The sequence below is a fragment of the Molossus molossus genome, unplaced genomic scaffold (assembly GCF_014108415.1).
Source record: "Molossus molossus isolate mMolMol1 unplaced genomic scaffold, mMolMol1.p scaffold_m16_p_12, whole genome shotgun sequence".
NCBI classification, from domain to species: domain Eukaryota; kingdom Metazoa; phylum Chordata; class Mammalia; order Chiroptera; family Molossidae; genus Molossus; species Molossus molossus.
In genome coordinates, this window is record NW_023425347.1 from 97,073,691 (window position 1) to 97,143,053 (window position 69,363).

Here is a 69,363-nt window from a genome sequence, read left to right on the forward strand (position 1 = left end):
AAATGCCCCGGGTTGATAGTGCCCCAAGAAGAGTCCTTCAGACTACGGCAGGAGCCACCAGCAGTTTGGAAGTTCTCTGTTCCCCGTATTCGTGCGTGCAGGAAGGGGTCAGCGAAGGTTCAGAGAGGAGCTGACACCTGATGCCCATGGTGACAGAGGGAGAAGCGTGCCCCAGGCAGCCGGTGCCTGGCTCACTGAACATAGGGGCTTGCAGGATAAACAAATGACACCAAGGTCCCTGCTTGTTTGGGAAACAGACCTGAGTCTCCTGACAGCCTTTCTTGCCAGTCCTGGGCTCCTGAAACCTCTCCTTGGCAGTCACTCACCCTGACACGCACACTCACCACCAGGCGTCTCCCACTCAGTGGTGTGAATGACTTTTAATAGAAACGCTCCTGTTTCTGTCTGTCCCTCTCTCCAGAGACACCCGGGACAGGGTGACGCAGTGCAGTGTGTGGACATATCACCCCTTGCCCCCCAGCAAGGTCAAGTAGAGGAGGGAGCGTGGCGTCCATGCCTTTCCCGTCTTCCAGGAGGCTTGCTGAGTCGTCTCCAGGGCTCGACGTTTTGCTCCCATTGCAGGAGCCAAGAAAGAAGGGGCTTCAGCAGCCCCAGAGTCAGAGTGAGGACTTGTCTGATCCAGGTCTCTGTGTCCACCCTGAAGCTTGAAGCTGGAGGCCCCGGGGCTGCCGCTTTCCTGGGAGAAGCTCTGGGGTGTCTCTCCACGCCCCCAAAGTCTCTCTGGGCAGCTGGGTAAGCCCCTGTTCTGCTCAAGTGTCACTGATTGAAGAAATGGAGGAGGGGGGCTGGGATTTTCAGGGAGACAAGTAGGAAGGGATGAGCTGGTACAACAGTGAAAGTGAACAGCCTGTCCCGGGCTGGCTCCTGAATCCCGGGAAAGGCCCCGCTGAGGTGTTCCCACCTCTGGCCTGCAGCCCAGTCTCTCCCAGGGCAGCTCCGAGAACAATGGGAAGTCAAGAACCCGGAGGCCAGACCAGGTTCCCTGGGACCCCGAGGCCCCAGAGGCTGCTGGACAGTGGTTGTTGGCAGAGAGGAAACGGTCCGAGGTGGCTGGGCCTGGCCCGTTAGGGATCGACGAAGGAGACTGCGATGTAGCGGGTGCCCTTGGTGGTGGGGAGCCCCTCGTGGTAGTGGGTGAGTCTCCCGGGGTGCATGAGGGTCCAGCCCTTCCGCGGGGCTCGGACGGAGCAGTTGTAGCGCAGGAACCGGCAGCCCCCGCCCTGGGAGACAGGAAGCGTCAGTCTCGCAGCAGGAAGTTATCAGTTTCCCAACAGGAAGCTGGGTCCGTCCCCCACGGTCCCCTATTCTCCCATCTGAGGCACGGCCCGCCTGGGATGCCTTGTGCAGTGACGGTCATAGGCTGCTCAAGGAAGTCACTCACTAAAGACCTGGGCAAGTGGGGGCCACACCCCTGGCTAACTTTGGGACCACTCTGAGCCTTCTGGAAAACCGGCGTTAAACTGCAAAGGTTGTGAGAGTTCAATGAGATGATACAAGTAAGAGCTCAGGGCCCGGTTTCTCATCCTCAGCAAAAGGGACATTTTGAGCCAGGTAATTCTTTTTTTTTTAAATTATGGTAAGATACACATAACCTAAACTTTACTATCGCAGCCATTTCTAAGTGAACAGTTCAGTGGCATTAAGTACATTCACACCACCCTGGCTGGTTTGGCTCAGTGGTTAGAGCGTCTGTCCATGGACCGAAGGGTCACAGGTTTGATTCCTGGTCATACTATTATACAGCATCACCACTATGGGCCAGAGAATTCTTTCTTTTCTTTTTTTTTTTTTTAAATTGATTTTTTTTTTTGGAGAGAGAGGGAGAAGGCAAGAGAAATAGAAACATTGATGCATTGATGAGAAAGAACACTGATTGGCTGCCTCCTGCATGCCCCCCACTGGGGATTGGGCCCACAACCTGGGCATGTGCCCTGACTGGGAATTGAACCAGTGACCTCTTGGTACATGGGTCAACACTCAACCACTGAGCCACACCGGCCAGGCCAGAGAATTCTTTTTTATAGGGGTTGTCCAGGCATCCCTGGCCTCTATCCACTAGATGCTAGTAGCACCTCCATAATTTTGACAACCAAAAATGTCTTCAAATATTGCCAATGTTCTCTGAGTGGGGGTGCGGTGGGACAAAATCATCCCCTATGAGAATCCTGGTACATTGTCAACCCTCAAAAAAACTTAGGTGCTTTTATGGGTGTCCTTCACAGTGTCTAACCCAGGACTGAGTCCCCAAAATCTCCTTAAAGCCCAGCCGGTGTGGCTCAGTGGATGAGCATTGACACATGCACCAAGAGGTCGCCAGTTCGATTCCCAGTCAGAGCACATGCCCGGGTTGTGGGCTCGATCCCCAGTAGGGGGCGTGCAGGAGGCAGTCGATGGATGTTTCTATCTCTCTCTCCCTTCCGCTCTCTCTCAAAAAATCGATGAAAACATTTTTAAAAAATAGTAGCTTATGGAGTGAATGGATGGATTTTGGATGAATGAATGGCTCCACAGCTGATCATACCCAGCGGCCTCCCTTGGGGTCCTGAGGCCCCAGAATGGCTCCGTCCTCACCCTCATGTCTTCCTGGTTTCCTCAGATTTCCTCTCCAGCCACAAGCCTGTGCCCCACACCCAGCCTAACCCTGGGTTTAGCCATTCCCAAAGCACCTCTTCCAAGAACGGTGGGAACCCTAACTCCTTATCACTAACAGCTGTCATTCCCTGAGTACTTCCTATGGGTCCACGGAAGCAATGGCCTGGATGAGCTCATTTCACTCACCACAGCTCTGCGGAGCGCGCCCTTAACTTTCCCCATCGAAGGAAGCCGAGAAGCTGAGAGATTGCCTGAGGCCCCACGGCAAGGTGGGCAGGACCCGGGTGCAGGCCATCTGGCTGCAACCTCCTGGGCCCTGCTCTCCTGGATCTAAAGCTCTGTCCTCCTGCCACACTGTGCTGAGCCCACTCCTCCCAGGAAGCCCTCCCCAGGACCCGGCACCCTTTCTCTCTGGTCCTCTGGTGTTGGCGTAGCCTCAGCGTCAAACACCCGGTACGCTGCTCACCAGCCAGCCTCCCTCCTGCCTGCTCCCTGGGCTGGGGTGGCCCCTGCTCACCTCGTAATCCACACCGACCCTGTTCAGGGCGATGTTGATGGTGAAGGTGGAGGCGTCGTGGTGTGGCATCAGCGAGGGCTGCTCGTCGGGCTTGTAGCGGACCACGAAGGCGAGGTCGAACTGAGCCTGTGCCAGGGAAATGACACGGAGAACCAGGTCAGAGGCTGCGCAGGTCAGTCGGGAAAGGCGGGTGTGCAGGAGGGCCCCTCCTCCGATCTGCTGCACTGCAGCGTGGGCTCCCTGAGGGCAGGTTTATTTAACCCTGTGTTCTCCAGTGCCTGGAACAGTGCCTGGCACAGAAAAGGTGCTCGATAAAAATGTGGGGAGGGAGGGAAGGCCCGAAGGGAGGGAAGGAAGAGAAGGAAAGGGCAGGAAGCAGAGGAAGGAGAGGAGGGAAGGGAGGGAGGGAAGAGAAGGGAAAGAAGGGGGCATGAATGAATCTAATCCTCACAACCCTTTCCAGCAACTCTCCAGGCTGGTGATCCCTTGAGGGCGGGGCCCAGGCACACCCAGAGCAGGTGTTCAGAGAAAACCATGTGAACAAGGAAGAGACCCAGTGAGGGAAGAACAAAAGCCAAAGAGGCAGTCCACAGACACGTGGGTGAGGGAGCTAAAGGGAAAGCGAGGGAGAAGGCGCGCTGGCTGGCTGGCTGGCTGGCCGGCCGGCTGGCTGGCTGAGGCTTGTCTGGTGAGCCCGCATAGACGTCACTGACACGGGTGAAGACACAGAGGAAGGACTCAAATGGTCATGTGATGTCAGAGGCTAGAGACAGAGTGGCCCCACCTTCCCTGGCCCCAACACCTGATGGGCGGAGACTTCACTCCTGCCTGGAGACCAGATGTTCATTCAGGCCCCTGTCCCAGCAAGCGGGGTGGGTCTCTCCCCTTCCCCAGCCCCTCCCCAGCCACTCCACCCACGCCCTGGCCCAGGCTGCACCCCAGGCCTGCCCACCCTGGTGTAGTAGCCGGGGTAGAGCTTCTCCGTCATGGGGGCGATGTACTCCACCAGAAACTTGTGCCACTCCCGCTCAAAGTTGATCTGGTTCATGTGAATGTCGATGGTCGGCACGTTTTCGTAACCGCCCTGGATGCGGTTGTCCTGGAAGTGACCCGGAGAACATGGTGAGCAGAATTCTTTTTTTTTTTTTGGTACGTGCCCTTGGCGGGAACCAAACCTGGGACTCTCTGGTCCACAGGCCAACGCCCCAACCACTGAGCCAAACCTGCCAGGGCGTGGTGAGCAAAACTGTAAGACAGTCCCAATTCCTGCCACCTGTCTAAGCCCCTCCCCTTGACCTTGACCCTGATGGGAAAAGGTTATGTTGCAGGGCAAAGGTGAAGGGGTTTTGCAGGTATAATTAAGGTGACTAGTCAGTTGACTTTGGTTTAATTCAAAGGGACATGATACTGGATGAGCTCTTTACTTTTTTATTTTAGTTTTTTATTCCTCACCTGAGGATATTTTTCTACTTATTATCAGATAGAGTGGGAGGGAGGGAGAGAGAGACAGAGAGAAACATCGACATGATAGAGCCACATCAACTGGTTGCCTCCCGCACGACCCAACCAGGGCCAGGGACGAACACAGCCGAGGTACGTGCCCTTGACCGGAATCGAACCCGCGATTCATTGGTCTGAGGGCCGACGCTCTAACCGCTGAGCCAAATCAGGGTGAGCTCTTTAAAGGAGGATCTTGGAGAGAGAGAATCTTCCTGCTGGCCCAGAAGAGGCAAGTCACCGTGAACTTACAGCTGCGAGGAAGTGAACTCTGCCATGGAGCCTGGCATAGAACCCAGAGACTCAGATGAGCACCCGCCCCAGCTGACACCTTGCTTGCAGCCCCGTGAGACCCTGAGCAGACACCCAGCTACCCCACACCCAGACTCCCGACCCAGAAACCCGGAGACAATAAACGAGCATTTTAAGCTGTCAAACTTGGGGCTAATTTGTTACACAACATAGAAAACCAATGCAGAGGGCCGCAGGTTAGTTCAGGTGCGAGAGTTCCAGGGCCAGCCAGTCACTGCAGCACAGGACTGGCTAGACCCCCGAACGCCTGGACTCTGCCAGTTACTGTGTTCCGGAGACTAGTCAGCCACCAAAGCCACTGGATTAGGCAGGTGACCAGAATCACAGATTAGTCAGCTGCCAGGTCAGAGTTGGCCGGTCTGGGCACACAGGCCCAGGGGCTCATGAGCCTTTAGAAAGGGTTCCTGAACTTTGCAAGGCGAGGGCAGGGATGGGATTCCTCCTTCAGCAGAAGCCACTTGCTTCCACCACATGATGATGTCGCTTCCTAATCCTTCCTCCTCCACACCTGCTCCTTCCTCCCCCATTCCAGACCCGATCTGGGAAGGGAGTGTCCATCACCAATAACAAACCAGGAGCTGGAAACCTAGCCCCTCAAGATCACAGCAGCTCAATCACCCCACGGCAGTGGCAGCTTGGAGACCAGCGCTCTGTGGCCTTTCTCGATCCCCCTACTCCTAAGTGCCTGCCGGCACCCCTCTAAAGAGTCCCAGAGAGATTGGCTAGCTTGCCGGGAAAAGAGCCCAGAAGGCGGGCATGGGTGGAGGGGCAGCCTCCCAGCAGCCCAGCCCAGGTGCCTGTCTCACCTTGTTATCTCCCAGAGACCACTGGCCATAATGCTCCATCTCCTCCACCAGCTCGTCACAGGCCGTCTCCGTGAAGATGGGGAACCAGTAGACATCCGGGCAAGGCTGGGGAGGGGGGGGACTCCGTCACAGGGGTCCAGAGTGGCACCACCTCATCCTCCCCCGGCCCCATGGCCCTCTGCAGAATCCCCGCAGGCAAGACCGCTTGTGTGGTCCATGCCCTGCCCCACCCTGGTCTGAGAGCCCTCTGCGTGTCCCCATGAGAGTCCCCAGGGAGCTGGGACTCGGTGAGATGCTGAAGGAAGAAGGAAGTAGAGCTCAGAGCTGGCCAAGGTCACAGAGCTGCCAGGGCCAAGGCCAGAGCTATCGCGCGTGGGCATCAAGGGAGCAGAGGCCTGTCGGGGGAAACAGGAACACCCGCTTCTCACTCCCGGCCCACGGGCCGAGGTCTACAGTTGAGATCACATTTGGGGATGTTTCTCTTCTCTTTCCTGCCTGGGCCAGGGAAGAAGCCCAAGGCCCCCAAGGCCCTGCAGACTCCAGCTGAAGTGCCAGCAGGAGGAAGGGCCGGCTGCTGCCCATTCCCTCGCCCCAGGCACTGCCAGAGCACGGAAAGGAGCCTGCCCTCCTCCCCCAGCTCAGCTACTTTTGTTCCTCTGTCTTCCGTCCCTGTAGCAGGTGTTGGGGATAAATCCAGTGGCTTTGATCCCAGGAGATGCCCAGTTCTCACCGTCTCCACCAGCTTCCCCGCCAGCGCCTTGGTGTAGTTCTCATGGATGTATTTCTCCTTCCAGTCCTGTGGGGAGCGGGAAGCGGGCTGGGGTCCTCGGGCCTGGCCTGGGCCAGCTGGGACTCACCCCTTGCTCAACTCCACGGGATGCTCCAAGAGGGGTTCCTCCGCACAGTGTAAGTGAATGTGTGCATGCCTGGGGGAACCAGCTTGCGCCTGTGTCCGCTGGGTGCATTTGTCTTGTTTGAGTGCAAAAGTGTGCCCACAGAAGCTGATGTTTGCAGGTGTCTATACATGTGTGCATGTGTGTACAGATCTATGTGCAGGTATAGGCATGTGCTCATGTCAGCCACAAGCCCACAATGTCTAGGAACACTGTCACAACTTTCTCCTCTTCTGATCATCACAACATTCTCGGGGGCAAGTCAGGTTGGGACAGTATACCCATTTTAGAGCTAAGATAACTGAGGCCCCAAAGGTTGAGAGGCTCAACTAAGTCACAGCTGATGGACCTCCTCCACTAGATGGCGCTGCCTCTCAAAACACCCTCCTCTCCCAACCCAAATCCAGCCCCACAGGCCCCTTTAGGATGGAGGAAGGCCAGTGGCCCACAGGGTCCCAGGGTTTGTCAGGCTCTGACAGGGAGGCAACTGAGGCTACAGGATCACGAGGTCCTTTCCACTCCCACCTCTCCCTGCCCACCCACTCAGGACCTCACCTCAGGGTTGCTGAACACCTCCCAGAGGTCGTTGTGGAGGTGGGTGGTCTGGTAGTTGTCCAAGGAGAGCAGGTGGCCAAAGGTGTGCCGGTTAGTCAGGAACATGAATACGTCCTGGGGAGAACAGGCCAGATGAAAGAGACCCTCCCCCTCCCCTGCAGGCCCCTGGAGGGACATGACAGCAGCCTCCTCTGCCCACCAGGGTGGAGTTCATAAGATCAGGGAACTGATTACAGATCACCCATGTCCCCAGCGCCCGGCCTAGACCTGACACTGGGGATGCGATCAGGGAAGGCTTCCCGGAGGACTGAAGGGAATAAAAGAACAAATGTGCCCAAGGATGGTGTTCTGATCCTGAAGTTTGGAGCACAGAGGAAAACATCAACATGCTGCCACATTTTTTAAAATAGCCCCCCAAATATACTGGGTGGGTCACGGGGGTAGGGTAAGGGTATCTTTTGGGCACATTACTTGGAGTACATTTAGTGGAAAGTTTAGTTTTCTTTAGGCACTGTGGAAAATGTAAATAAAATAGATGGCCCTGGCCGGTTTGGCTCAGCGCTTAGAGCGCTGGCCTGCAGACCAATAAGTCGCAGGTTCGATTCCAGCCAAGGGCACGCACCTCGGTTGCAGTTGGTCCCTGGCCCTGGTCGGGGTCGGGCGGGAGGCAATCTGTTGATGTGTCCCTCTCATGTTCATGTTTCTCTCCCTCTCTCTTTCTCTTTCTCTTCCTCCTTCCCGCCCTCCCACTCTATCTGAAGATAAATAGAAGAATATCCTCCAATGAGGATTAAAAGTAGATAAATAAATAAATAAAATAGACAGTGTGAAAACGGTCTGCTAAAATGATCCCCACAGACCCTGGGACCAGCCCGCATGCCATGTACCAAGTGCCCGCACCAGGTCCTGGCAGCCTTTGAGCAGCCCTGCTGGAACCTCAGAAGCTCCAGGGCCTAAGATGGCAAGGCAGCCCACCTTCCCGTCAACAGGGCCTCCTCCGACTGCCCCCCAAGGCTGACCTGCTGCCGGATGTTGGCGCAGAAGGCCATGTCAGGGTCCAGCTTGCTGTGGTGGAACAGGTCTGTCTGTTGCAGCTCAGTCCGCAGGGCACTGCCCTTGATCAGGTAGATGTTCGAGATGTAAGGCACGTTCCAGACGCCACTGAGGGAGAGAGAGGAAGATGGAGGGGGGCTACAGGCCGTTGGCGAGGGTTGTAGACTAAGGGTCAGGGGCTAAGGGAAGGGCACAATAGTGTTAATTTGATTCCCATGCCCTGGGCAATGGGCCCAGGATAATTGTTGGGAAGTCCTTCTGTGTGTCTGACTGCAGTCTTCCTTGCTTCAGGTTCAGTGGAAATTGGAGGGCGACAAGGACAAGAATACTAGGGAAGGCAGTGTTGCGAAGCCAGAAGGAAGACGGATGAGGGTGTCCCCCCATCCTGCGGGTACTCACACACGCCGCCCCTGCACGATGTCCACGTAGTCCTCAGAGCGAGCGTAGTAGCCATCGGCACTCAGTGCCCCCCAGAAGTTCGACCATAGCCTCCCATGGCGGGTCATCAATGGGGCGATGACGTTCCTAAGGAAGGGAGCACCTCAGAGGGGTCCCTCTGCCCACTGGGAGTTTGGGGTAGATCTAACTAGGTGGGGGGAAGGGTGGAGGTGCCTTTCAACCTGAAGCACCTTCCTGGAGCAGGGCCCATCTGATACCTTCTCCCTTCCACGGGGCAGCCAGGAACAGAGGGTAGGAAGTGGGTGGCTTAGGGCTTGTGGCAGGGAACATCCTAGACCAAGACAACAATGCCAGCCTGGGGCAAGCTCAGGGTAGTAGGTGAGGCCAAGGCAGGGGAGGGCCCAGCCGGGGCCCAGGCCTATCACACAGGCCGGGCGGGGAACCCTGCTCTGCAGGCCCACCTGCCTGCTTGCTGCCCCACCCACAGCCTCACTTGTTCTGCTCAATCAGCAGTCGCAGGATTTTGGGCTCGGTCAAGGCCACGTCGGCATCCACGCTGAAGTAGTAGGTGCAGCCATGGTCCTGCCGGCAGAAGTCCCTGTAGGCGGAGAGATGCAGGGTCAGTGGGGTCCGGGCTCAGTGCCAGCCTCCCCACCCAGGATCGCGGAGCTACCCTGCAGCTGCACATTCTACCCTTGCCCACACTGGGTTCACCAGGTACCGGCTAAGGGTCCTTGGAGAGGTCCGGCCAGCTGTGGTACAGGTGGGACCTGCAGCCTCGAAGGTCCCTCCCAATTCCAAGACCCAAACTTGCAAGATGGAGGCACAGAGCTTTACAACTGGTATGGAGCGCCCTGAAAACCCTGTACCAGGGAAGCATGGCCCACAGACAGGCCTGGCCCTGCCCAGGGCCAGGGTAGGCTGGCCCTGCCTTCCTGGAGGGCCTCTGGCAACTTGTACCAAAGCCTTAAAATCTGTTCTCTTGTTCATCTGGGCTGGGGCTCGGTACACCCCAGTCCACAGTCCAAACTCAGCCCCACTGCCTAGTTTCATGTGGTTTGTGAGCTAAGAACGGTTTTACAGTTTTAACTGGTTGGGGAAAAGAATCAAAATAAGTTGCATGAAAATCGCGTGAAATTCAACCTTCTGCATCCATAAATAAAATCTGCTGGAGCCCAGCCACGCTCGCTCACGCTCCAGCAGAGTTGAGTGGCTGCGCTGAGCCCACAAAGCCAGTTAACACAGATTCACAATCTGGTCCCTTATAGGAAGGCTGCCAACCATGGATCTGGATGGAATAATTCTTCCATAGTCAACCCAAATTACTTGTTTCGTTTCTGTGTTTGTTTGTTTATTTGTTTTAAAAGAAATGGGGAAAAATCAGAGATTGTTTCTTTAGTTGTCAGCCCTCCAGTCCTTCCTCTTTCTCCGATTCGCTTCCTAAACACTAAGAGACTAGTCTCCACCTGCCAGGTGGAAACACTAAAGCCCAGAGAGGGACAGGAACCTGCCGGAGACCACACAGCTTTCTGAACTCCTGTCTCCCAGCCTGGTGCTCTGGACACCATGGTCCCTCTGCCCACCTGTCAGCAATGATAACCACGGTCCCCGAGGCCCCCAACTCACGCGCCCATGTTCCGGGCATCAGCGTTCGCCACCCGCACCTCGGGGCCCACCAGTTTCACAGACTGGTACTCGTCGCCATGCTCGGCCAGGAACTGCTCCACCTGAGCCTTGTGGTGTTGTTCCTGGGGAGGAGGGGGAGGATGAGGACACAGGCCCCGCCCAGGGACCACAGCACTTTCTGCTGCTGCTGCACGCTGCTCCCCTTCATTGCTGGCACATCCTGGCCACCTGCTCTCCTAACTGTACACCTTCGCCCCTGCCAGACCTTCTGCCTGCAGTGCCCTTCCCTGACCAGCCTTTGACCGTCCTCCCCAGGCCAGGCCAGGCCCACAGGCCTCTTAAGAGCCTCTGTCACCAGGACAGCACCTTCAACCCACAGGCCCCACATCCAGAGTCGTGGATTCTGCTGGTCTGGGGGCGGTGCAGGCCAGGGATCTGCTTTGTTACAAAACACTCCAGGTGATGCTTAGACCTTGCTTTGGAAAACAAAAGCCCTTGCTGAGCTGGTGTGGCTCAGTGGATTGAGCTTCAGCTCATGGACTGAGAGGTCCCAGTTCGATTCCAGGTCAGGGCACATGCTGGGGCTGTGGGCTCGATCTCCAGTAGGGGGCGTGCAGGAGGCAGCCAATCAATGTTTCTCCCTCACATTGATGTTTCTCTCTCTCTCTCAAAAAAAAGAAACAAAAACAAAAGCCCATACCTGGGGCCCCTTGCATGGGGAAGCAGAGAGAGATGAATCTTTAAAACTAAACCCAGGGTTTAGAGTGAAGCCCAGCCCTGCTACAATTAGCTGTGTGGCCTTGGACAAGTCACTTTACCTGTCTCAGCTTAAGTTTCTTCCCTTATAAAAAACGGAGGGTGAGCCCTGGCCAGTTTGGCTCAGCAGTTAGAGCATCAGCCTGCGGTCCAGAGAGACCCAAGTTTGGTTCCCGCTAAGGGCACGTACTTTGGTTGCAGTTTGTCCCCGGCCCTGGATGGGTCGTGCGGGTGGCAACCACTCGATGCGTCCCTTTCAAGTCAATGTTTCTCTCTCTCTCTCTTTCCCTCCCACTCTATCCGAACAAAAAATGGAAAAATGTCCTCAGGTGAGGATAAACAAAAAAACAAAAAAATGGAGGGTGAGCGTGCCTCCCTCACTGGGTCACACAAAGGAGTGGACAAGTGAGATGGAGCACACAGCAGGTCCTCAAATACTGCCTGTGACATGTCTTTTTCTATCCAAAGTCACATTTCACGGGTTTGCTATGTGATGTGTCCAGGGAAGCTGGGAGCCTCCCAAGGGCAGGCCTACATCCTTCTCCTGTCTCCATGTGGCACAGCTGGATGAATGTCAGTGACACAGGCAGAGAGCCGAGCAGTGTGGGGCCCCAGGTCCCCAGGGTGGGGTGCAGGCTGTGGGGGCTGAGAGGTCTCAGGAAGGAGTGACCCTAGAGGGGGCAGCCGAGAAGACTTTAGGGAAGACAAGGAGCCTGGAGAGCAGGTAAGATCTGAAGAGCGTCCCTGGGCTCCCAGTTGGGGATGCTGGAGAAGCACAGGCTGAGAGGAGAGGCAGGAAAGGAAGGGGACTAGGAATGCTGATTCCAGGCCTGCTCTCCACAAAGCAGCAGGCCTCCAGGCCCTCCCGATTCCCCAGAAGACACTCAAGGAGTGAAGACCAATTTGCCTACTATCAGATCAAATTAGGAAGGACTGGATGGGCTGGGAGGAAAGCAGCGATAAGGACAATAATAGGAGCACCTACTACGTGCTGCCTACGCGCCCGGCACCCTTCCACCTGCTTCACACCTCAACTTGGTTACCCCTCGCGGCAATTCTATGTGGTCGGCATGATTATTATCCCTATTTGATAGATGAGAAAACTAAAGCACAGAGAGGCTGAATAACATGCCCAAGTTCACACAGCCACTATAAGAAGGGGCGCTGGGGTTCAAACCCAGCCAGTCTGACTCCAGAGTCAACCCAGTAATGTAGGGATACAGCCCACTGCCCATGTCCATTTGGCCCAGATAAGCCTGGTTCCATCAGTTCCTTAGAGGTCTCAGGACACCTTGAGAGGCTGGGCCCTTGACCCAAGCCACATGGCAACCCCACCAAGCACCTGCTACTCACGTGGTTGTGAATGAAAAGCCGCATCCGTTTCTGCGGGTAGTGGAGGCGCAGGAGCCGCTGGAAGAACAGGGACAGGAACGGCGTGGGCTGTTCGATGAACACGCCGACCAGGACTACAGGCAGAGCTTCATCCTGTGCGGGGAGGGGGCAGCACAGTCCAGCAGTGTCCAGCCACTGTGCCGCCACTGAGCCCCTCGGGTGGCCTGTGGGATCCAGACCCAGAGGACCTAGCAAGAAAGGGGCCTGGGCCAGGGAGCAGGGTGTGCCGGTGGGCAGAGGCAGGAGGATGCCCTTGCTGGGGACCAGCAGCAGCGTGCACCCTGACTCAGAGTGAGGACCAGTTGATGACAGGCTGCTGGGAGAGCTTGGCTGGCGTGGGGTTTGAAATGGAACCATAAATGAGGTGTAGGGTTCACGGGATGGAGGGGGGGCTGCAGGAGAGCCTGAACGACCGGGCAGAAACAACTGGAACTCAGGCATCTGGGGGAGCTGGAGCCACGTGTAGTCTGAGAAGGCTTCCAGGAGGAGGTGCTTGGGTGAGGAGGAGGATGGAACCCCAGACAGGGAGGTAATCCCTTTAGCGTCCACCAGGGACAAGTCTCGTCCACAACCACCCACCCTCCCAGCGTCTGACAGCCTTACCCCGATGCCCTTGAGGCTTCGCAGACCCTCCTCGCACACGGCGCAGCCCGTCTCGAAGGTCCAGAAGCGCGGGATGTAGTTGCCCAGGTAGTTCAGCTGCAGCTGTGGGGACGAGGGGTCTGAGAGGAGCCAGTCCCATCCACCTGCAACCACTGAGGCACATCTCCCTGGGCCCCCCGCGGGTCGGCACCACAGCCATCGGCCACCCGAGGGAGCAGGAATGTGACTGTATTTTGGGCAGGCCTTGGAGAGCGTGTTCATCCCCCGTGGTCACCACAGCGGAGGGACAGCAGAGGGAGGGCTTGGCGCTCTGGAGCTTTTTCATCTCAGGATGGGCTGAGAGCTTGTAAAATGCAGATTCCCGGGCCCCGCCCCTCCGAGATTCCCATTGGGCAGCTTTTGGGCGGGGCCAGATAATCCGCATTTTTAACAGGCTGCCCTTCCTCTCCCTTCCACGTGATTCGTTGGGACTCAGATGGGTGAGGACCTCACTCAGAGAAACAGGCTGTGAACTAGCGCCAATTCCCCAGGGGCCGGTCTGAGCTCCAGGGGCCGGTCTGTAGCTCCAGGAGCTTGGGGACCCATCTGTCCTGTTCCTGCTTGACTAGGCCTCATGCCCTGGTGCAAACATTCAATAAATGTTTCTCAAATGAAGGATCACGTCTGGCCCGGCTCAGTGGACTGAGCATCGTCCCATGGACTGAGAGGTCCCAGTTCAAAGTCAGGTCAGGGCACAGGCCCGGGCTGCATGCAGGAGGCAGCTGATTAATGTTTCTCTCTCACATCGATGTTTCTATCTCTCTCCCTTCTCTCTCTCTCTAAAAATCAATAAAAACATATTAAAAAAAAAAGAATCGAGTCTGCCTGGGGTGACAAAGTGTGGCTGACTTAGAGCAGCTGAGCCCAGGTCTGGATGGGGGCTTCCTTTGTGCCCCGTGGTCCCGCAGGATGAACAGGGTATCACCAACCACCTCAGCAGGAAAGAAGGCTCCACGCTGAACTCAGATTTGAGGTCAGTGCCAACGAGCTCGAGCTCTCGGGGCCTAGGTGGGTGGCCCTGGCCCCCAGGAGAAGCCCACCCCCTCCCACTCTTCCCAGGGCCTGGGCCCCTCCCTACCTTGGTGGGCCCATTGCCATGAATCAGGACCGGAAGAGTGTCGTAGGCCAGATTCCGAGCTCGAACGTGGCCCATTTCAAACTTCAGCACAACCTCATCTGGGGGTGAGAAATCACAGTGCCATCCAGTGTCAGACCCCGAGGCCAAGCTCAGGGGCTGACGGCTGGGCTCGAGTCCCAGTTCTCCACCAGTGAGCAGGTGTACCCTTGGGCTAGTACTTCACCTCTCCAAGCCTCAGTTTCCTCATCTGTAAAATGGGAGAAGGGTGGGAGGATTCCACGCCTGGCACAGGGTGAACAGGGAATCCATGGTAACCCATGTTAGTTACTCGATTACTTATTAGAGCTGGAAGCCGGGACGGGAGAAAGGGAAGACCTGAAATATCCCAGCTCCAGACACAGCTCAGAGAACCCACAGACAGGGTCTGGGAGGCACCCGCTCTGACAGGCACGTAGAGCTGACTGAGTATATGCCAGCGACACAGAGAGGCCTGGGAGAGACGGGACAGATCCTGTCCTGGTAGAGAAAGCCCCAGCGGTGGGGTCCTAATCCCCACGCTAGGACCCTGTTTGTCTGTACATAGACAGGCAGCTACCTCGTAAGACACTTAAAGGACACGGCGCGGCCTTTCCCAAGCCTGAGAAATGCTGGGGAGGGAGGGCTTTGTAGTGGTGACCACAAGAGGGAAGCCCCTCTGCGCAAGCTCCTGCCCCACCCCAGGGGCAGTTTGGACCCAGCTTCTTAACCTAGGCTCATGAACTCCCCGAAACCATAGCGAAAGGGTGTGATGTTCCCACACCTTCCTGGGTGGGGCCGCGGCTCTCCTTGGATTCTCCAAGTGGGCCATTCATACCAAAATATCACCAACCAGTGATCTGGTCCAACTTCTCTTTTCTAAAGATGGGGAAACTGAGGCCTGGCCAGTGTGGCTCAGTGGATTGAGCATCGTCCCATGGACTGAGAGGTCCCAGTTCAATTCCTGGTCAGGGCACATGCCTGGGTTGTGGGCTTGATCCCCAGTAGGGGTCATGCAGGAGGCAGCCCATAGGTGTTTCTCTTTCACATGGATGTTTCTCTCTCTCTCTCCCTTCCTCTTTTTCTCTAAAAAATCAATAAAAACATTCAAAAAAAAAAAGGATAGGGCCTGGCCAGTGTGGCTCAGTGGTTAAGCATCAACCCATGTACCAAGAGGTCACCGGTTCGATTCCCAGTCAAGGCACATGCCCAGGTTGTGGGCCCGATCCCCAGAGGAGGGCATGCAGGAGGTAGTCAATCGATGTTTCTATCTCTCTCTCCTTCTCCCTTCCTCCCTATCTAAAAACAATTAATAAAGAAAATAATTAAAATAAATAAATAAATAAATAAAAAAGATGGGGAAACTGAGGCCCAAGGTGTGTATGTATGTGTCTTGCCTGAAGTCGCCCAGAAAGCTAGTGTCAAAGCAATGTCATCACCAGCCACAGACTTGGGGTCAGCCCAAGGGCACTTGTGGTTTCAAGGACCAACTGGCCTTCACTTCCCAACTCCCTGCCAGATCAGTCCCTGCCCCCAGCCCAGGAAACCTCCAGCTGGGAGGGGGGAGGGTCAGGGACAGCTCACCGGTAAGGACCAGGATCCAGGGCAGGAAATGAGACCTGCTGTGTGCATTGCCCAGCTCCTACCAGGCTGAGAGCTGCCCCCTGCCCTGGTAGTGGGCAGGTTCTGAAAACTGATCCTGCGACCCTTCTTTCTCCACCCAAAGAGACATACAGCTCTAGCCCAGGCACCCAGGTGGTCTCTGGGGACAGGATGTGCATCAGGTGACCTCCAGCACAATGGACAGAGAGGAACCAGCCACTTCTTCCCCTCGGGCTCAGGCCCTGCCTGGACTCCTCCTCTCCTTCTCACCACCCCTGTCTCCATCCCCTCCCTGTGGGGGCTGCTCACCCAAGGCTCCATCCAGGTTCTGGAAGATGCGGCAGCGGTGGTCCAGGGTGATATTGATCCGTTCCTGCAGGAAAGAGGGCACCAGGTTGCAGCAGGGACAGGCCCTGGCAGAGGACAGGGCTCCATCACACCCACTGTGGGCAGCCTGCCCTCCCACCTCCACCACTTCCTCTCCCCACATCTGCTTTGTCGTCACCTCAGGCCAATTGGGAGCCCTGGGAAGGCCAGCCAGTGGCCAAGTCTCTGGGATCTACTGGCCCAGCGGCTCCATTTACAGAGAACCAGGGGCTCTCAGGACTGGAAGGAAGCTAAGGAAACAGCTGGTCCCACTACCACCACCACCACAATAATAACAACGCTTGTTTAGCACTTTACTGCATGCCAATCACATTGATTTAATCTGCATAACATCCTTATGAGAGAATTTCATACTGTGTGCCAATCACTATTCTAAGTGTTACATACACATCACTTAATTTAATCTGCACAACAGCCCTATGGGAAAACTCCATCATCGTTGCATTTTACAAATTTAAAAAACAAGGCAAAGATAGGTTAGGTGACTTGTCCAAGGTCATACAGCTGATTGGCATTTGAACCCAGGTAGCTTGGCCATGAAGTCCCTGTTCATGGGCACAGTGCTGACTGTTCCACTCCACTGTGTCCCATGGAGCCCGAGGCCAGGCTGAGAAAGGGCAAGGGGCACTCGAGGCTCCGCCCTCATCCCATGCAGAGCAGCTCCATTTTTATGGTTTAGTCCTTGGACTTCTGCAGTGATGCCAATGTAGGCAAAGGAGAAGGAGGAAGGAGCGAGTTAACAAAAAACATCAGGTTTATAGTTTACACTGCACAGGCCCGACTGCTTCATTTCATCATTCTGTGGATGATAAAAAATGAGGCCCAGAAAGGGGAAGTGACTTACCCTAGGTCACACAGCGGAGCATGCATGGGGGTTGGGGAAGTAAGCAAGGCAGAATCCAGGAATCCTGAAGTCTAAGAGTTCCCTGAGTTTGCTGTCTACCCAGAGGCTACCGGCCAGATCTGGGGCTGCACTGGCCTGGTTCTGCTCTCTCCGCTCCCCTCAATGATCCCTGCCTCAAGACAGGCTCAGTGGCCTGTCAAGCTCTCATCAGCTTCTCAGGACACCCCCAGGCGAGTGGGGAGGGGCAGCTCAGCCTATCATTCTTTTCATCACCACCACCACCTGGCATGATGTTGTAAATTCCTGTCTCCCCACTTAGGGGTCCATGACGGCAGAGACCCCAACTCTCTTATTCATTGCCATCTCCCTGCCCTGTACCTGTCGGTGTCTCTCACACAGTGGGTGCCCAATAAATATATGCTGAATAAATGAGTGAATCAATGAATGGAGAAATGGGGGTGTCAAGGCCACCCCAGGAATTAGGCCCTGGAGGGGCTGCTCCCAGTGCAGCCTGGCAGGTGGGATCCAGGATTCCCCAGCCCCACCCGCTGATTCTTACCCTCTTCTCTGGGTCCAAGAAGATCTTGGTGTAAAACAGCTGGTCACTGTCACTGTCCTGGCCCTCCCATTCGGCCACCAGTTTCCTGAGGTTGGGGGCATAACCGATGAAGCCTGGGGATTGCATGAAGACACACAGAGACAGACACATGGCTTCCAGCCTCCAGCGAAGGGCCTCTTCCCAGCCTCCCCTCTCCTCCATCTCCTATTCCTTTGTCCACAAGCCCTGTCTCCTCTCAGGTTGAGGACAGTGATGTCGATAGGCTGGAAACAGTCTGCCAGTCAGTCATCTGGTGACAAGTTCCCACTGAGCCCAGGCAGAAAGAGCAAACTCCACCAGCTTAGGTGCTGGGCACCACACAGGTGGGGAATGAATGGATTAGACTAGGAGTTCCTGGAGAACAGAGCTGGTGGGACAAGCTGGAACCCTTTTCCTACAGTTATCTGAGAAATTTGGCCCAGAGAAGGGCAGAGGCGGGGCCAAGGTCACACAGCACATGGGGGCTTAAAGGGAAAAACCCACACAGGTCCCTGGCTATGGTGCAGACAGGTGAGAGGAGAAGAGAAATGGGAGAAGGTGCAGCCAGGGAGGGCCCCATCCCAGGCGACACCTGTACCCCAAGGCCAGGCCATCTGGACAGTACCAACCCCCTTGGCCAGTGGGGGAAAGCGGCTGCTGGGGGCAGATCCCCCTTCCGTGGCTGGACAGAGAAATCCAGGATAAAGCGTGGATTTCATTCTCTGCAATGGGAAGCCATCAAGGGATGAGCGCGGATTTGCCTCTGGCTGCTGGGTGGAGAATGGAGTGAGGGTGGAGGCTGGCAGAGCTGTCGGGATACATCACAGATGGCCAGGAGCCCAGAGAGGCAGTGGCAGTGGGTGTGGAGCCCAGAGGGCAGATTTAAGAGATCCTCCTTTTTTTTTTTTTTTTTTTTATCTTCACCCGAGGACATTTTTCGTTATTTTGTTCAGATAGAGTGAGAGGGAGAGAGAGAGAGAAACATCGACGTGAAAGCGACACATCGAGTGGTTGCCACCCACACGACCCAACCAGGGCCGGGGACAAACTGCAACCGAGGTACGCGCCCCTAGCGGGAACCGAACCCGGGTCTCTCCGGACCGCAGGCCGACGCTCTAACCGCTGAGCCAAACCGGCCAGGGCAGATCTTCCTTTTTTTATCCTCACCAGAGGATATGTTTATTGATTTCAGAGAGAGAAGATGGGAGGTAGAATGGGGGAGGGAGAGAGAGAGAGAAACATTGATGTGAAAGAGAAACATCAATCAGTTGCTTTTCATAAGCACCCCAACTAGGAATTGAACCTGTAATCTTTTGTTATGGGGGATGACGCTCCAACCACCTGACCCCCTGGCCAGGGCAAGAGATCTTTTGAGGTGGGAGTTGTGTGACCTGTCGAAGGACTGCGGTGGGGGAGGGCAAGGGAGGAATCGGGGTGACTCCCAGGTTCACCCAGGGCAGATGGGTGGCAGTCAATGAGATGAGGACGACAGCAGGGGGCGCAAGTTTAAAGATTAAGGAATCAGGACTTCGACTCAGGACAGGCTGCGTTTGGGATTGTCCGTATGAACACCCAGCAAGGGAGGAGCCCACGCAGGCAGTGGGGGAGCCCTCGGGGGCCTGCCCCGCCCCGCCACACACGCCTCACCTCCAGAGCCCAGGAACCGCTTGCCATCAGCCACCTCGGGGTACTTGGCCTCCAGCCTGCGGTCCGGGTAGATGAGCTCCTCCGCGGAGAAGACCACCTGGCTCCTGGCCTGCCGGAACTTCTTCAGGAGCTCGCGGGGCCCGGATGCAAACACCACGTCGTAGCTGCAGCCGAAGCCAGAAGAGGAGGGGGCAGAGGGGAGCAGAGGTGTGGTGAGGGCCAGGAGACCAGATGAGGCTTCTACAATCCCCCTTCTCCCACAGTCTAGGTAATGGATCCGCCCAGCTGTCCCTGGCCTGCCCACCGTATTTCCACTCCCGCCCAGAGCAGAGATGGTCCGTAACCCATGCCCTGCTCACACTAAGAGCATGACTCGCCACACCTGGGCAGGTCTCCGGCCCATCTTTTCACCAAGCGCAGGAATGGGCTACACCAGAGGGTCTTTCCTGGGATGCAGAGACCCACCCTTAGCTAGAGTGACCCCCCCGCCCCCATCTCAGATGTCCTGGGAGGACTTCAGTTTACTATATCCCTCTATGTCTCTGCTGAGGGACCCTGCCAGGAAGCCCCAGCCACCGACCTGTCTATGAAGAGAATGACCAGGTTCTCCTTGTCTGCGTGCTTCTCCAGAGCTTTCTTCAGCAGCCGAACCTTCAGCCCTCCACCGGCTGATGATGCCTTCTCTCCTTTCCAGTCCTCTCCCAGGCCCAGTGCCTGCAGAGCAAGGCCCATTAAAGGTGGTCGTGTGACCAATCAGTGTGCCCCATACCTCCCCTCTCCCATGGCCATGGAGTGAGCATGTGACCCAAGCAGAGCCTATCAGAGTCTTCCCTGGGACTGTTCTAAGGAAAGACTTTCTTCTCTGCTGAGGTTGAGAAGCTGGGGAACATGAGTGTGTGGCTGGTAGTCATCGTGCCACTATGTAAAGAGAGTGTGTCTGCAAATGAAAACAAGCAGGGCCTAGAGATGAAAAGACAAAGACTTTACCATGTTTGACCCCTGGGTCCAGCTATGCCGGAAGCAATCCCCTGGTTGAAATCTCATTCGTGTGAGCTAACACACTTTCTTTCTGGCTTAATGCCACTAGATTGCAAGTTGTGCAGGCAGTGACATGGTTTGTCTTGTCCATCATTCCCGGTGCCTACCACTGTACCTGACACAAGGAGGCACTCAGCACACTCAGCTGAATGGAGGAATGTCTCCCTGTGGGCTCAGCCCCCAGGCCACACGCCGAGGACACACCCATGACACTGATGGACTGGGCATTAGCCTGTTTCTTCAGAGGAGGGTTTGCACAGCTAAGGTCTCCAGACTTGGCATCCCCACATCCCCTGAGGGAGCTGTGGAAGTGACGATGCCCTCTAACCTGGCCACGCCCCCCGAGGTGAGCCTGGGCGCACTAATGCTGAGCACCACTGCACAGCTCTCCAGTCTTCCTTTCCCCACACTCTCCACCGCCAGCCCCTCTTGGATTGTGCTTATGTTCTTCCCCCTCTTGCTTTTCCTAACTCGTCATCAACTTTCAGGCTTCCAGAAGCTTCCCGTGTGGCCCCAAGTCAGTTGGGGAAGGGTGGACATGCAGCTCCTGGACTCTCCCTCTGCTCCTTGGTTGTCTCTGCCCCACCTAGTGAGCCCCTTACCTGGATCTTGTAATTGAAGAACTGGGCTGAGCGCTTAAATCGTCGGAACCCCTCCGTCTCCTTCGTGGCCACCGTGAGAACTAAAAGGTTGTCTAGGGACAGAGAAGAGCGTGGTCAGTGGGAATGGAGGATGAGGACAGGCGAGAGGCAGGGGCAGGTCACTGTTCTTGTCAAGTCTGGCATGACGCGTCTCCATTTCCATTGCAGACAAGAGCCCAGGGTCCAGGTTGGAAGGGATGCGCCTAAGACCACTCAGTTGGTTAGTGACAGAGCTGGGATGTAACCTGGGTCTCCCGATTCTCCTCCAGGGGGCTCCATCCACCTGGTAACTGACCAACATGCCAGGAAGTGTCCGGGACAGAGGCATCTGCATCTGGCATTGCAGGACTGGGTCTCTCTGGCTTTAGGGGTTCTAGGACAGGCACAGGGCCGGGGGGTGGGGGTGGGGTTCACTCTGCATGCCGAATGCCAGGAGGACCTCTCCAGCCCATGCTGGACATTAGCCCAGAGACAGCCACCACCATCCACAGCGCACCCAGGGCAGACATTGCTAATCAGTCCCAACAGACTTTCTTGCTGAGCCTCTTTCATCCTGGGATCTCCCAACACCGTGAGATCCAATGAGAGTGGGCCGGGAGCGGAAACCGACTTGAAATCCTGGCCGTTGACCAGAGCAGCTGTATTATCTTTTTAACAAGGGGCCTCTCCCAGGCTCTGCTGTATGGCTTCATCTCTACAATGGAATCTGTGGGAAACAACTCCCCAGGAAGCATTTCGGGGAGCCCTGGGAAGCCCCTCCCGGACCACACTTTGAGGCTGTGTTCTCTGAGTAGCAAAGGCTCTGCAGCTGGCCTGCCTGGTCAGAATCCCAGCAAAGGCAGGTAAGGCGCCCCCACTCTCCTCCTAGGGGGTCAGGAGGAGCCTGGGCTAACAGAACAAAGAGTGCATCTCAGTTGAGTGTCACCCCATACACTGAAAGGTTGCGGGTTCAATTCCCAGTCAGGGCACATACCTAAGTTGTGGGTTCAATCCCCGGATGAGAGGCAACTGATCAATATTTCTCTCTCACCCTGATGTTTCTTTCTCCCTTCCTCTCTCTCTAAAATAAATAAAAAGCATGTTCTCAGGCGAGGATTAAAACAAATAAAGAACAAAGGGGTCCAGCCGGCAGAGCTGCTCAGCAGAGGGGCAGGCTGCCGGCCCCAGAGCAGGGGGCTGGCGCCAAGTGGCCCAGCAGGGATTGGCAGGGATTGGCAGGATCCACTGGGGGTGGGCCGAGGGTCCTGGGGCAGAAGGGGTGGATTCACTAGGCAGGTGTGGACAGGGGAGGCCTCACCACCGGACCCTGGGGTCCGGGAAAGTGGGGTGTTTCTCACTCTTGGGGAAGGGCTCCCCTAACTCCTACCAGGATTTTTCAGTCCCCCCTGTCTCCACCCAGGCGAGGAGGGCCAGAGCTGGCAGCTTTGAGGCCCTCTTTTGTCCACAGGAGCTACTGGGGACAGGAAGAGTGTCACATTTCACGGATGGAAAAAGGCTGTGTGTGTGTGTGTGTGTGTGTGTGTGTGTGTGTGTGAGGGAGGGAGGGAGAGAGGGGGAGAGAGAGAGAGAGAGAGAGATTGATTGATTCTGGATTCTCCATTAGATCAGACTCCTGAAGGCAGGCAGCGAGGGAGGAAAAGGGGGATGGGGTGCTGTGTCTTCAGGCTCCTTTTTTGGGTTTCTGCTCCTAGATAACAATAACAATGATGGCTAACCTTTATTTTATTTTTTGCATTTATTTTCAGATAGAGCGGGAGGGAGAGGGGGAGGAAGTAAGAGAGAAACATCGATGTGAGAGAGACCCGTGACTGGTTGCCACCCACATAACCCCAACCGGGGCCAGGGACAAACTGCAACCGAGGTACGTGCCCTTAGAGGGAACTGAACCCGGGTCTCTCTGGTCCGCGGGCCGAAGCTCTAACTGTTGAGCCAAACCGGCCAGGGCATGGCCAACCTTTATTGAACATTTTCTGCTCTCCTGACTCTGTTCTAAGCCCTTACATATACTAAATCCCCCATACCGGCTTCACAGTTAGGAGCCTAGACAGGAAGCAGGTGGGCGGAGCCTGGGTGCTCAGAAACCAATGCTCCAGGGTGACACCCTGTGGGTTGCCCAGAGCCCTGACCCAGCCTGCAGTGAGGCGACAGGAGCTGAGGCCAGAGCCCGCATGAAGCCTGACACCAGGGCTCTCGGCCCTCCTGACCTGCTGTTCAAAGTCCAGCTGTGGTTTCCCCAGATGAATGACCCACGAGCCAGGGTCAACAGAGATAAGTGAGACAGCAGAGTGGAGAGGCAAAGACAGACAGCTGGACAAGTCACTTAGCCTCTCTGTGCCTGTTGCCTCATCTGCAAAATGAGAGTAATAACAATGATGTACCAGAGACCCCTCCCAGGGTGATAGGAGCGAATGTCCATAGGTGCTGAGCACAGCATTGGCCACGGGGCTCCATGCATTCTTGTCATAGGGAAACCCCCCAAGAGAGGGTGCTGTGTGAGAGCAGGTGCCACCCTGGGGGTAAGGGTGGTGAGGAGTCTTCCTGAGAGCAAGAATGATGTGGGGAGGCTGAGTCAGGGGCTCGGGGAGTGCAGACACCTCTCTGGGGTCCTAAGAGAAGGCTGAGAACTCAGGCTGGGTTCATTGTGCTCTGGCTGATGTCTCCTCTGTGGTGCCAGCCCAGGCAAGGGACTGGATGGTGGGTCCGCCTGTCATAATACACCCAGTCTGCTCTCTGGGGAGGTGGGAATGAATGAGGCTCCTCCTCTAGCCTCCATGCTCACCTGGGGCTTGACCACAAGCCATAAACTGGGTTAGGCAGATGGCAGAAGATGGGGATCCCCAGCGACCGGAGCCAACCTTGCCTCCCCAGGTCTAGCAGCCTCAGGTCTCCTCAGACCCTCCCTTCCTGACTCATACACATCCAGCCAGGCCTGCCTGACTCAGGGGACATTTCCGTCCCCTGGGGCCTCGGATCTCAGCAGCTCCTGGTTCCCCGTGGGTCGTTCCCTCCCATGCCAAGGCCTGCAGTGCAAACTGCTCGTCCTTCCCTCCACGTGCCGAATCCACGTTCGGGTGAAGGGTGCACAAGAGTATCTCCACTCCCAACACTCCATACAAATCCCCTGCCCCTCTCAGGGGGGCACACAGTGCTATCTCTATGCCTGCCCCAATGGGACACTCCCAGCAGATGCCCTATGCCAGCCACCTGGTACAGGACTGGGTGTCCCAGCCCAGCCAGGGGAAGGAGGAGCTGGTGTCTCTGGGGGCTTCTGGAGTGCCTCCTCCCTCCTGATACCTGTCAGTGGGCAGCCTGGGCAATGCCTGCAGGAAAAACTGCCATCCCACTCTGTCCTCGTGGCCGGTAGGCTGAGGGTCTCACCTCACCTGGGGCTGGGGAAGCTGGGCAGGCTCCTCCAGGCAGTGTCTCCAGGAAACAGCCCGCCTCTTCCAGAGTAAGGCTTCACAGGCATGAGCAATAGGTCTGAGTCTACGTCAGTGACTTTACTTTCAACCAGCTGTGGCAACTTGAGACCAGGTATTTAACCTTTCAGAGACCCAGTCTTTTCATTTGCAAATGAGGCTAATGATTCCCTACTTATCAAAAGGGTCTGAATGGAGCAGGGAAGAACAGAGCCTGAACTTGGGAGCAGCCTGACATTAGCCCCATGCCTGACAACCCACTGTCTCTTCTCCATCAATGAATGTTTACGATCTACTAGGTGCTTTACCTGGGCTATCTCAGCGACACCCTGAATCCTGCAGACTCTGGGGGCTGCCTGTGTCTACTTAGCCACCTCCCATCACCTTTTGGGGGTCAGGGCACCTGAAGTCTTGGCACTGATTTGGTTTCTCCCTGACTCACCTCTCTGGGCTTCGTTGTAGGGGGCTAGAATTTCTCTCATGGGATGGTCTGGGGTGGAGGGAGTTCACATAAACAGAAGCAGAGGAACTCCCAGCAGAGGTCCAGGGAAAATAAAGGCTATTATAGGGTTCTTGGCTCCCAGACAGTGAATGGACCCAGGCCACAGGCCCTTTGCACACACTACTACTTGCCTAGCCCTGGCTCAGCACCTCCTTCACTGGGTTTTTTGACCTGCCTTACTGCCCTGCTGCGATACTCCAGGAAAGCTGGCAGCGCTGGGCCAGAAAATGCCTTTATGAGCCAGAAACTGAGCTGAACTCTCACCAACAGCCTCATCCCATGGAATCCTTGAAAAAGCTCTAGGAATGAGGTATCACGGCCCCTGTTTGCAGGCTAGGACACCAAGCCTCATGGAGATCAAGCAACCGGCTTTACCAGAGACATGTGGCCTTGGGCACAACGTGGCACAAAGGAACACTCAAGAAATGATGGTTCTCATCCCTTCCCCTGGTCCAAGGGTCTGCTAAACCACTACTCCATCCCCTCCAGTACCCAGGTTCTCCAGGATGGTGGGCCCAGGGACAGAGGATCACGGAAGGTGTGGCCAGTTCAGATCTGCTCCCCTGAGATTGCCCACGATCTGTGCCATTCTGGGGCTCTCAGATACTCAGCGGGCAGCCCTGGAGGTGGCCCAGGGAAGGCAGGAGAGGAGAGCAGCACCCACTCAGGATAGTGGGGCCCATTCTGTAATCCCATCTGCCTTGGGGATGAGGAAGGACCACTAGAACCTGGAGTCCAGAAGACCTTGGGACAACCACTCCAGAGCTAAAAATTCTTGGGCAGTCAAGGTACCTGTCTGGGTCTATTTCCCTACATGCAAACTGGAGAAAGTAAGAGCCACCTGGCGGGAGAGAGCAGACCACAGAGGACTTGGCTGAAAGTGCAGACAGTTCTGCCATGAGAACCACCCCTTCCACACTCCGACCCCTCCCACCCCTCTGGGTGCCTCTCATCTCCACGGTCTCTTGCGGAAGCTGCGGTCCAGAACCAGACGCACCTGGGTGTTAATCCTGGTTCCCAGGCCCACAAGCTGGGTGACTTGGGGCAAGTGAATCAACTCCAGAGCCTCAGTTTGCCCAGCTGAAAAACGGGGATAACAGAGGGTGCACACCGGAGGGTTGTCATCAGGCTTAACTGATGCTTGGCCCACAATAAGTGCTCCACAAATAGCAACCTCTCTCATTATTATGAAAGCCATTATTTATCTCTCTGGGTGCCGAACAGGACCTCGGCTGTCCCTCTGGGCGCTGAACGGGACTTCAGCTGTCCCTTCCCTCCCAGACGTGGGAACCACCACCCCAAGAGGGGAAGTGATTTGTGCTAGTCATCAGCAAATCAGTGGACAAGTAGCCGGAACCCAGACACCCCCGCAAGCCCAGGCCTCCCATAGAGACTGGTCCTTTCCGAGGCAGCCCCCAGATGAGCCCTCCCGTCCGGATCCCGCCCGGATTCCCCTGCCCGCGCCCTCACCCTCCGGCTTGGCGTCTCCCTTCGCTTCGGCCAGAAGCAGCCAGCCCAGCGGGGCCAGGAGCAGCAGGGGCCGCATAGCCAGGATGGGGGGACGTCCGGCCGCCCCCGCGGTGCTAGCAGCCTGGAAACTTCGCGACGAGGCTGGCGGTGCCTCTGCCACGCACTGGGCCCGCCCCGGGGGCGGAGTCGCGCCGCCTCCTCCCCTCCCGGAGCCCTCCCGGGGGAAGGTTTTCCTGCAGACGTGCCAGAACGGAGGCCTCTCGGTTGGAGCGGTTCCCCCTGCCCGGTGCCCGAGGCTCCTGGGTCCTTCTGCCGGCCTGCTCTCTTCTCTCCCTTCTCAATGGGGCTTCACTACAGCCAGGAAGAGGAGAGGAGAGCGGGCGACTTCTGTACCCCACATTCCGCGCCAAGGCTTCATGGCAGCCGTAGCCGTGAGCCTAGGTTTCGTTGCCTAAAGTGGGTATAACACTAGCATCTGTTCTTTGGGTGTTGCACGGGTTAATGACACCCAATGAACCGATGCTATCGTAATACCCACTTTACCTGTAGCGCCCTCAGAACAGCTCCGCGATAAACTCTCAGTAAGACTCAGCGCTCAGGATTTCATCAGTCCTTCCCCAAGCCCCGTGGGCAGGGGGCGGGGAGGAATGTGTTCGCAGGCATCCACACCCCTGCCGAGACTCTCCTGGCTGCTGGTTATGAAGAAGCCTATCCCCAACACGCCCACAAAGGGAATCATTTAATTTGCCGTTTTGTCCCTGGGAGGCCATTCTGAGCCTAGGACGGTCCTGCTCCTGAGGTCTCATTGATGAGTGAATGGAAGGAAGGAAGGAAGGAAGGAAGGGACTTTAGGGCCCTTTTCACAGGTCGGATCTTTTCAAAGCCCGACAAACGACTCGAGATCTCTAGTCACAAGTGCTCCAGAAGCAGATATCAGCAGGAGCTTCCATCTCTTGGAAGAGACCCTCAGACGGCGATCCAGGGGCCTCCGCAGCAGATTAGGCTCCAAAGGAATGGGTGGTGGGTGCAACCCTGGTGGGCAGGGCACCCCCCCAGGGGAACAAAGGGTGGAGGGAGGAGGGATGTCATGCTGTCAATTACAACATAAAGCAGGCCATGGGTAAGGGCTGGGAAAAGAGAAAAGGTTAAGTACCTAGGACTGCTTGGGCAGAGAAACACACTCCTGACATTTTAGTGGAGGAAGCTGTGCACACATCACGACCCCACTCAGTAAAAATATACTCTTATAGATACAATAATGCATAGAGACAATGCTAACATGACAGCCAAATGTTTACAGTGATTATATCATATTATTGCCCGGTAGATGTTTTGTTTAGTTTTTTCATTGTTTTTAGGAGTTTTTTCCTACAATAAATATAACTATTTGTCCAAACCAAACAAAAGCAACACGTTATTTTTTATTTATTTTTGGTAGGTGCCCCTAGCAGGAACTGAACCCAGGACTCTCTGGTCCACAAGACAACGCTCCAACCGCTGAGCCGAACCGGCCAGGGCAACAGATGTTATTTTTCGAAGATAGGTACAATCCCTGGGAACCTGGGAGATCATCTCATGGTACAGAATTTATTCATTTTGCAGCTGGTAGAAGTGAGACCCAGAGGGACCCAACAAGCCCAAGGTACAAGGCAAGTAAAGGGAAGAGGCACTAGTGCAATCCAGGGCTTCTACCACCCAACTAGGACCCAGGGAGGGGAGATTCTGCAGCTGGGGACAGGACTTGGTGCCAGAATCCACCAGATGTTGTTGAATTTAGAGGATGCAGACTGAAATTCCAGACCCTTGGAGGAGGAAATGGAGGGGTGAGTAATGAGGAAGAAAATGAGCACATATCAGCTGGCTCAATTTTCAAAGCTCTGTTTTAGTCCCAGTTCACAACAGCCCTTCAAGTTGGTCAGTATTGCCCCCATTTGTGAAATGAGAAAACAGGGGCTCAGAGAAGCGAAGCAACCTGCTCGAAGTCACACAGCTGATGTGGGAGCACAGTAAGGGAGGCACCTTGGGAAACTGGCTCTGACCTTCCATTTGTGGGACCCAAGAAGAACCTCAATGGTGATGTTCTGTGGACAGAAAAGATCCTTGGGCAGTGGGGGTCCCATGGCCAAGTCTCCAGAATCATTGCATATCAGGAGGAAGAACCAATCTTGAAGGCTGCTAGTCTCCCCTGGAGGAAGGATTCACCTTGGGAAGCCTGTCCTCCACACCAATGGTATCTGTTTATTGCTCCCTTCATCAAATTGCTAGAACTTGAACCCAGTCCAAGCTTCATCCAAAAGGAGAGCCTGTCTCTTTAACTAGGGGTGGCTGCTGCCCAGATGTTACTCTTGGTACGTGCAGCACGTGTTTTGCACAGTTAAAGGTGCAGGACCTGCTTTCCTGGGAAGGTACAGAAAAGATAGCTGGCCTGGAGGGCTGTTGTCTGGTGCCACATGGGCTTTTCTCACATTCCTTTCCTTCTTTTATCCATGTCCTTTCTTGGCCTGGGGAAGAGCTATGGTCTCAGTGGACAGCCACGCTCTGCTGCCTGACAGGCTGTCAGGTGGCCTTCAGTCCCCTCCCCTTTACACCCATCAGCTAATCCCATTGGCATTTAGCCCTTTTAATAATAATAATAATAATAATAATAATAAAATACATGGAGAGACCTGGAGAGTATTATGCTAAGTGAAACAAACCAATCAGAGAAAGACAAATATCACATGATCTCACTTATTTGTGGAATAGAATGAACAAAATAGACCCAGAGACATAGAGGTAGGGTTCAGACTGACAAACCTCAGAGGGGAGAGATAAACCAAAGAACTTATATGCATGTATGCATAACCAATGGACAGAGACAACAATGCTGGGGGGGAGGGCAGAAACGGGAAGAAGGTGTCAATGGAGGAAAATGGAGAAACATCTGTAACAAAATAAATTATTTTTAAAAAGTAAAAAAGTGAAAGAAATACCAACTTTGGGCAGTGTCTTTAAAGGAAAATAAAATATTTCAAGCAGCCTGGCCAGTATGGTTCAGTGGTTGAGCATCAACCCATGCACCAAGAGGTTGCTGGTCCGATTCCTGGTCAGGACACATGCCCAGGTTGTGGGCCCAATCCCCAGTGGGGGGCATGCAGGAGGCGGCCAATTGATGTTCCCTCTTATTGATGTTTCTATCTCTTTCTCCTTCTCCCTCCTTCTCTCTCTAAAATTAATAAAGAAAAAAATCTTTAAAAAATATTTTAAACAAAAATAAATACATAAAATATGAAACAAAATGACCCCTCAAAAAATAATAATATAATTTCAAAGCTGTTCCCCTAAGTAAAATAAGTAAGATGCAGCCCTGACCAGTTTGACTCAGTGGTAGAGCGTCGGCCCGCGGACCGATGAGTTGTGGGTTCAATTCCGGCCAAGGGGCATTGCCTCAGTTGCGGTTCTTCCCCGGCAACCAGTCCATGTGTCCCTCTCATGTCGATGTTTCTCTCTCACGTTGATGTTTCTCTCTCTCTCTCCTTTCCCTCTATCTGAAGATAAATGGAAAAATATCCTCGGGTGAGGATTAAAAAAAAAAAAAGTAAGATGCAAATGTAAATCATATGCCACAATTTCTGTGAAAGAAAAAGTATATACTGTATGTCTATGTGTCTGTATACCTGTAAGGAAATAGAACATCTGGAAGAGCATCTAAGGAACCGGTGGCCGTGGTTGCATCTGGGGAGAGGAGCTGATTGCCTGGGGTCCCAGGAGGGGAGGAAGACTTAATTCTCACTCTTCACCCTTTTGCACATGTTGAGTTTTGTATTATGTATCCTCTTTCCTAGTAAAAAATAAATTAAATAATGAATGGTTATTTTGAGCCAGATACTATGATAAATTTTCCCCTTGTTTGTCCAAATTAAGCCTCAGATTAATTCTACTCTATTTCATGATCCCCATTTTATGGATAAAGAAACTGAGGCCACCCTGGCCAGCTTGGCTCAGCGGTTAGAGCGTCGGCCTGCGGTCCAGAGAGACCCAGGTTCGGTTCCCGCTAAGGGCACGTACTTCGGTTGCAGTTTGTCCCCGGCCCTGGTTGGTCGTGCGGGTGGCAGCCACTCGATGTGCCCCTTCACGTCGATGTTTCTCACTCTCTCTCCCTTTCTCTCTCTCTCCCTCCCACTCTATCTGTACAAATAATGGGGAAAAAAATATCCTCGGGTGAGGATAAAAAAAAAAAAAAAAGAAACTGAGGCCCAGGGAAGTTAATTGACTTGCGAACAAGGGTTGAGGCCAAGATGAAAAACCCAGGCAGTGCCCTGGCCAGTTTGGTTCAGCGGTTAGAGCATTGGCCCGTGGACCAATGAGTCTCGGGTTTGATTCCAGTTACGGACACGTACCTCCGTTGTGGTTCACCCTGGCACTGGTTGGGGGTGGTGCAGGAGGCAGCCAGTCGATGTGATGTTTCTGTGTCTCTCCCTCCCACCCTAACTCCCGCTCTATCTGAAGATGAATAGAAAAATATCCTCTGGTGAGGATAAAACAAAAACAAACAAAAAAAAACAGGCAACCTGATGCCAGTCTTTACTCTTGACTCCCTTGGCTTTGTTGTGGCTATGTTGCTGACCCTTCGCTGGGAGTCCCCTCCCACTCGGGTGTTTGAGAATGGTGAGGGAGTTCCTTAATAATGAGCCTTGCATTTGATTAAGAATCTGCTTCCACAAATTGCTCCCCCACAAAAATGCACACAAATGGGCCAAGAAATATGTCTATTACATGGATGTTTGTAATAGTAAAAATAATGATACAGGTTTACAATTAAAATTAGTGTGTGTCATGCACTTTGCTTGCTTTATCTGTATTAACTTATTTATTCCTCAAAAATATGGGAGGCAGGGTTTCTGGTCATCCCCATTTCACAGGTGGGATTGCTTTCACCTCACGGGGCCTCCCAAGTACTTCTGCCTCCGTCAGGGGGTTGGATGGATCCTCTGTACTGCAGGCCGACTCTCCAACCGCTGAGCCAAACCGGCCAGGGCGGATGGATCCTGTCTCTCTAACAGTAGGGCATGGATTCCTGCGTGGCCACAAACATATTTCGTGGGTTTTTTGTAAACTCCCAGTAGTAATTAAAAATTTTGTGTTTGTGTTTTGATAATAACCTTGAAAAAAAGAAAAGATACTGTAGGAACACCTAGACAGGCACCTTTCCACAGGGCGCTGGCCCTCAATCTCAGTCAACCCATCCACAGCCCACAAGGAGCCACCTCAAATGACCGATTCATTTTCAACAACTGGGAAGCACTGACTTTGGAATGTCCTGAGAGCAAAGTGGAAACAATCGCCCCACTGTCCGCCCCTATGCTCATACTGATTTTTCCCCCAGTAACAAAGCATAATGTCTCTTTTGCAGTGATGATTCACAATTTAAAGCCATTTTCCAAGTATGAGACTTTAGTGTCTTATGTTATTTAATAAGGTAAAACTCAGAGCTGACATGAAGTCAACTTGGTGTGGACAGTCCTGGGCTGGTGTGTGTCCCATATCTTGTACACGCTGCCAGGCAGGTCCGGGAGAGTTGTCAACAAAATATTTCCTAGGAAGTCTACTTTAGAGTGGTTACTTCCTTCTCTTCTCTTCTTTCTTTTCTGTACTGTTTGACGTTTTCTGTTTTGCAGTGAGGATCGTCATTTTTACAGAAAAAAAGTTTTATTATTACTTTTAAATCTTAGGGCTGCTGAATCCATCAGTAGCAAACGGGGCCCGGCATCTGCTCAGTTTGGCTGAGCCGGTGTTTTTTACTAGTGTATCGGATGCTTCCAGTACCCAGCTCCCGCCCCGCCCCGCCCCCGCCCCGCCCCCGCCCGACCTTGCTCCTCCCCCAGACTTTACTCTACAGATCGCGAAAAGCGTGGTCCAGCCCCCAGCGGCTCTCGTCTCTGTCTCGCTGTGGCCCCGCCTCCTTTCTCTGGCCCGCCCCTCTCTCCTCCCTCTTCTTTTCCATATGTCGCAAAAGACGGTGGCGCTTGACGGCCGGCGTCGTTTGACGGTAGGAGGCAACCGAGGAGGAGGAGGAAGAGAGGGTGGCAGCTGCCGCGACGCGGTCCGTGGTGGGTTCCGCGGTCCCGGCTGGAGAGTGAGGCGCGGGCGGCCGGGCCGGTGGGCTGGGCGGCGGGCCCGGCGGCCGCCCCCGCGCCGCGCCCGCGCCCGGCGGCCCGATGTGGCTGCAGCAGCGGCTTAAGGGGCTGCCGGGACTGCTGTCGAGCAGCTGGGCCCGCCGCCTACTCTGCCTGCTCGGCCTCCTGCTGCTGCTTCTGTGGTTCGGGGGCTCCGGGGCGCGGCGGGCGGCGGGCGGCCTGCACCTGCTGTCCTGGGCCCGCGGCGAGCCGGGCGCCGCCGAGCCCTCTGCCTGCCTGGAGGCAGCCACCCGTGCCTGGCGCGGCCTGCGGGAGCGAGGCGAGGCTGTGCCGCTGGGCCCTGGAGTGCCGGCCCTGGTGGCCAACGGCTTCCTGGCCCTGGACGTGGCTGCCAACCGGCTGTGGGTGACCCCGGGGGAGCGGGAGCCCGCTGTGGCGCCGGACTTTGTGCCCTTCGTGCAGCTACGCCCGCTGAATGCGCTTTCCGAAGCTGGAGAGTCAGTGCTGCTGCTGCGTGAAGGGCTGCTGCGCCGGGTGCGTTGCCTGCAGCTCGGGACCACAGGTTCCGGCGCTGCTGCCGCCGTCCCCGGGCCAGCCTCGGCCTCTGGCTTTGTCACAGGATCCAGCCGCGACTGCGTGCTGCTGCAAGAGGACTTTCTGGCGCACCGGGGCCGACCCCACGTCTATCTGCAGCGCATCCAGCTCAACAATCCCACGGATCGCGTGGCCGCGCTGCAGACTGTGGGGCCTACTGCTGGTCCGGTCCCCAGGGCCTACACCAGTACTCTAGAGAAGGTCGGAGACCATCAGTTCCTCCTGTACTCGGGCCTGTCCCCGCCTTTTCCCACTGGGCTGGTGCACCTGGTGGTTGTGGCCGCCAAGAAACTAGTGAACCGGCTCCAAGTGGCTCCCAAGACGCAACTGGATGAGACGGTGCTGTGGGTGGTGCATGTCTCAGGCCCTGTTAACCCTCAGGTGCTCAAAAGCAAAGCCGCCAAGGAGCTCAAGGTGCTCCAGGACTTGGCACGGAAGGAAATGTTGGAGCTCTTGGAGATGCCCGCAGCTGAGCTGCTTCAGGACCACCAGCGCCTCTGGGCTCAGCTCTTCAGCCCAGGTGAGGCCTGGCAAGTACTTGGTTCATAATCCACATCTTGCACCAGGGTGAACATGTGCGCCCCCTCCCCCACCCCATGTCCCTTCAAGGTCTGCAGGGGTTAAAACTTGGGTGTGGCCTTTAACCTGGGGCTGACTCTACTCCATCACTTAGTGTCTGAGTGACCCGGACAAATAGCCTAATCTTTCTGGACTTGTAATCAGTAATAACAGTAGCACCCACTTCAGAGCCTTTTATGAGATTCTAAAGAGTGTAATGGCTAGGTCTTATTATTGTTCTTGTAGGTGAGGCCTGATTTGAGCAAAGTGATTTGGCAGGTCAATTTGTAAAGGATAAAATAGCAGGCAGAGAGAGGCCTGGTCGCTCCCCAGATTCTTTCCTCCATTCCCCATAGTCTGGCTGGTGACAAACGTGGGCTTACTGACATCCCTGGAGGCTGAGGTGTGCCCTAGCTGGTTGTGGCTGCAGTTTTTTCACAAGGAAGTAGAGGGACCTCTTTCAGCAGGTGGGATGTTCTGTCACATGAAAACTTCTTTCCCCCTTGACTGTTGAAGAAAGAAAGTCCTGTTCTATGTGAGAGAGCGATTTTGGCTTCCAGGGTTCAAGCTGTCTGAATCGTTATATTTCGTTGCTCAAGGAGACTTGAATCCCTTCAGCCAGTGTGAATGCTTCTGCCCAGGGTCTGTTCTCCACAGAGAAGACAGAAGTGAGCAGAACATTTGAATATGTAAGAAAGATAGCTTTCCAGAACAAGAAGTGCTGTGAGAAAAGGTTTTAAAAATGTGATTGGGGGTGACTGGAGGGGGAGGTAACAGTGTGTGGGTATGTGGGCGGGGGGCAGACTCTGTTTAGCTCCAGTTGTTAGGGAGGCCTCTCTGAAGAGGAGCCACTTAGCTTAGACCTGAATAGCAAGGAAGCCAGCCAGCAGGCCAGAGCCCTGAGGCAGGAGCCGATTTGGTTGAGTGGCCACTGTGGCTGGCAAGTAGTGAGCAAGGGGAGGGTAGTGGGCGGTGAGGTCAGACAGGGGAGGCTGGTGGTGGCCAGGTCTTAAAGGGTCTTATAGTCCTTGGTGAGGATGGTGAATTTTACTGTAAATGGTACGTGTTTTGTTTGTTTGTTTGTTTTGTTTTTTTATCCTCACCCGAGGACATTTTTCCTTTTTTGTTGTTGTTGTTGTTCAGGGAGCGTGGGAGGGAGAGAGAGAGAGAGAAACATCGACGTGAAAGGGACACATCAAGTGGCTGCCACCCGCACAACCCAACCAGGGCCGGGGACAAACTGCGAACGAGGTACGTGCCCTTAGTGGGAACTGAACCCGGGTCTCTCTGGACCGCAGGCCGACGCTCTAACCACTGAGCCAAATCAGCCAGTGCCTGCTGCATATTTTTAAAGGTCCTTATGGCCCCTGTATGCAGAGTATAGACCATACGGGAGCAAAAGTGGAGAATGGAGACCAGATAAGAGATTTTTGCTGGAGCTCAGGTGAAAGAGGAGGGTGGCTGTGACCAGAGTTGTAATTGTGGGGACAGAAGTGGATGGGTTCTGATACCTTCGAAGGTGGAGCCACCATGACTTTTCCACGGACTGGCTATAGGGAATGAGAACTTGAGGGTGACTCCTGAATTTGGCGGGGAGGGCTTGAGCATGTGTCTGGAGACAGCTTGGGGAAGGATAGGTTTGGGGCTGGAAGAATTAAACTGTGTCAGGTTCAAAATGCCTGTCAGACATCCAGGTGGAGACACCAAGCAGGTGGTCTGTTGGTTGAGTCTAAAGGTCATACAGACTTGGGAGATCCCATGTTCAGATGTTACTTAAAGCTACAGGGCTGGAGAGGGGGAGAGGATAGAGGGGAGAAGCCCAAGACTGGCCAGGGCAGCGGTGACGGTGTTCTGAAGTGGGACTTTTTACTTGGTTGGCACCAAGTTCTGGCGATGTCTGTGTTCTCTTGGGCTCTGGCAGGAGGCGCCACTGCCTTTTAACGAGATTTTAGGATTTAAGCCTGTGGGGCTCAGGTTGGTCACGTGAGAAAGCCAGGCAGGATGACTTTCTCTCTTACTCCAGGGAAACTGGAGCTGCCGTTTTTATCCCTAGGGACAAAAAACGTCGCTGCTGCTGCTGCTGCTGCTGCTCTCCATTCATAACCTCAGCCTCTCGGCCATGCCATTCCCCCTTAACGAGCAACCTTTGTGCCGTCAACAGGTGTAGAAATGAAGAAGATCACGGATGCCCACACCCCGTCTGGCCTGACCGTGAACCTGACCCTGTATTACATGCTGTCCTGCTCACCAGCCCCACTGCTCAGCCCCAACCTGAGCCGCAGGGAGCGAGACCAGATGGAGTCGACGCTCAACTATGAAGATCACTGCTTCAGCGGCCACGCCACCATGCACGCGGAGAACCTCTGGCCGGGCCGGCTGTCCTCTGTGCAGCAGATCCTCCAGCTCTCCGACTTGTGGAAGCTGACCCTGCAGAAGCGCGGCTGCAAGGGGCTGGTGAAGGTGGGCGCCCCAGGCATCCTGCAGGGTATGGTGCTCAGCTTCGGCGGGCTGCAGTTCACCGAGAACCACCTCCAGTTCCAGGCCGACCCCGACGTGCTGCACAACAGCTACGCCCTGCGTGGCATCCGCTACAAGAATGACCACATCAACCTGGCTGTGCTCTCGGACACCGAGGGCAAGCCCTACCTGCACGTGTCCGTGGAGGCCCGCGGCCAGCCCGTCAAGATCTACGCCTGCGAAGCTGGCTGCCTGGACGAGCCTGTAGAGCTGACCTCGGCACTGCAGGGCCACACCTTCTCAGTCATGGTGACGCAGCCCATCACGCCACTGCTCTACATCTCCACCGACCTCACGCACCTGCAGGACCTGCGGCACACGCTGCACCTCAAGGCCATCCTGGCCCATGACGAGCACATGGCCCAGCAGGACCCCGGGCTGCCCTTCCTCTTCTGGTTCAGCGTGGCCTCCCTCATCACCCTCTTCCACCTCTTCCTCTTCAAGCTCATCTACAATGAGTACTGTGGGCCTGGGGCCAAGCCTCTCTTCAGGAGTAAGGTATAAAGCCCCTGTGTCTTCAGAGCCCAAGGCCCCGGCCTTGTGTTCTGTCCTGATCCAGGAGGGGGTGAGGCCTGGGCAGTCATGGGGGGCCCTTTAATCTGGTGCCCACAGCCCTTAACACATAGAGAGGAGTGAGTATGTTTTAAAAGGACATTAAAGTCCTGGCCAGTTTGGCTCAGCGGTTGGAGCATCGGCCTGCGGTACAGAGAGACCCGGGTTGGTTCCCGCTAAGGGCACGTACATCGGTTGCAGTTTGTCCCCGGCCCTGGTTTGGTCATGCGGGTGGCAGCCACTCGATGTGTCCCTTCACATCGATGTTTCTCTCTCTCTCTCTTCCTCTCTCTCCCTCCCGCTCTATCTGTACAAAAAAATGGAAAAATGTCCTCGGGTGAGAATAAAAAAATAAAAATAAAATAAAAGGACATTAAAAGTCAGCTTTTGAGAGGAGACCATAGGAAGGGACAGCTGTGGCTAGATGAGCCCACTGGCCTCCCTGGGACGTGGGCAGTTGTCCCCCACCCCCCCCCCCAAATGAAGCTCAGCATCTGAAAATAACTGCAACAGAGCCCTAGGTTAACCTGAAGCCTCTGTCTAAACTGCTGGTGGGACCCCCATCCTAACCCCGGTCGGTCCCTCACTGGCCAGCAGAGGTGGTCATCTCGTGAGCACAGGACAGGGTCACTCCCCTCGTGCTTCCTCAGACAGCTTTGCCCCCAGGAAGCCATGATTTTGACCACAGTGCGTGGGGCTTGCACCTGGAATATATCTCAGGACATCAGGATCGGTGTCTCGGGGAGGCCCCTCCTGCACCCCCTGCGCCCCCTTTTCTCACTGCCAGGTTTTCCTGGGAGGAAGACTGGAGGGACCGCCGTTGGCAGTCACGGTAGAAAGTGCTGGAAGGGGAACAGCCTGTCTCCTGTCCCCTCTGCCCACCGTGAGAGGAGAGGTAGATGAAGCTCTAGGTCTGTGTCCCCAAGCAGTTCAAGGGCCAGGCCCCGCAGGAGAGATGCGGCACCACCTTCGCAGAGGCCTTGTGGCCAGGACCTGGAGAAGGAAGTCGCGCTCCACCTGAAGGAGTGGGAGGAGGTGGGAGGAGGTTTGAGCTCCTCGGGCTTGAAGAACAGATGGAAAGTCAGATCAGAAGGAAATGGGCAGGCGCCATCCGTGAGGCTTCTGGGCCGTCTGTAACAGCCGCTGTGTGGTTTGCAGTGCGTGGGTGGCCGCCTCCGTGGATCCCGAGGCTGCTTTTCCCTGCTGGTGGTGGGCTTCTCTGCTTTAAGGTGGCATGCACCTATCCACCTCGTTCCCCACGTAATCGGGGAGACAAGCCAAACTGCCTTCATGGCGTGCGGCCCCGTGTCCCTCAGTTTACTTGTGCTAGAGCTGACCACACCACCGTGGAGCCCAGGGATCACTGCGCTAGGCCAAGGAGTCCCCAGACCACCAGATCCAGGGTAGTTCTAGCCTGTCGCTGGGCCAGGAGCTGTCTGCATCCAGACAGAGCCTGGGTGGGACGCCACCAGGGCCTCTCCATGGCCGCTCCCTTAGTATTCCCGTAGCCGTCCACGGGTTGGCGCCAGCAGTAACAACCTGTTTTGTTGATTGAACAGGAAGACCCCAGTGTCTGAGCGAACCAGCAGCCCTGCTTTCCGCCGCCAGTTGCACAAGACGCCCAGCACTGACGCTGCTGCTACGGACAAGGGACCCTTTGAAAGCACCTACTCTTTTGTGCCTTGTTGGGGGACACCAGTGCTGCAGAAGCGCGTGGATGTGCAGGAGTTCGCACTGGGCAGCGGGAGAGGAGGGCCGGGGACGTTTGTAAGCTTTCGACTCAATAAAATGAACTAAATGGAAAATACTTGAAATTGAACTCGCTCCTTCCACTTCCCCCTTCCTCGGCCCAGGGACTCGGCCTCTTTTGAAAGGACTTGTCTAGGGAAAACTGGGCTTTTTCCTAATTCAACGTGCTCCTTCTTGACTGAAATTTTAATTTATTGTGGAGATTTCGCTGGATGGCTTTGGCATCCACTTCTGACGGTGAATCTTGGTGACGTCCGATCTCGCCGCAGGAGTGGCGTCGGGGGCTCTGCCGCTCTGGCCGGTGTGAGGGCTGGGTCTCGGGTCGTCCTCAGGTTTGCACACTGTCTTTCCCACGAGCCCGTGGGGATCTGTGCTTCTGTACTTCTGGGCTTTAGGGGAAGTGTTTAACTTTCAGTGATTGATGATTGTTGGGTTTTGAAATACCAAAGCTTTCTTTTGTTCTGTTTTTAAATAAATCTCTTTCAAACTTCCATGATCTGTTTGTGTGTGGTTGAAACCTTTGGAGACACCTCTCTCCCCGTCACCAGACCTTGGGTAGTGTCCGAAGCAGAAGGGCCAGCCACCCAGCCCCGCGTGACAACAGGAATTCTTTTCCCACGTCTCCCCCCGCGGGAGGAGTCCACTCAGATGTGGAGGTGGCCGCTTTGCTGCCCCCTGGGCTGCGCTGGGTAGTGCTGCCCAGTGACCGGTTGAAAAGCATCGCACTGGTGCCCTGGCCGGTTTGGCTCAGCGGTTGGAGTGTTGGCCTGTGGACCAGAGTCCTGGGTTCGGTTCCCGTAAGGGCACGTACCCCACCCCCCCAAAAAAAAAGAAAAAAAAAAAAGAAAAGCATCACATTGGTCCTTTCCCTGCTTCAATGCCCTCTCCCCCACCTGCCCTCTTAGCCTCAATTTGCCTGCCCTGGGCTTTGCTGGCCATAGGACTGGGCAGCAGGGGAACAAACCTCAGTGGGCTTCTGCCAGTTGTTTGCTAAAACTAAGATCTGACCCTGCCTTTGTGGGGAGAGGATGGAGCCGGGCCCTGGACCAAAGGACTGAGCTGGCGTGGCAGCCCACCCGGGAGGCTGGCACCCTCAGTGTTGCAGCTTGGAGCAGTCTGTCTCCCCGGGAGCCTGGTTGGTGTGCCAAGAGCTGGATGTCTGGCCACAACAGCCGGCCAGGAACAAAAGTAAACAAGGGTCAGGCTTCACGACCAGCTGCCCTGGTTTTCCTGCCGCTTCAGCCCCTGGCACCTTCCCCTCCCGCTCTGCGTAGTGCGGAGCCGAGAATCTCCCTCCTCTCCAGCCTGGGTCATTGGCTGGCTTGCCCATTTCGGGGAGTGGAGCCCTCATGGGGCGCAGTCGGTGTGACTGATGAAATGACAAGCCCTCTAGTCTAGCAAACCGAGGCTGCTGACAGCAGGAGGGCACTTCGCAGCCCCACTCCCTCGGTTTAACTTGGAACCCGGCGTGTTGTAGGCTCCCATCCGTGGATAAACGAACCCACGGACCTGGTGCCCGAGGGATATCTACCGAACGACCAACGTTTCAATAAACTAACATTTGTAAATTAGAGCTCTCATTTCAGCGCTCACCATATGTGTGAGGTGTTTCACGTGAACTTGGCCCTGTGCGAGGAGGATGTTGCTGAGGGTTAAGATCTCAATTGGATAGATGAGGAGATGACCTCAGACTGAATAATTGCCCAGGACCATGCAGCTGTTGAACGCCAGGCTGGGGTGCACACTGGGGCTTGCTGTAGGCCCCACCTCTCTCTCAGCCCTGCACTCACTCCACCCCCACCCTCCCACCCTGTAAGAAGGACTGGGGGTCAGGCCCTTTTCCTCCGCTCCAGGATGGGTCAGCAGCCGCTGTAAAAGTGACTGTTCCTCCATTCAGCCCCCCTTGCAGAGAGGAGATCCTGGGAGACCTGTTGGAAGCAGGCCGGGCACTGACCCTTAGTGGGTCCTCGCACAGCCCACTCACATCCTGGGAGCACCCGCGTACTTAGCCTCTTGGGCAGGATGCCCAAAGGGACTTGATCGAATTACCTTTTCGGGGGCGGACACCTGGTGTGGAAAATAAGCTTGCATACTATGCAGCACTTCCCCACAGCTGAACAGGCGGCTTGGGAATGGCCGCACTTCCTGAAACCTACCTGCCCTGCACACTTCTGTGCCCCATTGCGTGTCCTCGCAGCCCACCTTCGACTCCTGCCGTGGTTGCAGCCACCAGCTCTGTGCAGAGGTAAGGACCCGGACCCGATGGCATCTTGCTTTGGTTTCTCTCTTACCTTCAGGAAGCTGCTCAGCACTGAGCATGTGTAGCCTCCAAGCGTGTGAACAATGACACTGGGGCAGTGTTACCTATGGTGGGCGGAGCCAGAGGACAAGGGCTCCTGCCGCTGTCCCTCGGGTGGACAATTCTGAGACACAGTCTATATACAGCTCCTCAGGCAGCCCGGCAGGATCAGGCCTCCACTGCCCACGCTGATGAACTCGATAAGCCACCCTCGACTTTGCCCTCTGTTTTACCCTCCTCCAGTCTCCCATTCTCGTCCTTGGGGATCTCTTCCCAAATAAACTTCCTGCACACAAGCTCCTGCCTCAGACTAAGACACTAACCATGAGGCCCATGGCTCCTCTGGAGGGTTTTTCCAAGAGCAAGTGGGATTCTCCCACAGACCTTATTATAGACTGAAGGTTTGTGTCCCGTCCCCTCCAAATTCATATGCTGAAATCCTACCCCCAATGTGATGGTCTTTGGAGATGAGGCCTTTGGGAGGTGATCAGGTCATGAGGGTGGACCCCTCATGTATGGGATTAGTGCCCTAATAAGAGAGACCCCAGAGAGCTCTCTAGTCCTTTTCCTGCCACATGAGGACACAGGAGAAGACAGCAGACTGCAACCCAGAAGACAGTGTCACCAGAACCTGACTGCTGGCACCCTGACCTCGGACTTCCAGCCTCCAAAACGGAAAGAAATACATTTCGGTTTTTTATAAGTCCCCAGCCTACTGAATTCTGTTACAGGAGCCCAAACGGCCTAGGACAAGCATACTCTTCCAGGAAAGGAATAGAACTTTGCAGGGGTGAGAACAAACCAAGAATACAGGGATTCACAGGACGTCGGACGAGGAAGAAACCTTAGAGCTTTTCTTGCTCAAGAGTTTATAACCTGACTTCACGGGACCTATGACCCCCTGGAATTACAAACTACGTACATTTTTTTTTTTTCATGAGAGGTTCTGTAGCTTTCCTTGAATCCTCAAAAGGATGCCTGACTTTAAAAACCGTAAGAACAAGATAACCTGCACTGTGGGGTCTTGTTTTTGCCCTCCTTCCCGGAAGCAGCAGTGGCCTGAGCTTCTGAAGTCTGGTTGGGGGTCTGGCATTTGGGCAGATCGCCCCACACTGTGGAGCAGTTGCTGTCCTGCAGTAAGGAGGCTTGGGGAGGGTGGGGTCACCTCAACTGTGGAGTGCTTGCCAAGCAAACAGCCTCACCCTGAACAAGTTACCTATGGCCTGACACCCCTGGTTCCGGGAGCCTCTTCTCTGGACTTTGGCCAGTGGAAGCCTCAGACACTAGTTTGCTTCAGCAAATGTTCACTGAGAATCCTCTAGCAGGCTCTGCATCTTGGCCTTTGGGTGACAAAGGGGGAAAGTTACATTTGATGAACATCTACTGTGTGCTTACGTTCTGTGAAGGCAGGGGCTGTATCACCTCTGGAAGGCCAGAAACTAGCACAAGGCCAGGCACAGGGTAGATGTTCAAAGAATGCTTGTTGAATTGCATTTGTCTGCATTATGTCATTTAATCCTTGTGATTCAATGAAGACTTTGGGGTTGCAAGTGACAGAAAACTTTCTTTTTTTTTAATCCTTACCTGAGGACATTTTTCTTTTTTGTTGTTCAGATAGAGTGGGAGGGAGAAAGAGAGAGAGAGAAACATCAACATGAAAGGGATACATCAAGTGGCTGCCACCTGCACGACCAACCAGGGCCGGGTACAAACTGCAACCGAGATATGAACCCTTAGCGGGAACCGAACCTGCATCTCTCTGGGCCGCAGGCTGATGCTCTAACTGCTGAGCCAAACCAGCCAGGGCAGAAAATGTAATCATAACTGATTTAAGTAAAAGGAAAAGGACTGATTCACATAACAATGTAGTCTAGTAGGAGCTTCAGGAATGGCTTGATCCAGACTCAAGTGACTTCAGTAGGATGCATTGCTTGCTTCTGGTAGATGGGCTTCCATCCTCAGATTGGCTACCCTTGTGGTAACAAAATGGCCAGTTAACCACAAGACTGATGCCTTCCTAGCAAGGCCAGCAGAGTCTGAGTCCCAGCATTCCTACTCAAAGTGCTGAGGTTCACCTCTCATTGGATGGCCCATCCCTGAGCCAATCACTGAGGCTAGAGTGCAAGGGGCATGTTAATTCGATTAGACCACTCAAGCCACCTCCTCAGATCTGGGCATGGGGGTCAACCTCAAATAGGAGAGGAGTGGTTCCCAGAGGAAATTAGGGGTACTCTTATCTTAATCTTCCTGATGGTCCAATGATACCATCTTTGGTTCTTGGGAGCCTTTTTCCTGGCTCATGCCTGGAAGCACCCATTTCTCTAAGGAGCCTGCTCCCTTTGAATTGGTGACCGTAATCTGGGAGCTTCGAGTACTCATTACATTGGTTGTGTTTTTGCCAAAGGTGAACAAGAAGGTTAAAAACCCCTGCTTTAGATACACACCCAGCCCTCAGAGCCCAAAGAAAGCACTGGCTCCAGGCACTGAATTCTGACTGACCACAGCTGGTCATCTGAGGGAAAGAAGGTATAATACCATCTTATCTTGAATCATGTTTGGGAACAAGAGAGCAGGCTGGAGTGGTAACTGCCTCAGGCTCCCTGAACTTGGGCTGTGGTTCTCTACAAGAGCTGGTCACAGGGAGGAGCTTGGGAGGCTGAGAAACGGAGCCCCAGGACGAACGGAACCTCGGGATACCTGCCCTTCCTCCTGTCCTGGGGTAGATCCTGCTCATCTTCTTGCCGGGTATTCTCACACCTGTAGCGGCCTCACGTCTGCCTAGACTCTAGTGGTTCTCAACCTTCCTAATGCGGCGACTCTTTAATACGGTTCCTCATGTTGCGGTGACCCCCAACCATAAAATCATTTTTGTTGCTACTTCAAAAATGTAATTTTGTTTCCCGATGATCTTAGGCGACCCTTGTGAAAGGGTCCTTTGACCCCAAAGGGGTCACGACCCACAGGTTGAGAACCGCTGAAAGACTACATTTCCCAGCCTGCCCAAAACTAAGTTCTGGCCAATGGGATTGGTTAAAAAATTCACTTCCCAGCTGAGTTTCATCAAATCCATTATAACCACCATCAAATGTCTTTCCCCATCCAGTTCTAGTTTTAAGGCTAATGACCTCATCAGATAACAAAACAAAACAAACAAAAACCCTGCGATATTTATAAAAATGTTAGAGAAAAACCTCACTTTTTTTTGTTTTTGGTACGTGCCTCTAGCTGGAACCTAACCTGGGATCCGCAGACCAGTGCTCCAACCGTTGAGCCAAACCAGCCAGGGCAAAACCTCACATTTTTTAAAAGTTATTTTAAAAAGCAATCAAAACTTACAATAAGTACAACACTTAACAGCCAGAGTCAGAAAGGTGCTAGGACTCACTGGCATCTACTCTCTTCAGCCCCACGCGAAGCCCGAAAGCATATGGGTGGGCTCCAAGTGTAAACACTCGAGGTACAGAAACTCTAAAACTAGGCGACAAGATCCTGATCTTTTACAGCAGGGTCACTGCAGGGGGGGGTGTCTCCGAACCCCGACGCAGCTCGGGATATCTCTTTGCATTCACCCTCAAGTCAGAACTCGCAGAGAGATATACCTAGTCTTGCACGCCTTTCGGTGTAGCTTTCTTACATTCTAGGAAGTGAAGTGGTGTTTAAAAAGGAAAGTTACAAGGAAGTGGAAACAATAGTCATTAATTGTTTAATCTACTTTTTAAACTCCGCTTATTAGCCCTGCAAAGCAAGGCCTCAAAAAATTAGTTCAAAACTCAGAATTGTTCCTCTCCACGGAAATCTTTAGTAAAAGGCGAAAGATTTATGCGATCTGAAGAGAAACCAGAGTATGCTGCCCATCTAGCGCCCACATTTCTCGGGTAACTGTTACCCCTAATTCTATAATGGTGATTATTTACCCGAAAGAGCTAACGACTTCTCCCTTTTCCCCAGACATTTCCGCGAGAGAGGCCTCATTTTGTGGGAAAAAATAGTTCTAAGAAAACAGGAGAATCTAGGCATTTTTTTATATCGGAAATTTGTCTCTTTTCTGTGCAGTGCATTGTGGGTATGCAAATGAGCTCAGCCCTCGCTCTCCGGGTCCCGGAAACACCTTAAATAGTTCGTTCCTCTCGGTGCTGGGACCGCAACTACCGCCAGGGGCAGAGCCCCGAAGCCAGATTTGGGCAATAGAAACCCGAGCCTGGTCTAACCAGAAAAAGTCCGATTCGAGTAAGATTTGTTCTGGATCTAAATACATAAATTCAAATTCTAACATGAAATAAAACCTAAGCAGAGTTGCCTTTATTTATGCATTAAACCAAAGCGCATGGAGCGCTGTTGGAAACCCTGCGCTGGGCTCAGGGACGGCAGAGCCTGCCTTCTCCAGGGAGGCGCTGCGCGACGGGAGCGCCCGCTGGGTGTGGGCAGCCCGATCGCAGAACGATCTCTGCTGTCTGGGCAGAGCCTGCGATGATCCGCAGTAGCAGGGTGGTGGGGGCACTCTGGCAGCGAGGCACAGTGCTGGAGGGGTGGGTAACCAGACGGCCTTCAGTGCCCATCTAAGAGCCTGGATTTACCTGGGAGGACATGGGGGGAGGCATGGAAAAGTTTTAGAAGAGAGTGATGTGCCCAGCCAGTGTGGCTCCGGGCATTGAGCGTTGGCCCAGGGACTGACAGGTCCCGTTTGATTTCTGGGCCGGGCACCTGCAGGGGTTGCCTGCTGGATCCCCAGTAGGGAGCGTGCAGGAGGCAGCCCATCGATGTTTCTCTCTCGCACAGATGTTTCTATTTTTCTCTCTAAAAAATCAATAAAAACATTTTTTTAAAAAAAGGGAGTAATAGGATCAGATCAGTGTTTTAATACAGAGCTCTCGCCACGTATGGTGCCTGGATCTGTAACAGATCTGCATGGAAAACATCACCTCCGGCAACGCAAGTGCATGTCCTAGACGGGAACCCAAGCGGCGACCCTTTGGTCCTCTCTAACCCCTGAGCCAAATCGGCCAGAGCCCAGCGTGGGGTTTCACACGCACTCCAGGTGATGGAGATACAGGCTAGGTTGAGAACCTCTGTTGGCCAACCATTCTGTCTACTGCGGGGATTGTAGGAACAGAAGGTTTGGAGGGGTGATTTGGGAAGCTGAGCATTAAAGCTCAAGAGAACCTAGCGGTGGCCTGGATGGGGGGCAAGGCTTGGGAAAGGGTGGGAGGTGAGGAGAGAAAAAGTCTAGGTACAGCCTTAGAGGATGGTGTTACAAACAAGAGCAGCATCCGAAGGAGATTTGGACGATTCCGGGGGTGGGCAGGAGGAAGCTCAGGAGTGGGGGCTGCACAGGATCAAGGGCAGAAGAGAGCTGTCAACTGTGCTAATGTCCATGAGAGGTCAAGTAAGGGGCACTGCAGAGGCCAGCGGGTATCACAGCAGAAAAGTGGGTGACCCTGCCAAGAGGTGTTTCTAGGCCCTAGAAATCTAGGGAGCGGGGGTGATAGAAGCCTAGCTTCCGGGAGGTGTGAGGGACTGGATGCTCAAGAGAGACCAGCTGGAAGGGGTATGAGGTTCAAGGAACCTTTTCCTTTCTTTGATGTCAGGAGAGTGACCCTGATGGGAGAGGGTGAAGTTTCAGGAGAGGGGAACAAGCAGAGTGGGGGTGGGATGGGAACCGGGGAGGGGGCTGCGGCTGACTTCAAGTTAGAGGAAGAATCCCAACAGTAACATGAGGAAAGGAGGAAATAATATATGCCACACTGTGAATGTATTTAGTGCCACTGAATTATATAGGTAAAAATGGTTACAATGGCAAATTTCATGTTATACATATCTTAATACTATCCAAAAGCCCATCTTTCCTGAATCCACAGGAGAACAGTGGAACTATTTATTCTAAACAACCATTTCCCACTGACCTTCACCTTTGGAAAGAAGCTTAATGCCTTTTACTGTGGATACATGGACATCAAGTGGGGCCCTATTGAACTGATTTCACACTAGGTGTTTTCTAAATGACATGAGTAATTAAACAATGGCTCACAAATCTTGAGCCGAATTCAAGCAACAGAATCTTCCATGTGCATTTTAATTAGGTAAAACAATGCGATGGTAAAACAGGGTTCTTACTTTTACTTTTGCTTTTCACTTCCTCACTTCGCTCATTCGTTACTATTAAAAAGATGTACCATGGCCCTGCCAGCATGGCTCAGCGGCTGAGCGTCAGCCCATGTACCAAAGGGTCCCGGTTCAATTCCCGGTGCTCAGGGCACATGCCCAGGTTGTGGGCCCGATCCCCAGTGGGGGGCATGCAGGAGGCAGCCAATCAATGTTCTCTCTCATCAATGTTTCTATCTCTTCCTCTTCCTCCCTCTTTCTAAAATCAATAAAGAAAAAAAAGGTATCTCAAAGTATTTCTAACTCCACAGAAAAGCATAACAAAGGAGCAAACACACATCAGCACCCAGAGTTAAGAGATGGCACCATTTCTCCAAATGTTCTTTAGGTCTGGATTTGACATCAAAAGCGAAAGCAACATAAGAAATAAACAAATGGGGCTACATCAAACTAAAAAAACTGCTGCACAGCAAAGGAAACCATCAACAAAATGAAAAGGCAACCTACAGAGTGGGATAATATATTTGTGAGTCATATATCTGATAAGGGGGTTAATATCCAAAATATATCAAAAACTCACACAACTCAGTATTAAAAAAACAAACACTCCTATTTAAAAAATGGACAGAGAACCTGAATAGACATTTTTCCAAAGAAGACACACAAATGTTCAACAGGTACGTGAAAAGGTGCTCAACATCACTAGTCATCAGGGAAATGCAAGTCAAAACAAGAGAGACCACTTCACGTCCCTCAGGATGGCCGTTATCAAAGAGACGGTGTGGATGAGGAAAGGGAACCCTCATACACCGCGGGTGGGAGTGTGTACTGGTGTACACATAAGATGGAAAACAGCATGGAGGCTCCTCAAAGAATTAAAATTAGAACTCTCGTGATCTAGCAATCCCGCTTCTTAGTATACATCCAAAATTATTCAGAATAGCCAAGACATGGAGACAGCCTAAGCTTCTGGATGAATGAATGGATAAAGAAGATGTCAGATATATCTCTCTGTCTCATATATTCCACTCCCTCTCTATGGAATATATTTGAGTAATGTTTCATTATATATATGATATTCCAGTAGACGTGTGTGTGTGTGTGTGTGTGTGTGTGTATTGGAATATTATTCAGCTAAGAAAGAAGGAAATGTAGCTATTGGCAACAACTTGGGCAGACCCTAAGGGCATTATGCTCAGTGACATAAGCCAGTCAGAGAAAGACAGATATTGCTGGTTATCAGTTACAGGCAGGAATCTTTAAAAAAAGAAGTCTAACTCACAGAAACAGTCAAAAAGTGGTTGCCAGGACTGGGGGGAGGGGAAGGAAGGAGAGGTTGGTGGGAGGAAACAGACTTGTAGCTGCGAGATGAATGAGGTCTACAAAAATACATTTAAAAAAACATATTGTTGGTTATTGAAGATACAATGCAAAATATTTTTTAAAAAAATGAATGAGGTCTGAGGCCGTAACGTATAACATGGTGACTGTGGTTCATGACACCGTATTGTAGAATTAAAATGTGCTCAGATAGTAGAACTCCAATGTTCTCACCAGAAAAAGAAAAGATAAGTGTGATGACGGCTGTGTTAACTAGATGGGAAGAATCCTTTCACAAGGGGTACACACATCAAATCCTCACATTGTACACTTCAAATATCTTATAGTTTTGTCAATTATGCCTCAATAAGGCTGAAAACATTAATAATACTACTAAAAATTTATCATGAAATCCTAACGCCACAGAGAAGTATAACAAATAAATACACACCGGACACCCGGATTTAACAGTTCTTCAAGTCTGTTTTAAAAGGAAATAAAACCTTATCTTCTATGTAGTTGAAGGGCTGCCTTTGCATCGCCCCCATCTCGTTTGCTTCCTCCCTCTCCAGGGAAGTGGAAAGTGACAGTACTGATCTTGTGTTTTTATTTATTTATTTAAATGTTTTTCCTTTATTGATTTTAGAGAGAGAGGAAGCGAGAGGGAGAGAGAGATAGAACGTCGATGAGAGAGAACATCGATTGGCCGCCTCCTACACACTGCCCACTAGGGATCTGGCCCACAACCTGGGCATGTGCCCTGACCGGGAATCAAACTGGTGACCTCTTGGTGCATGGGTCAATGTTCAACCACTGAGCCACACCAGCTGGGCCGTGATCTTGTGTTTTTAAAATGAATGTTTAGAACCTCGTATTTTATCCATCTGTCTGCAGCTTGCCTTTTTCGTGCGAAATTCTGTTTTCCAGATTTATTTGTGTTCATATCTGTAGCTCTAGTCTCCGCTCATGCATTCTGTCTACTGTATAACATCTCATTTTCTGATGCCACCGCAGTGCCTAGGAAAAGTGGGGGAAACAGCTCAAAGCAGAGAACCGGCAGTCTCTGTTACATCTTCCAATCCCTGTTCCCCGATTTCGGTTCTGGTAGGGAGTGAGAAACTGAATAATGGCCCCTGAAGATGCCCCGGTCCTCCTCCCTGGAACCTGTGTTACCGTATATGGCAAAAGGGACTTTGCAGATGTGACTAAATTAAGGATCGTGAGAAGGTCCTCATAGAGGGAGCCAGAGGGACATTGGACCACAGAACAGGAGGACGCAGTGATGGTAGACGGCTACGATGTCTTGTTATAGCGACAGCCGGTACTGATACCCAGGAGGAGGGGGTGCCTCTGCAACAGGGCCTGGGAGTCTAATGACCTATTTTTTTCCTAGATGTTTGAGTCATAATTAGAAAGGGTTTCCTCACACACATTGTAAAAAGAATTCACTTGTATTTTCCTTAGTATTTATATGGGTTCGGTGGTCTACATTTAGATCTCCCATGTGTTTGAAGTTGATTCTGGGGTACGGTATCAGGGATGGACTCAATTTTATAGTTTTCCAAGTGGCTGAAATGGCTGATATGAAATAGGAGATAATTACTCCTAACTAAAGATTTTGGTGGGACTTACCTATAATCATTTTGGCTTGAAGGTTTGGAGATGGAAGATTTTCGATGAGCATATCAATACTTGCTTTATTGGCTATTTTAGCTACTGTTTATGAATTTTTCTTATGCTACTTTTGACATATTTTCCGTAAATGTATCCATTTTGTCTGTGCTCTTAATTTTATTGGTGTGAAATTGTCCATTTGATTTTGAAAAATTAGTAAACTTAATTTCTTAGAGCAGGGTTAGGCTCACAGCAAGAGTGAGCAGAAAGCACAGGATTCCACAGTCCTGGGCCCCTCACAGGCACAGCCCCGCCCCCACCGTTATTTGCATGTTGGTCTGCGATCCTTGTTCCCTTGAGAAACACGGCTGGTAGGGAAGTGAGGACATCTTGGTTGAATCTAACACACAGTCTGAGTTGTATGGATCACAGCGAGTCCTTCCTATTTCCCTAGCATTGGCCAACCGGTAGGTGTGTCCCCTTCTAACGGCAGAGACCAAATTCCTCACTGGTGGGGTTGGCATTTCTTCCCAGGGTTCAGTTCGCTTGGCCCTTGACAGCAACCATGGCACCCTTTGGAGAGAGCTGGGATGGTCACCACAGGCGGCTGAGCATGGCTTTCGTCGTTTTAGTTGATTTGAGTAAAGGATTCAGTGAATATCTGCTGAATCGAAATGGTCTCCCCTCAAGAGCCACAGCCTTTCTGAAGACCTGGAAGCCAGAACTACCGGACCAAGACCTCAGAAATCGCCTCTGCTCTTCAGACAGCCCTGGGGTGAGCCTGGACCAGGAGTTCCAAACCCACGTGTCCTACAGAGGGCGCACCTGCCGCCTGGCTCCCCCTGATGGAAGCAAAAAGAGGTACACAGGGTTGCTAGAGAAGCCAGAAATCCAGGAGTTTATTTAAAATGTGCAGCTTTTTACATGTTGAGAATGAATTAAAATCTGAAAAAACAGCCCTGGCTGGTTTGGCTCAGCAGTTAGAGCGACGGCCTGCGGACTAGAGAGTCCCGGGTTTGATTCCCGCTAAGGGCACATACCTCGGTTGCAGTTTGTCCCCGGCCCTGGTTGGGGTCGTGTGTTTCTCTCACATCGATGTTTCTCTCTCTCTCTCTTCCTTTCTCTCTCCCTCCCAATCTATCTGAAGATAAATGAAAAAAAAAAAAAAAAAAAAAGTCCTCGTATGAGGATTAAAAAATATATATATTTTTTAATATATGAAAAAACAAGACCAGACACATCTGCGGTCTGGATTCAACCAGCGGGCGGTGAGGTTCTCACCTGGCGTCACTGACTGATCACAAGGACAGCCGCTAGCTAGGATTCATGTGTACTTGCTATGAGCCAGGTGCCGAGAAATGCTTGATGATCTTCAAATCCCCCTGACAACCCTGTGAGATGTTTGCAAAACTGTTGTTCAATATATTTGATGTCAGACAATATAAAATACAAACCCTAATCTAATCAGGCCTGATGTGTAGTTTACAGGAAGTTTAATTTACAAATTAAATTGGGAAGAAGTATCTACCATGAAGGGAAAAGTCAGACAAATTCAGGATGAGGGACATTCCTTAGGGCCCTGCTGCTCATGTCTCCCAGGTTCCTAGGCCAGCATCTCCCCAGGTCCCCTCAGGGGAAGCTTGTGGGCAGGTTGGCTGGGAGAGGAAAGAGAGGGGAGGTTCATGATGACAGTGGTCACAGGCTCACCAATGGTCATGATTGTTATGAAAATTTGGGGCTGATCAGAAATAGAAATGATGTGAGACCAAAAGCTGGCCCGTCTGATCTTTCCTCTCTCAAACAGCCAGGGCAGTTCAGGAAATTGCCTCACTTCCATGCTACAGCAATTAGCCAGTCTTCCTCCCAGACTAGCTCTCAGCAGCAGACACACCTCCACTCCCCATCCATCCACTCATCCACCCATCCACTCATCCACCTATCCACCATCCATCCATCCATCCACCCATCCATCCACTAATCCACTCATCTACCTATCCACCATCCATCCATCCATCCATCCATCCATCCATCCATCCATCCATCCATCTATTCATCCATCCATCCATCCATCCATCCATCCATCCATCCATCTATCCATCCATCCATCCACCCATCCATTCATCCACCTATCCACCATCCATCCATCCATCCACCCACCTGTCCATCCTTCCATCCATCCATCCATCCATCCATCCACTCATCCACTCATCTACCTATCCACCATCCATCCATCCATCCACCCATCCACCCATCCATCCACTCATCCACTTATCTACCTATCCACCATCCATCCATCCATCCACCCACCCATCCATCCACCCATCCATCCACTAATCCACTCATCTACCTATCCACCATCCATCCATCCATCCATCCATCCATCCATCCATCCACTCATCCACTCATCTACCTATCCACCATCCATCCATCCATCCACCCATCCACCCATCCATCCACTCATCCACTTATCTACCTATCCACCATCCATCCATCCATCCACCCACCCATCCATCCACCCATCCATCCACTAATCCACTCATCTACCTATCCACCATCCATCCATCCATCCATCCATCCACCCATCCATCCTTCCATCCATCCATCCATTCATCCATCCATCCATCCATCCATCCATCCATCCATCCATCCACCCACCCACCCACCCTTTCATCCATCCACCATTCATCCATCATCCATCCATTCACCCATCCATCTATTCATTCATCATCTACCCATCTGTTCTTGTGAGGTCAGGCTCCTGCTTTGAGCCTTCCAGCTGCAACTGTCTAAGGTTCTTGCAGGAGGGATACCCACAACTGTTTATAGCTCAGTATAGAAGCAAACCTTCTGAGAGGCAGCCTGGCCTCTCTCCCTGCCCTTTGTTATATCTCACCCAGTCTCCCCAGTGACCAGGTCAGCCTACTCTAGAGATGCTGGGGTCCCTGGAGGTGCTGTTATGTATCTCCAGCAGGTGACGCTAAAGGCTCTCTCTTCCCAGGGTGACACTCAGCTGTGTCCTCACCCAGAGAAGGAACAGGCAGGACAGGCTGGGCAGTGACTCAGCCTGAAGCCAGCAGGTGAGGCAGGGGAACGCCCACAAGAGATCTTGGTCCTTGTGTGGACATTTCTAGGCTGTGAGGGAGGGCCCGTCCCCTTCTGTCTGGGATCAGCGGCACAGTGGTCAGAGCCAACCTCACTGTCTCCCCAGAGAGTTGTTCCCAGGTCATTGGAAAGCACACAGACCTTTCGATTACACAGACCTCAGTCACATCCCAGCTCTGCCAGCCGAGGCCTGTGTGACTGTAGTAAAGCTGCTTCATGTCTGTGAGCCTCTGTTTACTCACCAGTAACATGGGGTAGGGGTGTTGCCTAATGTTCGGTGTAAGTGAGTCATCACGTAAAAGCACCGAATCATAAACAGGTGGTCGTGAGTGTCGGTTGCCTCCCCACCCACAGGCCTAATATCTGTGGCCCTGTCAGCAGCTTGAGCCCAGCAGGGATGTATTTCTTGCTCCATGAACAAGGACAGAATTGAGCCGCTGGTAAGACGGAACTGAGGGTGGGGGAGGGAAGTCCCGCTCACAGCCACACTGCTATCTGCCCTGGTTTGGGGCACTTGGGCACATCACCCCCATTTACCAGTCCCCCCTGCTTCTTTCACAACAGGGCTGGAGGAAAAAAAATTCTACTTTATTTTTAAAAACTTGCTTTTCTAGAAAAAGCCTGGCCAGGCAGACATCTTCATGCTTTTATGTGACATTAAAACATAAAAGATCAGAGATTTTAAAAAGCTACAAAGCCCATCGTGGAGGTGGGGTTTTGATTTAGTTCCCTTGTAAAAGCCGGTTCTGGCCCGGCTGGCAAACCCTGGGCAGCAGAATACCAGGGGCTGGCCAGAGCTTCCAGCAGGGGAAGTTGGGGAGCCACCGGACCCCAGACAGGACCCATACCCAGGAAGTCGTAAGAAAGGGGTGGGCAGCAGGGCCAAGATCCCAGAGTCAGGGAAGCTGCTAGACAGGTGTTTCCTACGCGTGTCTGTGTCCTGGTGTTCAGAGTCTGGATGTGCTGTGGACTGAGCTGATGGGGGCGCTGTCTTTGGTCCCAAGTGGCTTCTCTTGGGTCTCCTTTAGGGTAGCGGTAATGCCGGCTGGTCTCAAAGGCAAGGTCCACAGCAAACTGCTTTGCCTCTGCCCTGTGGGACGGATGAGTTCAGTGGGAGGCATCTGGGTGGCCCTTCCCACACTGGGCATCTCAGCATTCAGGGCTGTGGGACCCCAAGAGGCAGACAGGGTGTGAGAACCCTTTGGAGGGTGAGGAGCCAGAGTGGGTGAGACACAGGAAGCCACAGATGGGGAGGTGGCCGCGGAGGTGGGGCAGGTCTCAGCCTGGAGCTCCTGGGATTGACACTGGAATCTGTCCCTCACCGACACCCTGTCCATCACCTGACTCTTCCTTTCTGCATTCCACCCAGCCAGACCCCGGGGAGGGTGGGGCTGTCTTTGGAGCTGCAAAAATCTTGGTGTCACATGCCCCATCACCACCTCAGCAACTTCTCTCCACCCTTAGCTTTTCTCAGGGTGCTGAGAGCAGGGAGCTGGGACCTCAGGCAACAGGAAGGGGACAGCCCTCCTGGTGGCTCCCACTCCTGCAGGAGCCGCACCCCTTCCACTCAGCCCTGACATCGCCGAGGGGAAAGAACACCCCTCTTTGGGATCAGAGAAACCTGAGTTTAAACCCATGCTCTGCGCCCTGGCCGGTTTGGCTCGGCGGTTAGAACGTCCGCTTGCGGTCCGGAGAGACCCGGGTTCGGTTCCCGCTAAGAGCATGTACCTCGGTTGCAGTTTGTCCCCGGCCCTGGTTGGTTGTGCGGGTGGCAGCCACTCGATGTGTCCCTTTCACATCGATGTTTCCCTCTCTCTCTCTTCCTCTGACTCCCTCCCGCTCTATCTGTACAAAAAATGGAAAAATGTCCTCGGGTGAAGATAAAAAAATAAAATAAAAAATAAATCCATGCTCTGCCACTGCTGTGTGACACTTGCAAAGTGCTTCACTCTCTGAGCCTCAGTTTTCCTAATCTGTCAGATGGGTACAGCAGACCTGCTCACAAGGTCGGGATGACAATTAAACAAGACACATGTGCTTTGCAAATAAGAAAAGTACAGTTGCTTAGTAAATGCTGCCTCCTCAGCCCTCTCCATAGCTGGATACCACCTGCAGACACGTTTTATTAGAAACTCAGCAGCAAAAATTTATTTTTAAAAATTTTGGCCAACATTTAAAAATCAGATTTTTATGGAAGATTTTGAATTTACTTCTGTATCTGACAATATAAGTGCATTCTCCCAAAAGAGCACTCAGGCAGGCTGAGCTCTCCCTTCAGTCAAGGTTCTCTAGGTCCCCACAGCCCTCTGCACGCCCTGTGGTGTCCCCAGCACTCAGGTCAAAGGTCAGGTGCTATCTGTCCCGTGGCTTGCTTCGCTCCTCACACTAGCCCGCTGGCCCCTCTCGGTCTGAGTTTGTAACTCGGGCATTCTGTGCAGTATGTCATCACCCCTCTGGTCATCTCACGGCTTGGCCCCCTCTAGCTGAGTACCAGCCCCCCGTTCTCCCCACTGCTCCCTCTAGCCGTGTGTGTGCCCGCCCGCCGGGCACCAAGCACTGACTCTGGGGGCTGGCGGCACTGAGGGAGCCGCTGGCTCTGGCTGCCGGCAGGAGACAGGCTCTTCGCCCACCGGCAACGCTCGGCTCCTTCCTGTCCTGACGGGCAAGGGCGGCCTGGCTGGATCTAGACCGCTGGAGACATTCTGGGGGCTTGGAGGGGTTTCTCAAGTTCCCGAGGTACTCTGCTCTGGCTGGGTGGAGTGGGCCCGCCTGACTCGGTGCTCTGACAGCCCCCCGCCATAGTGCCATCTCTGTCTCCCCCCACCCCACCCTGGTCTCTGCAGAGTCTGGTCGCATGATCAGACTCCCAGGTTGCAGGGCAGAAGCCTGTCACCGGAGCCTGGCCTCAGGCAGGGCCCCAGGGGGGAGCACGCACCTCGCGGTCCCTCCAGGGAGCCCCTGGATGTGGGGTTTGGGCTCTGATTGCAGCAGGAGGAGGCCCAGGAAGGCCCGCTCTGGCTTTACTCCTTTGTGACGTGTCCATTTCCCAGCGGGACAATGGGTCCCTGGGAGCCTGCTGAATCATGATTCCCAGACACCGGTCACGCAGCCTGCAGCCAGCCCCTTAGAAAGCGTGCATGCTGCTGAGTACCTGGGCCTGTGAGGGGAGGGCAGCTGCCCGAGCCTTCCCAGGCCCAGATGCACACGCCTGGCTGTTTCCCGGGACCACCTCCTTTGTGGTGGTGGCCCAGACGTGGCTCTCTGAGACCCCTCACCCGCAGCTGCCACCTCCCTCCGCAACACCACCTGGATCTTAGAACTTAGGAACGGGGTGTGTTCATCCACCACCAGTGTGCTCCGCGGCCTCAGCGAGCGGGCCCACCCCTCTGGCCCGCTCGCTTAGGAAGCTTCCAAGAATCCGAGTAGAGTGCTTTGGGGAAGGGGCTGGTGGAGGGAGGGCTACTGTGAGGATGGAAGTGTGGTGACGCCACGTGACCTCCTGAGTTCAAATCCCGGTTTTGCCCCCTGGTGGCTTTGCAACCATAACAGAGGGTTAAATAAACACATGCCCAGAAGCCCTTGGCAACATAGTGCCTGCTCGGAAAAGGCTTAGCAGTTGTTATTATTGATACTCAAAATGGCACAGAACCTGCAACATGGGAACTAGAGGCTCGCTGGGTCAGGGTGGCCGCTGACCTGATTCCTACAGGTAGAGTCGTGGTTTCCAGGAGGGTGGGGACCTGACGTTGGGCCGCGTGAGTGCATGCCACCCCTGAGCACAGCAGGCTGACAGGGAGGAGGCAGGAGCGAGCTCCGGCTGATGTCTCTGCTGTGGGACCCCCGGCATGGTGGGCTCTGTGAGCTGACCTCTACCAAGGCAAGTCTGGTCACACAGAGCACACGGCCGGGACACGGGTCCCTCCACCCAAACCCATACAAGGCCTTGGACCTGTGTGCTCCGACTCAGATCACGGGGACATAGGGGGTTCACCTTCTCCAAGGAGGGGCAGGGACAAGAGGGAAAACAGGGAGCTATTTCGAGAAGGTGTCGAAGGCCGGGACACTAAAATTAGACCCTTGGTTCCTAAAAAGACATTGGCGCCAACCAAGGCCTTGGAGAGGGGCTCTTCAGTGCGGAATGCGACCCCAGGAAGGGCTCCCGCGGGCCTGGGCAATGAGGTCAGCCTGCAGGGCCAATGGGACCGCCCAGGGACCGGTGGTCATGGGCTCGTCTCCCCCAGCCGCCCGCCTGCAGAATTCTGGAACTGGTTCCAACCCATTCCATTCCCATCTGCGCCAGGCCAGCAGCAAAGTGGGGGGCCGGAGCCGCCCATTCCCGGCGCTGCCCAGCCTTCCTGTCTGCTGCACTTTTCCTTTTTTGACTGTCCCTTGGCCTCCCACGCTTTCTGCTCCATCCTGGGCCTGTGTATGTGTGTGGGGGAGGGGCTCACGAGAAGCCGCCACCTTGAGGCCTGGTGCTCCCAGGGTGGGTCTCGGGGTGGGAGCCAGTGACGGGCCAGGTGTCCCATCCCAGCTGGGCCTGGGTTTCAGCCCTGTGCCCCAGGGTCACAGAAGCCCCCATCACCGGACTTCCCTTGTCTCCGTCCTCAGTCCCCAGGCCTCACCCTCACCCTCAGGGACATGAGGGTGAAACCAACTTCCTGGGGTGAGGTGCCAAGAGCCCTCAGCCCTTATGAAACCAACTTCCTGGGGTGAGGTGCCAAGAGCCCTCAGCCCCACGCTCTGAGCCAGCTCCCCTCTCCCCATGCCCGGGCCCGGGCCTGGGGTCTAAGACCCTGTCCTGTGCCTTCCTCTTATCCCAAGTTGGGTTCCAGGGCTGGGAGGGTGGCATATTAGATCCTGTTATCACACCCATTTTAATTCTAACGACAGCTCGGGGCCCTGGGAATAGGGTCCCTGGAAGGTCCATCCCTGCACCCCTCACTGCACACCCCAGCTGCACGGCGCCCTTCCGTTCTCCAACACGCCAAGTTCCTTTGACGGAGGCCTGCCCACCTCCTGGCCCAGCGGAGCCCCGTCACTCAGCGTCAAAGCCACTTCCTCGGAAAGGCCTGGCCAGGCCGACGCCGCGTTGTCTCCTCTCTGTCCACAGTACCTTCCCTTTGCTGGTGCTCATCATGCCTGTGTGTTCGCCTCCCCCATGAGGGTGGATGCTCCCAGTGGCCACCGCTGGTGCTCCCTGCTGTCATTCCGAGCTTGGCACAGAGGAGGCGCTCAGGAACGCGTGTTGCGTCGAGCTGGGGTGGAGCCTGAGAAGGTAGTGTTCGGGCAACAGGGGCCTGGAAGTCTGGGAGCTGGCTGTGCCCTTCTGCAGAGGGGCTGCCTGGGCAAAGGGGAAGGGGATGTGGGAGGAGGGGCACATCTGGAACAGGGCCCCGGGGCAGTGTCCCCAGTGCTCGTGCATAGGGGTGTCTCCTCGCTTACTGGCCAACACAGTTCCCTGTCCTGGCTCTGCAGCCTGGGTCCTGGAGACTCCCAGAGACTACAGTGGACAAGCAGGTGGGCTGGAATCAACTTGCAGAGAACCCGCTGGGGGTTTGGAAGCCAGAGTAGGAGGAAGCCATGAGGAAAACGGTGTGTGTGTCTTCCCCAAAGCCTGGCACACACAGTCCCCTCTAAACCCCAAACTGTCTCCCCAGGAGTCCCTTACATGTGAGGACCGATGACTCAGAGCCTGTGGGCGCTCAGAGCCCGGCCCGAGGTGAATCCCGCCCTGCAGCCTCCTGTCCTATGCTTGTAAAACACGTGAGACTCTCAGAAAAGCTGTGCTCAGCTGCTGAACCGCATTCCCCTCGGCTTAGCTGGCGCTCCCGACGTGCTTGTCTGGCGGTCCTGGCTTGTGTCCATTGTCTGGTTGTTAACATTGCCTATGTCATGTGCAAAAGCATCCTGGTTTGGACCTCATGCTACATGATTGTGCTATTAAATCAAAATATGTTCTTGTAGGATTATCTCTAAGATTATTGAATCATTTTATTTTTATTTTTTAAAAACTTATCTTTATTGTTGAATGTATTACAGATGTCCTCCCTTTTCCCCCCCATTGACCCCTTCCTCCCCGCTCCTGCCCCCCTCCTGCCTGTCCACTGGTTATGCATATATGCATAGAAGTTCTTTGGTTTACCTCTCCCTGCCCTCCCTCCTTCTTTCCCTTGGAGGTTCATCAACCACTTTGTACTTCTTAATTCCTTCATCTGCTTCACCCATCCCCCGGCTCTCCCATCTGACGAGCAACAAAAGTTCTCTGTATCTATGAGTCTGTTTCTGTTCTGCTTGCTCATTTTGTTTGTAGATTCAATTGCTGATAGATATGTATTTATTGCCATTTTATTGTTCATATTTTTGTTCTTCTCCTTCAAGAAGACCCTTCAACATTTCATATATTTCTGGTTTAGTGGTGATGAACTCCTTAGCTTTTTCTTGTCTGGGAAACTCTTGATATGTCCATCGATTCTAAATGATAGCTTTGCAGGATAGGTCGCTGCTTTTGGTTGTAGGTCGCTGCTTTTCATCACTTTGAATATCTTTTGCCACTCCCTTCTGGCCTGCAAAGTTTCTTTTGAGAAATCAGCTGATAGTCTTATGGGAGCTCCTTTGTAGGTAATAAACTGCTTTTCTCTTGCCGCTTTTGAGATTCTCCCTTTGTCTTTAACATTTAGCATTTTGATGATGATGTGTCTTGGTGTGGACTTCTTTGGGTTCATCTTGTTTGGGACTCTCTGTGCTTCCTGAACTTGTATGTCTGTTTCCTTCACCAAGTTAGGGAAGTTTTCTATCATTATTTTTTCAAATAGGTTTTCAATTTCTTTCTCTCGCTCTTCTCCTTCTGGCACCCCCATGATGCGAATATTGGTATGCCTGAAGTTGTCCCAGAGGCTCCTTATACTGTCCTCATTTTTTTTGGATTCATTTTTCTTTTTGCTGGTTTGATTGGGTGGTTTTTGCTTCCTTATATTCCAATTCGATGGTTTGCTTCTTGCCTTCACCTACTCTGCTATTGATTTCCTGTAAATTATTCCTTAGTTCAGTTAGTGCATCCTTCATTTCTGATTGGTCCTTTTTATGTTGTTGATGTTCTCACTAACTTCCTTGGAGTTCTCCTTAAGTTCCTTGAAGGTCTCACTAAGTTCCTTGGTCATCCTTATAACCAGTGTTTTGAACTCTGCATGTGATTGATTGGTTATCTCTATTTAGTTTAGTTCTTTTTCTGGAATTTTGTTCTTTTCTTTCACTCGGGACATGTTTTTTTGTCTCCTCATTTTGGCTGCTTCCCTGTGTTTGTTTCTATATATTAGGCAGAGTCGCTATGTCTCCTAGGCTTCGTAAGGTGGCCTATTATTGTAGGTGCCCTGATGGGTCCAGTGGCACAGCCTCCCTGATCAACCCAGCTGGGCCCTCAAGGTGCACCTGTACTGTGGACTGTACAACCTTCTGTTGTAATTGAGTCTTGATTGCTATTGGCCTGTCAATGGGAGGGATTTACTCAGGCTGGTCAGCTTCAAGGACTGGCTGTGCCCACTGACCACTGGCCTCTGACTCCCTTGGAGGACCAGCTGTGCAGGGCCCACCACACAGGGCAAGACTTACTTTAGCAGGGCTCTGGTACCCACTGAGTCCACTCCTTGAGTGTGTCACTAGTGCAGGCGGTTGGGTAGTGGTGCTTTGATGTGGTCTGAAGCTGTTCACTGGGTGTGCTGGCTTTGGGGCAGGTCAGCCACTGCCTGTGTTCTACCCGGGGCCACCAAGCATAAGCTACAAAGCGATCTGAAGATGGCTGCTTCTTGTACTGGGCTTGGAGGTGCCCAGGCAAAGCCAAGTTGTGAACCAAGGCTTCTAGTGCCAGGCCTGGGGCCACTTAATGAAAGGTATGGGGCTCACTGAAATCAGATGCTGCTTATGTGAGAGATTTTAAGACAATCTGAAGCAGGATCCAAGACAGGCCAATCCTATGGTAAAGCCGCTGAAACAGCTTGGGTGGGCCCGAAGGCTGGGTGGGGCAGGGCCTCAGGGAATCACCAGGGCAGGGCAAACAGTGTGAGCCAGGTTCCTGGAGTTCTAGATATGGCGGCCTCTGCCGGCCTCAACAGGGAAGGGCTCACCCAAGGAACATTGGCTTCCTCCAGCACATCTGTCCAGGAGAAAACTGCCTCTCCAGCTCTTGCCCCAATGCCAAACAACTCAGTTCTTCCCCATATGTCTCTGGTGCCTTTCAAGCTGCCTCCCCAACACATGGCCCCTTTAAGGGGAACTACCTGGGGCTCCAGCAGCCTCAGCCTCCTTCTGCCTCAGTTCCTGCTGGTTTTACAGCCAGAAGTTAGGGAGACTTCTTTCCTGGCACTGGAACCCTGAGCTGGGCGCCTGGTGTGGGAGGGGGACCCCTCAGTCCTCAGGGAGGATCTTCCCAGCCGAGGTGTCCTCCTGATTTTTGTCCGCCACTCGTGGGTGTGAGACCAGCCCGCCCACCTCCGCCCCTCCTACCAGTCTTGTGTGGCTGCTGCTTTAATTCTGTAGTTGTAGGACTTCCATTCAGCTTGACGTCAGGGGGTTCCAAAGGATGGTTGTTTTGTAGTTTAGTTGTAATTTTGATGTGGTTGTGGGAGGAGGCGATACCATTTACCTATGCTGTTGTTGTGACCGGAAGTTTTTTTTTTTTTTTTTTTTTAATCCTCATCCGAGGACATTTTTCCATTTTTTGTACAGACAGAGTGGGAGGGAGAGAGAGGAAGAGAGAGAGAGGGAAACATCGACGTGAAAGGGACACATCGAGTGGCTGCCACCCGCACAACCAACCAGGGCCGGGGACAAACTGCAACCGAGGTACATGCCCTTAGCGGGAACTGAACCCGGGTCTCTCCGGACCGCAGGCGGACGCTCTAACCGCTGAGCCAAACCGGCCAGGGCGTGACCGGAAGTTTTATTGAGTCATTTTAGTAATTTAGTAATTGAATAGCTTAGTAATGTGAGTGAAAGAGTAGAAATACGCAGAATACTGGATGTCGGACGGGGCAGATGTGTGCGCTGGGTGTGGGGCTGTCCCCAAGACTTCGGGAGGACTGGACCAGTGCTGGGGGAGGGGAGCAGAACCCAGGGTGGGGCTCCAATGGGTGCACCGGGTTCAAAAGTTTGATTTCCTGTTGATTACAATGAACATGTACTACTTTTTTGCAAAAAGAAACAAAACAAAATTAGACACAACAAAAGGCTGGTCATCTACACCCCGCTCCCCTGGCCTGCTCTCCAGGTGCTTATTGTGTGCTCCGGGGAATTTCTACGTCGTTACTTTTCTACCTCTTGTTTCTGAGTTTTGGTGGGAAATGTGAGATCCGGCCTTTGTAATGATTAACACAGCAAAGCAAAATACAGCAAAAAAATTAAAAAGGATTGGTTTTTCCATCATTCTTGACAACAAATTTCTCCAAGGCAGGGATATCCTGCGAGATGGCAATGGGGGGACAGGTCACCCTGCGAGATGGCAGCTGGGGGACAGGTCACCCTGTGAGATGGCAGCTGGGGGACAGGTCACCCTGTGTGATGGCAGCGGGGGGACAGGTCACCCTGTGTGATGGCAGCGGGAGGGGGGACAGGTCATCCTGTGTGATGGCAGCGGGGGGACAGGTCACCCTGTGAGATGGCAGCGGGAGGGGGGACAGGTCACCCTGTGAGATGGCAGCGGGAGGGGGGACAGGTCACCCTGTGTGATGGCAGCGGGAGGGGGGACAGGTCACCCTGTGAGATGGCAGCGGGAGGACAGGTCACCCTGCGTGATGGCAGCGGGAGGGGGGACAGGTCATCCTGTGAGATGGCAGCGGGAGGGGGGACAGGTCACCCTGTGAGATGGCAGCGGGAGGGGGGACAGGTCGCCCTGTGAGATGGCAGCGGGAGGGGGGACAGGTCACCCCGTGAGATGGCAGCGGGAGGGGGGACAGGTCACCCTGTGAGATGGCAGCGGGGGGACAGGTCACCCTGTGAGATGGCAGCGGGAGGGGGGACAGGTCATCCTGTGAGATGGCAGCGGGAGGGGGGACAGGTCACCCTGTGAGATGGCAGCGGGGGGACAGGTCACCCTGTGAGATGGCAGCGGGAGGGGGGACAGGTCACCCTGTGAGATGGCAGCGGGAGGGGGGACAGGTCACCCTGTGAGATGGCAGCGGGGGGACAGGTCGCCCTGTGAGATGGCAGCGGGAGGGGGGACAGGTCATCCTGTGAGATGGCAGCGGGAGGGGGGACAGGTCGCCCTGTGAGATGGCAGCGGGAGGGGGGACAGGTCATCCTGTGAGATGGCAGCGGGAGGGGGGACAGGTCGCCCTGTGAGATGGCAGCGGGGGGGGGACAGGTCACCCTGTGTGATGGCAGCGGGAGGGGGGACAGGTCATCCTGTGAGATGGCAGCGGGAGGGGGGACAGGTCACCCTGTGAGATGGCAGCGGGAGGGGGGACAGGTCATCCTGTGAGATGGCAGCGGGAGGGGGGACAGGTCACCCTGTGAGATGGCAGCGGGAGGGGGGACAGGTCATCCTGTGAGATGGCAGCGGGAGGGGGGACAGGTCATCCTGTGAGATGGCAGCGGGAGGGGGGACAGGTCATCCTGTGAGATGGCAGCGGGAGGGGGGACAGGTCATCCTGTGAGATGGCAGCGGGAGGGGGGACAGGTCACCCTGTGAGATGGCAGCGGGAGGGGGGACAGGTCATCCTGTGAGATGGCAGCGGGAGGGGGGACAGGTCATCCTGTGAGATGGCAGCGGGGGGGGGGACAGGTCACCCTGAGAGATGGCAGCGGGGGGACAGGTCACCCTGCGAGATGGCAGCGGGGGGACAGGTCGCCCTGTGTGATGGCAGCGGGGGGACAGGTCACCCTGTGAGATGGCAGTGGGGGGACAGGTCACCCTGTGAGATGGCAGCGGGAGGGGGGACAGGTCATCCTGCGTGATGGCAGCGGGGGGGGGGACAGGTCGCCCTGTGTGATGGCAGTGGGAGGGGGGACAGGTCATCCTGCGTGATGGCAGCGAGGGGGGGACAGGTCGCCCTGTGTGATGGCAGCGGGAGGGGGGACAGGTCACCCTGCGAGATGGCAGTTCAGGCTCTCATCGCTCGGGCGCAGCTCAAGCATCCCTGGAACGTGGCGGGGCTGCTGACAGCACTTGATGCTCTGAGTGTGACCACCCATGTGACTTCCTCAGGGATGGTGAAGGAAAGTGTGTGGGTGGCCCCAGCACCCTATCCTGAATCTCCAAAGTCTCCTGAGCCCCAGCTCTGAGGAACAGGGCAGGGTGCTGAAAATATCAGAGGGACCCGGAGATAAAATTCGAGGGGCCTTGAGACAGAGTCCTCATGAGAGTGGTCACCGTAACAGCAGCAGTTTGTGAGGGATTGAGATGTGCCAAGAACGGCGCCGAGCAGTCGACAGGCATCGTCTCACGTCGTGGTCACGAGCACCCCGCGGGGGGCGACACGATTGTTACACCCATTTCGCAGGCTGGGAAACCCGAGGCTGGAGGATGCTGAGTGATTCTCCCGAGATCATACGCTGGGCGGGGACAGGGCCGGAGTCTGTGCTGCAGACCTCCAGAGCCCTTCCAGTCTCCTGACTCCCCTGCTAGTTCCCACCGACCACGACCACGGGCCCAGACTAATTCTTTCTTAAGGGAAAAGCATCCCCCACCACACAGCTGGGATGGTGCCCGCCTGTGCCGATTAACTGTGGTGTTTAGCAGCATTATTTTAGGCGTTAGGAGCAGCAACCACAGCAACCAAATGAAGCTTTTGGAAGAGGAAGCCTCGCTTCTCGGGATCTGTTTAATGCAGGGTGGTTGCCCCAGAAGAAATAACAGGAACACGGCCAGAGGCTGGGGTGGGACAGGTCTGAGCTCCGCCTGGAGCCCACCCCTCACAGCCACGGGACTGCCTTAGCTTCTAGGCTGTCGTACAAAGGACCACAGACTGGACACTTAACCAACAGAAGTTTCTGTTCTCACAGTCCTGGGGGCCAGAATCCCAAGATCACAGCAGTTCTTTCTAAACGAAGAGGGACACTGTGGCGCCTCTCCCAGCCGCTGGTGGCTCACTGGCCATCTTGGGCGTCCTTGGCTTGTAGCAGCATCACCCTGCTCTCTGCCTTCCTGTTCGAATGTGTGCATGTTTCTGTGTCCAAATTCCCCTTTTTACAAGGACACCAGTCCTATTGGAGTAGGACGCACCCTAACGACCTCACTTAGATCGGATTATCTCTGTAAAGACCCCACCTCCAAATAAGCTGATCCTGAGGTTCTGGGGTTTGGGGCTTCAACAACATGATTAGAACATTGCCCTTGGGTAAGTCACTTGATGGCTCTGGGCCTCAGTTTTCTCATCTGTAAAATGGGGTTGGTAATCATCCCTCCCTCCCTGAGTTGCTGTGTAGAAACACTGGGAGGAAGAAAACCGCTTGGCACATGGCCAGCGTGTGTAGTCAGCACCCAGGAAACAGCAGCTATTCCTAGGACGAGAGGCTGCAGGTCGGAAGTACCTGCCTTTGGTGCCTGCAGCAGGGCAGGGCCTGGCTGGGCTGTGCGGAGTCCGCTGAGGACGCTGGAGCATCGGGCCTTTCCTAGCCCTTTGGGCCCCGAGGGTGGGCTGTGCCCGGCTCTGGTCCAGGCTCCAGGGCTGACGCCTGGCTTCTGCACCCCTGGGTGAGGCATTTGGAGGTCCCATTCGCAGGCTTGCTCCTGTGTCCCCCAGCTCCGAGTTCCTTACCCTCGGCAACATTGGCACAAGGGGCCGGATAATTCCCTGTCGCGGGGTGCCCTGTGCACTGCAGGCTGTTTAACAGCGCCCCTGGCCTCTGCCCACCAGCTGCAGGTTGCACCCCCTCCCTAATGATGACCACCAAGAATGCCTTGGACGTTGCCAAATATCTTCCAGGGGTCAAGATCACACCCCTGGCCTAGCCAGCTGCCTCGGGAAGGGCTGGGAGGCCGTGAACCTCGAGTGTGATCGGAATCCCACACGGATGAATCTGGAAATAGCGGCTGAGCCTCGCTCCACATCCTGGATGGACTGTCCTCCTCAATCCCGCCGCCCGCAGCCTCGCTCCCCAGGGTCGTCTCAAGGGGACGGCGGCCTGGCCTAGGCTCGGTGGCCAGGGCTTGGCTGCACACAGTCGGCAGGAAGCACGGACCAGGGGTGGGCCTGGGCAGCCTGGCCAGGAGCAGGTGTGGACACGGCGCTGACAGGCCCAACTTATCAGGACCAGAGGCCCCGGCTCCAGACAAGCGGGTTGTGGGGCTTTATCAGCCGTCCGTGTTCGCGGCCGTCCTGCTGGCGGAGGGTGCTGACAGCCAGGAGCCGGGCAGGGCCAGCTCCTGCCAGTGCCTCCGGTTCCCAGCACAGGGCGGGGTGCCCTCGCAGGGACAGTTGAGGAGAGGACAGGACGGCGGGGGGAAGGAGAGAAAGATGAGCCAAGGGGCTTGCTGTCCCCCCACTTTTCTTTCCTTGGAAGGTTTAGAAATGGGTTTACTGTTTCAAAACTGATGCGTGCTTACTGCAGCAGGTTAAAGGATGGGAAAAGGGGGTGGGGCCCTGGCTGGTTGTCTCAGTGGTTAGAGCCTCAGCCCGCAGACCAGTGAGTCACAGGCTTGATTCCGGTCAAGGGCACGTACCTCGGTTGCAGTTCATCCCTGGCCCTGGTCAGGGTCGTGCGGGAGGCAACCAGTCGATGTGTCTCTCTCACGTCGATGTTTCTCTCTCCCTGTTCCTCCCTCCCACTCTATCTGAAGATAAATATTCTCAGGTGAGGATTTTAAAAAAACAAGGGGGGCCCTGGCCGGTTTGGCTCAGCGGTTAGAGCGTCGGCCTGCGGTCCTGAGAGACCCGGGTTTGGTTCCCGCTAAGGGCGCGTACCTCGGTTGCAGTTTGTCCCCGGCCCTGGTCGGTTGTGCGGGTGGCAGCCACTCGATGTGTTCCTTTCACATCGATGTTTCTCTCTCTCTCTCCCTCCCACTCTACCTGAACAAAAAATGGAAAAATGTCCTCGGGTGAGGATAAAAAAAAATAATAATAAAAATAAAAAAATAAAAAAACAAGCGGGGTGAGGACCATTGGGGCGCATCAGAGGGAGGAGGTGAGCGAGAGGCGGGGGCGGGGACGGGGACACACAAGGGACAAAATCGGACCCTTTCCCACCCGCTCCCTGGCTCCACAGCTCCCTCCGGCCCTCGTCATTAGTCTGCTGTGGAAGAAATGACCCCGGACTTGCTGCTCTAAGACAGTCAAGCTCTCCCAGTGCCGGAGGCCTGCTGTCCAAACTCAGTATCACTGGGCTCAGATCAGGGCGTGGTGGGGGGGCACGCTCCCTGGGAGGTTCTGGGGAGAATCCGGTGCCTCCAGCTCCGAGGGGCCAGTCCCTCCAATCTGTGTCTGCCTGCAGGGTCACGGCATCTTCTCAGCTCCATGTGTCAGATCTCCCTCTGCCTCCCTCTCTGAGGACGCCCGTGATGGCACTGAGGGCCTGGTGACCCAGGATAAGCTCACCATCTCGGGACCCTTCTCTAAGTCACATCTGCAAAGTCCTTTTGTTGCCACGTAAGGTGACATCCGCAGGTGGCAGGGGTTAGGATGTGAGCATCTTTGGGGGGGCTGTTAACTAGCCTTTCTCCCCCTCCCTGCTGCAGCCCAGTGGTCCCAGCTCCGTCTGCCTCAGGATCGCTGTTCCCTGAAATCTTGGCTCCTCCTCATTCTTCAAGTCTTAGATGTCATGTCCTTGGAGAGAACTTTCCCAGTTGCCCTCTGTGCCGGGCACATAGTAGGTGCTCAATGCAAAAGAGAATGAGAGGCCCAGCCGGTGTGGCTCAGTTGTTGAGTGTCGACCCATGCACGAAGAGGTCACCAGTTCGAATCCCAATCAGGGCACATGCCCAGGTTGTGGGCCAAATTCCCAGTGGAAGGCATGCAGGAGGCGGCCCATTGATGTTCTCTCTCATTGATGTTTCTATCTCTCTCTCCCTCTCCATCTCCTTTCCTCTCTAAAAGCAATAAAAAATTAAAAAAAGAGAATGAGAGAGGAAGAGAAACCCCACCCTGAGCACCTAACAGCCCTGAGCGGGGAGCTTGGCCTCTTGAGCCCTGGAACATTCCCTGAGTCCTGTCTTTGTTCTGAGCCGAGGCTGGGCCCCCAATCCCAGCCTCACCAGACACTGGTCATGCCAGGTCCGTGTTGGGCACATCCTGAGGTTTATGTCTACATTGGCCTAGGTCTCAGGGCACAGGGCCTAGGCCTTTCCCTGACCAAGTCCCTAGAATGCGTCTCCAGACAGAGCTAGATGGGGTGGGGTGGGGGCTGCCCACGTGCCCACCATAGATCCTGGAATGCAAAGTTCACTTAAAGGGGCAGCATCTCAGGGCCCAGCCCAAGCCGTGCCTGAGGGCTGAGCATCGGAGTGGGCGAGACCACCCACACTGGCACCACCAGCTCTACGCCGGGGCTTTGGGCAAAGCACGTGGCCTTTCTGCTCTGCGGTGTCATAAACATAAACGTCAGTGAACCAGGACGTGCTCATTCCATCCTCGCTGGGAGGGAGCCGGCTGCCTTCAGCATGTAGAAGTGTCTGTTCCTGGCACGTGGGCCGTGCTCGGCGAACGCCGACTTGTTTGCAGGCCTCGTAGAAACCTCCTGGTGGAGATCTGAGCACAGGAAGGAAGTGTCGACATAAGCAACGTCCAAACCTAGAGAGAATTTTTATGAGTTTATTTGAGCTAACCAGATGGTAACTGCGGGGAAGCAAAATCTCACTGGATTGAGAAAATGGTCCGGAGAAGGGCAGTTTGACAGTTCAGTTGATACTAGAATCAAAGAGGAGACTTAAGGAGGGTTCCATGAAATCCACTGGGGGTAGATTAGGGGCAGGAGAAAGAAAAGCAGGAAATCTTTGGGTTCTGATAAAGAATATAACGGAGTCCTGGCCAGTTTGGCTCAGCAGTTGAGCGTTGGCCTGCGGAACAGAGAGTCCCGGGTTCAGTTCCCACTAGGGGCATGTGCCACCAAAAAAAAAAAAAGAATATAACGGAGACACACACTTTTACAGCGGTGGATACAGGATGGTTAACAGTGAACACTGACAGCACATGGAGATGGTATTCGGGGAACAAGATAACAATGAGAGGGCTTCGGGCAAAGCACATGGCCTTTAAGTGCACGAGTCATAAACATAAAGGTCAGTGAACCAGGATGATTCAGAGGTTGTGCCCTGAGGGGTCTGGAAAAGGAGATTACTCTGACCTTTCAGAGGGACATTATTCTAGATGCAAAAAGACAAGAGACAGACTCACTTAAGGTAAAGGTTGACCTTTGTCAAGGAAGCTCTGGCCTGGGGTGAGACTACCCGCTGGGACTGGCCTTTCGGTAGGAACTTCTCTGGTCAGACCACCTAATGTGGTTTCTTTCAGACCCTGAGTGGGTAGGGCCCTGCTTGCCAGGCGTAGTATGTGGCCCCCTTTCGCCCACAGAAGGAAAGGAGGGAGGAGAGAAGTTGGCTGTGTAACCAGGACACATGGCGTCTCCTCTGTGGGCCT

The 69,363-nt window shown here is 54.0% G+C and overlaps 2 protein-coding genes and 1 non-coding gene across 4 annotated transcripts; 1 reads left to right on the top strand and 2 right to left on the bottom strand.

Moving 5' to 3' along the window:
* Window positions 1-365: 365 nt before the first annotated feature.
* PLOD1 (procollagen-lysine,2-oxoglutarate 5-dioxygenase 1) lies at window positions 366-30,101 on the bottom strand. 2 transcript variants are annotated; one of them, XM_036256065.1, is made up of 19 exons: window positions 26,282-26,443; window positions 20,852-20,943; window positions 19,792-19,925; window positions 19,212-19,375; window positions 17,547-17,659; window positions 16,066-16,129; window positions 14,140-14,237; window positions 13,023-13,124; window positions 12,381-12,512; window positions 10,272-10,393; window positions 9,139-9,243; window positions 8,646-8,771; window positions 8,213-8,354; window positions 7,194-7,307; window positions 6,476-6,541; window positions 5,746-5,850; window positions 4,083-4,229; window positions 3,131-3,256; window positions 366-1,241 (listed from the first exon to the last, which is right to left on the bottom strand). In XM_036256065.1, exons 1-19 carry the CDS (start codon window positions 26,355-26,357, stop codon window positions 1,086-1,088), a joined length of 2,184 nt encoding a protein of 727 aa, XP_036111958.1. In that variant the 5' UTR covers window positions 26,358-26,443; the 3' UTR covers window positions 366-1,085. The 2 variants fall into 2 exon arrangements, with proteins under 2 accessions (XP_036111958.1, XP_036111960.1); XM_036256067.1 differs by lacking the exon at window positions 26,282-26,443 and adding an exon at window positions 29,938-30,101 and having other exon boundaries at window positions 374-1,241.
* Window positions 30,102-32,298: 2,197 nt separating this feature from the next.
* Window positions 32,299-38,853, top strand: KIAA2013 (KIAA2013 ortholog). Its single transcript, XM_036256068.1, has 3 exons — window positions 32,299-33,511; window positions 35,711-36,564; window positions 38,178-38,853. Exons 1-3 carry the CDS (start codon window positions 32,479-32,481, stop codon window positions 38,193-38,195), a joined length of 1,905 nt encoding a protein of 634 aa, XP_036111961.1. The 5' UTR covers window positions 32,299-32,478; the 3' UTR covers window positions 38,196-38,853.
* A 5,544-nt stretch (window positions 38,854-44,397) lies between these two features.
* Window positions 44,398-44,512, bottom strand: LOC118627290. Its single transcript, XR_004959055.1, has one exon. It is a non-coding gene; the product is annotated as a U5 spliceosomal RNA (small nuclear RNA).
* Window positions 44,513-69,363: the final 24,851 nt, after the last annotated feature.

Excerpts from the sequence above, each read along its gene's own strand:
- PLOD1 (XM_036256065.1), bottom strand. The coding sequence starts at position 26,357 with ATGCGGCCCCTGCTGCTCCTGGCCCCGCTGGGCTGGCTGCTTCTGGCC. Across the intron at positions 19,926-20,851 it reads TCTTCAATTACAAGATCCAG|GCACTGGGCCTGGGAGAGGA; the intron begins GTAAGGGGCTCA and ends CTTGCTCTGCAG. Across the intron at positions 4,230-5,745 it reads GGTCTCTGGGAGATAACAAG|GACAACCGCATCCAGGGCGG; the intron begins GTGAGACAGGCA and ends GGTCACTTCCAG.
- KIAA2013 (XM_036256068.1), top strand. The coding sequence starts at position 32,479 with ATGTGGCTGCAGCAGCGGCTTAAGGGGCTGCCGGGACTGCTGTCGAGC. Across the intron at positions 33,512-35,710 it reads GGCTCAGCTCTTCAGCCCAG|GTGTAGAAATGAAGAAGATC; the intron begins GTGAGGCCTGGC and ends TGCCGTCAACAG.